The sequence below is a fragment of the Furipterus horrens genome, unplaced genomic scaffold (genome assembly GCF_987537825.1).
Source record: "Furipterus horrens unplaced genomic scaffold, mFurHor1.1.pri manual_scaffold_3, whole genome shotgun sequence".
Lineage (NCBI taxonomy): Eukaryota > Metazoa > Chordata > Mammalia > Chiroptera > Furipteridae > Furipterus > Furipterus horrens.
The window spans coordinates 61,618,287-61,690,375 of NW_028327173.1; positions in this window are offsets into that span (position 1 = coordinate 61,618,287).

Sequence of the window (72,089 nt, forward strand, 5' to 3'; positions counted from 1 at the left end):
ATGTGTTAATAGTATAAAAATTTGTTTTATGTTTGTAGAAGGGACCAATATTCACAAATTTTATTTTATAAGTTATATCATTTGATCTTTGTAAACCTTAATGAGATAGGCAGAGAAGGTATTAAATGATTAGTCTTCAGTTGAGGAGATCCAGGCTCAGTGGATTTATATCAGAAAAGATCTGGCTCAGAGGATTTTTATCAGAAGAGATCTGCCCAAGGTTACAGAGGTTACAGCTGCTGGGCCCAGCATCTCAAATCCGGTCTTTTAGTTCTAAAACAATACTCTTTTCTTTTGTAACCTGAAGATGTTATAAACCTGGAGTGGCAAAGAGCATCTACTCTGCATGCCAACCCTGATAAGTTGGAAAGTATGCTGGGAGGAGTCTTGAAGGACACAGAGAAGATAGCCAGCTGAGGACAGGGTTTTTCAGGGGTAGAAAACCACATATATAAAGGCTCAGTGATACACGGCTACATATGGCCTTCAAAGATCTCTAAGTGTTTCTCTTTATTTAAACGACACATAATTCTTTATTTTAAATTCTTTGCTTTGCCTTCTGACTCTTTCATGGAAAATCTTCCTCTGATGATGCCAGCCAGGCTCCTCTGAACCTCACCGTGGCTCATTACATAGAGCTGGGTCTCCACAGACACGTCAGGCCCCAGGATCATTTATTCAGAGTTACTGCCAGGTTAGCCTGATGGCAGTTCCCCAATGATGTGTCTTTCTAGAAGTTTGTTCTGGATAATTAGACAATGCTTCATCATGCCTAGTGACTGCTATGAAATATTTACTGATTTTATATCAAAACAATGAGCAGGATAAATAAGCTTCCTCCATAATGAGGTTCAAAATGTTATTTACTTAAAAGATTTTTGCGATTTTCTTTTATTTTCAATTAGCAATTATTATAGTTGTGTTCCTAATAAAAATTAACAGAAAAATAATAATTATTTTTATTAACTTAGTCAACATTATTTTGCCTTTGCTATATTTCATAGACTTTTAAAGAAATTTATATGAATAGTCTATCACTTGTAATCCTTACAAGAACACACTTATCTCCATTTTATAAATAGGTAAATTAAGATTAGAAATATGAAATAACTTTACTAAGTCACAGAGTCATTAAGAGATGAAACAAGGTTGCAAACTCATGCCTTTCTGTCCCTGGATATGAGTCCTCTTAACCATCCTCTTTTGTATCACAGTTACTTAACTCTGAAGGTACAATGAGGAAAGCAGAGAAGAAAAAGAGTCTGAGTTCTATTAATTTTAACACTACCATGCAATTTTAATAAACCATACTTAGGAGCCAAAATTAAGTGCTTCCTGAAAATAGGTTATTATAAGGCAGATGGATTTCCTGTGCTGGATGTTAGCTTCCTTTTGACCTGAGAATCCCTCTGCAGCTTAATTAAAGAGTAGAGCCGTGCAAACTAAGGAGGGCACTGACGCAGAAAAGGAAAACGCATTCCTTCAGGATTGCTAGTTTTCAGTCTAGTAGGGCCAGCCATTTTCCAAGTGTTTATTAAATCAAGCAAAACAGTGTTTTTCACATGTCTTACTGCTTCTAGAATCAAATCAATTCAAAATAAGTGAGGAAGGGAAGTATATAAATCACAATTTACATTGAGAAATTGATTCCTTTCCCCAAATGAAACCATGCTCTCTGTCAGAGTGCAGGGACATCAAAGCAACTATGAACAATGAGAGTGAAAATGGAGATTGTGAAATGGAAATTGAACTTTTGAATGCTTTGCTTACGGTGCATAGGATGTCAGTATGGGTAAAAACAGTCTCTTTCTGGTGTTTTGCATAAGGATAAATTAGTAACTTTGTAATTTTTCAATGCTCTTTTGAATAACAACATTTTTTGATTCTTACCATTTAAGCTTTCAAAGATCTTTGAGACTTTTAAGGGAAAATCAAGAAGATTGAAATTAGTGCTGGTTTTTGTTTTGTTTTGGATATTACTTAATAAAAATGCCTAATTCTATGGGTCATGGACACACTGATATTATCACCAGCATGGTCTTCTTTAGGACAACACTTTTTTGACCTGGACTTATAACGTGCAATATATAGATAAATTGTATAATCTAGATTCCAAATGAAGATTGCATACTCATATCTGATCCTCATTGTTGTTCTTAAATTGTAGCTCAAGTACAAGAGAGTTCAAGATTTTTGTCTATTTGCAGACATTTTGAACTGTAATTTTTATAACTTAATAATTATAAAATGTATCTTGTGAAATGTCATGTGGTGAAAAATGATTCAAGTATTTTATGCGTTGAATAAATACTAGTGAATCATTTATCTCAGCATTTAAAAAAAACTGTTACCATGTTTTATTTTAATAAAAAGAGGTCTTTCATAAGATGTGATAGCAAAGGTAAAATATAAATAACCCTGTTTTAAAGCTCATATTACAAATTTGGGCACATTTGCTGTCAATCTACATCAAAAATTAAAAACCTAGTCACTAGTCATTAGTTGAGTGGCTTTTAGTCAAGAAAGTGCACATGCAATAGACAAGCTACATTTTATAATTCTATTTTTAAGTTGGTGTGTCCACATGTATCAAATATACAGCAGAAGAATTTTTCAAGAGTATGTTGGCATTTGAAAATGTTTCATTAAAAAGAATAATCTTTTTTCATGATAATCCAAGTAGATATGTGTTATTTTGTTTAGTTTTAGTATTTTTGTTATAATGACTTTGATTTGTCAAGGACAGTCAGGTGTGATTCTGTATAGCTTCTATTTGTCCCTCAAATATACTGTCATCAAGCTATGTGCCCAGTGAGACTGATGGTATGGGCGTTCTACATCCGAGGGCTCCCCTACCCACTGTTTCCTGTTTGGTTAAGTAAATGAGTCCCCAGCAAGAGAACAGTGGGAGGGAGCAGAATGAGGTACTCTGTTTCTTCTCTGTGGCTTTGTGAAGTGCCAGCTTCCCCCCATGTCCTGACAAACATCCTTCTCACAGCATCCCCTCTCGATTTCTAGAACTGTAGCCTCTCTTCCCTCCTTGAGGACTATACATATGGTAAAACCATCCAGTGTTATGAGACCCAGGGCACTGCAGAATATTTTGTGATTTCCTACATCCTATTCACACCTTTGTAAATGGTTCCTTTATTACACTCTCCATAAATGGTACAATTTGAGTCTGTCACGTATTTCCTGTCAGTACCAAGACAGATATACACACTCATGCAGAAGGTGATAGAAGAAATCTGAGTCTCCCAAAATCTGTGTCTTCACTGACTGGACAGTTCTTTGACTCCAGGAAATTGGTGAATATCTATTTTAGGATTTCCTCCCTCGACTACTTCATCAGTCCCTCTTAGGCATTGATGATCTCTCCTAGAATTCCAGTTTCACGGCAATTGCTTTGTTTTAGATCTTTACCAGTGAATTACAGCCAGCTCAAATGCACCTTTTTCCGCAGAGCCTTACACTTTGTTCTCCCTCCCCGTGCTGCTGGTCAGAATTAGGTTCTGCCCCTTTGCAGCTCTTTGTTTAAAATACCACCAGGAGAAGCTGTTTCACTCCTTAGAGTATAAGAGCTAAGTCCTTACACATAGACTTCTTGAAACCAAATAGTTTCAACACACATGGATTGACTATCAGACAGGGGCTTATGCTCAATGCATGGGAGATTCCTCGTTTTTACCAATTTGCTTTATAAAGAAGGCTGTCAGTAACCAGCTCTCTGATTCTTTGACAGTACTTTTCTCCAAAGACAAGTGTAGCCACATTACTATATCACTCCTCTGGCCACTAACTACTCCATACTCCCAGCAAACACAGCTCACAAACATCCTTTGATGTGACTTCTGTTTTCAAAATAAATAAATTTCTGAATATCTTATAGAAATAGCAAAGAAAAGAACTCCAGCAAATCCAGATTTAGTTTCACCCCACAGTTATCACCATGACTAGCTCCTCACTCCATTGGCTTGCTCAGCATTCCATTCTATTCCCTGTGCCTCTAAAGTTGCACACATTTCTTTTATCTTTACCTTTACCATCATATTCATCTCTTAGAGAATGGATGGTCCTGCTAAGATCTAGCCCAAATGCCAACTCTCCACTAAATCTTCTAACTCCAGTGAAGGACAATCCATTACCAGAGTTTCATCAGCATTACTGACATGGTTGTAATCTTGCCAGTTAGATTCTCACCTCCTTAGGTTGATGGTGTCTAGTAGAGGGACTTCTTTGTATACGTATCTTAAACTTGCTAAATATTTCTAAAGTGAAATGACTTACTAGTGTCATAATTAAATGTAGTATGACCTTTCTTCATATGGTAGTAATAAGTTAGCTCTGCAGCAATGTGGGGTAAATATAATTAGGTATTTTTAACATATTTAGTTTTTATTTAAATTAAAAACTGCATTACATTAGTTTCCGCCTCTGAGAGAAGACTTAGTAGAATTACTCTCAGAACCTGCAAAAGACAAGTTATAAAGGGTTATCTTTTTTAAACCTTTTGAATTTTTCTTTCACTTTCAAAGAATAAAGCTTCCAAAAATCATTGACCTATTTTTAAAATAAATATATATTTAAGCAAAATCTGAAAAAAAAAAGTCTACTTGGATAGGATGAAAATATCCACAATTTATAAACTAAAGAATGGGCCTGGGCCCAATTATTAAATTTTGAAAGTATTAAAGGAATTTTTTTTTAACATCTAAGGATATTCTTTGTTTTTTTTTTTCAAAAATAAATCTCCAAAGCTACCTATAGATTTATTGAAATATTTATGATAAAACGAAATCCAGAAGCTTTATGTTGGTGGCATCAGAAAGATAGACATGATGTGATTCTTAGAGTGAATTATTAAGAACACATTCTTCTTTACAGATCAAGAATTGAAAGATCAAGCAGCACAGTTCAAAAGTTGAAAGAGATTAGATAAAAGATGGGTTGTGCCGAAGAACCCAAGGAAGAGATGAAACAACTGGTGAGGTGGTCACTGAATCTCACTGCACCAGGTATGTATGAGAGAGAACTGACATTTTTAAAAAGAGGCTATTCCTGTGTGTTACTAGTGACAAATTTTAAATTTATAATTATTTTATATAAATGAAACAGACAGTTGCTTAATATTCATACTTATAAAATAAGCATGTAATACTTTTGAGCATTTATTAAAGGTTACATATATTATTTTATTTAATCCACATCAGATCCCCAAGAGAAAGACACTGTTATTGCTAGAAAGATTTTGTAATTTACCTAAAGTCACCATAAACATTGAACATGGGGTGGGAGGATACTTTCTCCTGGGGAACCAGCCGCTCTTTCACTTACTGGTGCTAGATTTGCAAACTGTCTTGCCGTAAGTGGTCTCTCAGAAGTGTTCAATACTATTAATATGTTTTTCCCTTGGTTTCTGCGTCATCACACACAACTAGTTGCTCTTCTCTCTCTCTTTCCTTTTTTTCCTTTTTGCTCTCACCTTTATTAGTTCTTCCCACAACTGACTTTTCAAAAACATTCACCAACTCTTGCCATGCAGTCTGTCTCTCACTCTATACTCTTTCCCAAGGTGATCTCATCTACACATATGGATTCAAGTTTTTTCTATATTCTGATGATTCACAAATTTATTTCTTTAGTCCAATTATTTCCTATGAACTCCAGATTCTATTACCTAATTAGGTCATCTCCATCTACATATGGAAGCCTCATCTTCTCTTCAACATCTCCAAAAGTGAATTAATAATCTTCCCCATGAACCTGGTCCTCTTCCAGACTCATTTATCTAATTAGGTCATCTCCATCTGCACTTGGATATTTCATCTTTATCTTCACTGCTTTTTAGAAAACAAATCTTCCCCATAAAGCTGGTCTTCTTCTAGTTTTTCCTTTCTCAGTAAATGATATTAGCTTTCACTAAGTGCATAGCCTGGACACCTAAAGTCAATTTGTAGCCCCATGTCCATTTGATCACTAATTTCTGTGCATTATACCACCTAACTTTCTTAGAAGTATTTATATTTGTTCACACTCCCTGCCACCAGACTATTCTAATCTATTTCAAGAAAAACGGCAATAATCTCAACTTCTATTCCCCATTTTTATTACTTAAGTTTAATATGACCATGCAAATTTGATCATGTCTCGCCTCTGCTTGAAACCTTTTAATAACTTCCCGTGACTTTTAAGAACTAGACGAAAGCCTGGGGCATCTGAACTCTCACTGTCTGGTCACCATCTTATGCTTTTTATTCTTTTCTCTGTTGTGAACCAGTATTTCCTCTTTTTTTTTTTTTGCCTGTGTTCCTACAGCTGGAGTTTGCTACCATTTCCCATTACTTCTTAGATAGATTTCACACGTTTTTTTTTTCCTATGTCTAACGTTCACCTCATTGACTTTAACTAAGTCTTTTACTGCATCTGAAATATCACTTCAAATGAGCCCTGTTATAATAACAGAATAGGTCATATCCCCTAGTTATGAACATTTAATTATAACTAACTCTCTTTGTTCAAAGTACCTTTCACAATATTAATATAGTAACTAATTATTGTTCATATGTGTCTTCCTGTTAGACTCTGAGTTTCATGGCAACAGGACCATGAGTGAGTGTCCTTTCTTGTTTTTGCTTTATAGTTAGTAGGTGTTCAACAAATACAGGTGTTGAAAAAATGAAAAAACAAACTACCTAAAGCTCAAAAGAGTGGCCTAAGCCAAAGATATAGGCTCAGTAGTTACCAACAATTATTTCAGAGGTTTTTATGGCTTTTATCTACCTCAACACATTTGAGCGATTTCAGGATATTCATATTAGCCAAAGTGACTGACGGTGTCATTACACTTCAAAACGGTACTTGGCATACTGAATTACTTTTCCTCTCCTTGTATCCAAACCTTGTGCCTTGAGACTTTGCAGTTGCCCCTGAGAGGAGATAGAGTGCACTTTTCTATCGTATGACTTGGGACTCAGCATGTGATGTGCTCCAAGCAATGGGATTTTAGCCTGTGTGTTGCAAATGGATGTGCAAATATGCTGTCATTCTGGGCTTGCCCTTTTGCACATCTACCATAATTACAAGAAAGTCAAACCATAAGTAGCCTGCTGGCTTCAAGAAGATGAGTTATACATGGAGTAAACCATTCCAACCAACCCACAGGCCTATAGTCTGAATAACTGTTTTAGTGTTCCTTCTTATTCTCCTTTTCATATCTTTGCTTAAAATCCATTTTCATTTTTAAAAATATTTGGATTCTAAAGATTTTGAAAATTGAATTAAAATGGGTTATCACATTGCATTATCCATCACTTTTTTCATACCGATCAATTTTATTGTCAAGTTAAAATGTTTTCCTTCCTATATTAAACAGTTTTTATTTAGCATTTTAAATTAAATATAAAATAATCTTCATTTGGCTTATTGTGTTCTTCTGGATCCTTTACACTTTCCTGCATTTTGAACTCTTTATATAAATTTACAATTTTGGTTTCAAGACTACAAAACATTTTTCTCATTGTTTGCTTCTCCCATTTGTTTAAAATGCCACTTAAATACATGAAACACATTTTGTTCTATTTTTTGTTTTTCATGTTCTGTTTATACTTCACTATGTTTTTAAAATATTTAAAAAGCATATACACCCTCCCTTTTTTCATTTTATGATCCAGTATATTATTTTCTCAAGGAAATATGCTTGATGTTTAATTGATGTCAATATGACCACTGAACCTGTCAATCTAATGTTCAGTCAGCCACATTAGGAAGAAATTGAAAAAATAAGTCTCTACAACTTAAAACTCACTGTTGAAAAAATTATAATTGAACATATGAAAAATATCTTTGTCAAAAGAAGTGAAGAAATAAAACTTTAACATTTCAAATGCATTTTTATTAATTTGTAGAATATCATGTTCTATCAAATTTACTACTTGTATTTATTTTCTTGAAGAACATTGAAAGTTTTAAATGGGTAATCATTTAGTATTTTATAAAAAAGTAATTATTTATTGTAACTATGTTGCCTTTCTTTTAACCCATTGAACACTCTACCTAATAAGGTATAAATGATATAAACATATATAATTTATTGTAATAATTGAATTACATATAACTATATGCAGTTATTAAATACAGTAAAATTTATTTTAGTAGTTAGTTATTCTGTAAAATCTGTAGTGCTATTTTCAATACCTTGTAGGTTAACTTGAAAGAACTGGATTTCATACTGAAAGTTTTGCTGGCGATACTGTTCTTTGAATGCAATGCAGTGTCTTGGAAGTGCTGTAAATGAAAAAAGAAAAAAAAAGCCAGTTTCTCTGGTTAGTTTTGTGATCTTGAACAAAATATTTGTTCTTTCTGGTCTCAGTTTCCTGTTTTATAAGATGAAAATATTGAATTATATTACTTCTAAGTTCTTGACATCTCTAAAACTTTGATGAGCTTGCAATCTACTGGTATTTTTAAAGATTCCTAATAAAACAACAACTTTGTGGAAATCTTAAAAATATGTATATGAAAACATGCAAAGTATTCATAGTATAAGGGAATATAGTATAAGTAAATTATTCAATAAACTGTAACATGTTTTGCTTTATAAACATGGTATTTTAAATTAGTGTTTTATATTAGATTGATAAATATGGTTATTTTACTCTTTGATTTTATGCAGTAATCTGTGATTCTTTAAACTTTGTGAAGACTTTACAGTTTATAGTATAAAACTATGATTAACCAAATGCCATTACCAAATTATTCTGTCTTTGCTCCGAAACTCATGTTGGCTGCTCTTGATTAGAAATGGAGGTAAAATTAATTACCTGGTTTTTGATAGGGATTTTCAAAAGCTTAGCAGATTTTATTAGCTAATCCAAACAACGTCGGTGTGAAACAATTTGCCTCTTCTCCTTCTCCCTGCCCCACCTTTATTCTTTATAATCTGGATCTGGAATAGCTGATTGGCAGGTGAGCACTGGAGCCAGAGGAGCTAGGGCTTTTTCTTTCAGAGTCCTTGTTCTTTTGAGCTTGGCTGATATTCTAATAATAAGGAAAAAGTCAGCGTTTCATGTCCCAAGAGCATGAACTTCCTGCCCTGCTTTGACTCAGGCGAAGAACTTCTCCAGGCCAAGCACCCTCTGTCAGGGTTTAAGTATCCTTACAATTTTTATCACATGTCCTGCCCCACAGCCCCTTCTCCGGTTCCGTGCCGTGATTAGTAGATGCACAGATGTAAAAGAAACCTGCCAGCGCCTCGAAGTGAAATCTCAGAACATCATAACATGTCACGCTGAAAGCAATGTAATAAAAACAGGTATTCAGGTCTGAGGAAATAAGAGAAGTCGAACACCACAAAGAGCAGGACAAGGATCTTTAGTTTGACACCTCAGCAGCCAGCTTTGGCATGTGAGTTGTAAAAGAGGGTGGGGCACCTTTTGCTTTGGATGTTTCACCAATTGAATTCCCTGGCTGTCTTCCCAGAGTCTATGAGTATCATAGTCCCCTAATGAAGGCTTCGTTGCATTCTTTTGAACTGATTCCTGCGAAAGAAGCACCGCAGAAACAAAAACACTGGTGTGGTGGTAGAAATCACAATTGTTAACTTTGAAAAGAAATCTTGGTATGTAGGTTAGAACAATATTCATGTGGTTCAACTAGTAGACTGATGAATTTACTGAAAGGATCTCTAACAAATAAAAGGTCTGGGGAACAATATTATTTTTTGTTTGGGTACCTAACTTAGAAAAGTAGAAGTGGGTTTAAATATCATGATACCATGTGAAATATTTTAAAGCATTTGCTTCTTGCAGGGGACTTCATAGAGAAATGGAAAGGCAAAGACGGGGAAAAAAAGGTAACAGTTTTATTGTATACATTAAATAGGGTCGAAATATATGAAATGCATAAAGAAAAATGTAAATATTCTAACAAAGGTTTTGCTGTCCCTTGAAAAATATCATGTAAACTGAGCAATCTCATTTTGAAGATTTGTAACATTTGATCTCAATACAATTTTGTAATATCTCCGAAAAATATTGACCTTAAACTTGATGTTTCATTATTTGAAGTGAACTTAAGAAGCTATTAGTAGCTTCCTAGGATACATTTTTCTTCCAGATTTCTCTCTCAGAAGCTAATTATTGATGTTATTAATAGCCTCTTCTCTCATTTTTAAGACTTCTTCTAATATATTTTAGAGTATATAACTAAATTATTTTATGTCCACCATTCACTGATAAAATTGCTATACTCAATACTTTTTAAATGTAATATATCTGGTGGAAGTTATTATTCCATAGAAATTACCAAATTTACACATAGTTGCAGACTTTTAGTTCTGCCCTGGGGTAAACCAGGTAACTGCTCTGTGCCTCAATTCCTCCACCTTTATACACTGAAGCAGGTCATTAAAATGACTTTCTAACGAACCGAGTCATGCCAACTTGGTCTCAAAGAAAGCATGATAGTTTTACTTTTAGGGTGAAATGTATAAGCAGACAGAATTAGTCCCTTGCTCTCTGCTCTTAATACAACTATCTTTCTTTAGAAAAAAACTAAAGAAAGATTATGTTCTACAAAACTTTGCAGCATTTAGTGTATCTCTCTAATCCAATACTTCTTGGTAACGATCTGTTAACTGCTTATCTTCTCCACACCAGTCTTGAGCTCCTTAATGATAAAGACCCGTGTCTCTTATTTTCTCTTTATTTGTAGCCCCTCAGACCATCCCTGACACATTATGGACTCTCAATAAATGCTTGATAAATACATAAAGAATAATCCAGGCCAAACCTGTAAATGGCAAACGTATTTTGGAAGGCTGCCTTCTTTTCTTTCTTCACACCTGCATTTATATTAAGCTTCGTATAATTATAAAACCAGGGTGCAAATCATAACACTCAACAAGATTACAGAGATGCACCTATTTTGAAGATAAAGAAGAAACAAATTGGGATGGAAAAGCTTTCTTAGGTATGTGTACGGCTATTTGGAAAAGTAAGTCTGCTATTATTGCAGACATATTAATGTTTGCAGTTGTCCTGATTATTCTAACGCAAACCAAATGGCATTTAATTTGGAAGAAATTGCTCTGGACGTGCAATCTAAAGAGGCAAGAAATGGAACAGACTTTTTATGCAGTGTTTGGGATGTGGTTAAATTATTTTAGGATGTTCAACACTGTTGTGCAAATTCAAATCCTGTGGGCAAAGCTAAACAAGCAGTGCTAGGCAGCTTAGCCACTTAATCTTTTGGTGTTCAGTCTGTTGGGTCTGAGCTGTGAAATGGTTCCTGTGGCTTTCATGTGGAAAATGAGAATGTTCTATAACGGCTGATGTGGGAATAAAGAAGTAAATACAAGGAAACTCTTACAAGCTCTTAATATTAACTGCACTAAGTAAGTGTAACTAACTGTATTAAGTTATTGATTTATCAGGGCTTGACCAAATACTATTTCCCTTTGTCGTTTTTGAGGGCAAGGACAAAAAGTACAAGGAAGTTAAATGAGCCAGTTGTTAACTGGGTTATTGGTGAGTGTACTGATTATTCTTCTAGTTGCCTTAGGGGAATGTTCAAGGGGCCATCTATAATGGCTGGAAAACTGACTAAAACTTATTGATCCTGATCACCTAATTATTAAACTATCAATACATATATTTTTCTTAGAAATCTTATATAGTCCTGTTTATCTAATTAATAAAATAAGATGATTTGGACTGAATCCCCAAATTTTTATTTTTCCTTTAAAAATATCACTGAGTTATTTTAAGCCTAGTTTATAATGGCGGAAAAGAAGCATAGACTGTTTTACATGGCTAAATGAAATAAACTCTTAACTGGTAAATAAACAGTAGATTGCTGTCTAGGGATGAAGTTTAACACGATATATTTAGGACATGCAAATGACACTTAATATCAGTCGCATCTGGCTGGGTTCCAGACCCTATTAAAACTGACAATGAAAGCAACTTTATTTACTTAGAGATGAGAAGGGTCTTCTCTGTAACTGTCAGACTCAAAGGAGTGGTAGTATCCTCTCTCTCAAGTTGGTGATTAGACTTTTGGACCATTTTAAAGGATGCAGAAGGGGTTTCTCTCTAAGTTTCTAAGGCTGTTAAGCACAAATCCCAATGGTGAGCTTCACCACACTTGAATTCTGATTACCTTTTCGGTCACTAATTAACCAGGAATCAGGTTATTGGCAAGCACTGTTAACAACAAAAGCAGAGATTACAGAATACAGTTTTCTACCTGAAAATGAGCTGACCTTCAGTGTATGGCCACTGCAAACAAAATATTTAAAATGTTTGGTGTGTCACGTACACTAACCTCCTTTTCTCCAGAACAAAGTGAAACAAAACAAAACAAACAAACAAAACCACAAACTAAACAAAACAAAAAACACACAAACAGAACAGGTTCAGCTGCCCAGCCCTGCTCTCATGAGACTTGGACATACGTTGGCAGAAAAAATGAAGTCTTTCTGACCATCAGATACTAAACTTAACATATAGATTATTCATAATTCACCTTAGTAAAACAGGTATTTGAATGGCTTTGCTTAAGGTATTCCATTCTTAGTATAATCCCTTTAAAACACAGATATTCTTACTATGTCATTGTTTTTCCATTAATCATACTAAAAAGATTATCTCCCAAAAGATTTTCTTGATGATAGGGACTGTGTCTTATAATTTTCTATATCCTTCACAAAATATACTGGAAGGTCAATAATAGTTTGTTAGCTGATCTAAAATAAATATATGTATACTAAAAGACTATCCCCAACAAGATTTTCGTGATGATAGGGAATGTGACTTATAATTTTATATATCCTTCACAGAATATACTAGAGGGTCAATAATAGTTCGCTGGCTGATCTAAAATAAGTATATGTTTGAGTATTATTTATTCACAACTGATTATCTTCTTAAATATTACAAAAATATAATATTAGGTTTTGAGATCTTATTTTAGAAGTTATAACCAGGAATAGAATTTTCCCACCCAGAATGAGGTTTATAAATGAACGCAAGGACTTATTTTTGCTATTTTACTATTTTCCTCTCATAATATACTTAGTCATCTCCATAAAACTATTGAAGGAATATTATAGAAGGATTGAATAATTATCTAATAAATACTTTTAAAGAATAATATTTTATAATTGTATTCTTATGATCAATCATCTCCAGCCATTTACCTGAGAAAGTAACACTCATTTTCTCAATAACAACAATGAATAAAGCAAATGTGTTCTCTTCCTCTTAACTGGCTCTTTCTCAGTAGCATACAAATATACTGTTACATCTTTTAACTTAAAAAAAAAAATGAACAAAATTTTCACCCTACTTACCCTTCAAATTGCTACTTATGTTTTTTTTTTTTTTTTTGCAGAATTCCCAGAAAAATATCTATTTTGGCTTCTCTAATTTATCTTAACCCTACTCCATTTAGATTTTGGCCTCTACCACTGCATTAAAAACTGCTTATGTCAAGGTCAGCACTGAATTCCATAATGTTAAATCCAATGGTCATTTCTGAATCAGGTGACCTCATGGCTTCTGAGCACCATGATCTCCATGTCCCACCAAACTCGCTGGCTGGTTCTTCTCCATCTCTGTTACAGCTTCCTCCCCATACCCCCAAACTCTTAAAGCGCTGTCTTTGTATAACTTGTCTTTTCTATCAGCATTTTTGTCTTTATTAAACTCACCAAGTATCATAGGTTTTAATATTACCTATATGCTCAGGACTCTCAAGTATTTAACTGCAGCCTTAACCACTTCGGTGAATTCCAGACTCATGTGTTCAGTAACCTGCTTGGCATGTTCTCATGTTCCTTCGGCATCTCACACTTAACATGTACAAAATTTAAATCTAAAACTACTACATACTGTTCTTGGAGCAGACATCCCCATTCCAGTTAATGGCATCTCTGTTTTAGTAGTTCACACTAAGACCCATGAATTAATCCTTCACTTTATATCACACACCCCTACATTCAAAACTTGAGCAAATCCTCAAAAATATCAGAATCCAAACTTTCCTACCAGCTCCATGGCTATCATCCTGGCCCAGGTCACCATGGTCACTGTGCTTGGATTACTATGATAGCCTGTTTGGGCCCTTGCCTCTTGGTTTGGCTGGAGTGCAGATAACCTATTTAGAAAATGACACCAAGAAATACTCACAGAGAAGTGCAGAAATAAGAAAAAGAAACAAAGAAGAAAATTAGTGTTTACTGTCAAGCAGTTTACCACAGTTGACAACTGGGTTTTGATTACTCTGATGACCTCTGAGAGACATACAACCTGTTCCATTGGCTATTCTGGGGGTTTGGAGCACTTCACATTTTCCTCAGTCCCACATAGGTTCTGCTGCATCATTTGCAGGGCCATGTGCAAAGTGAAAATGTAGGATCTCTTGTTAAAAAGTTTAAGAACTTCAAGGTGAAAGAAGATCATTAAACCAGGGCCCTTTGGGCACAAAGTATTTTGCAGCTGCTGTGGGATATGTTGGCATAGGCTACATGGGGATGATGAGTGCCAAAATGATATGAGTGGGTACCATCAGGGTCTACTACACACTTACTCAGATACACTTACCTTTCAACTATAGTTCTGATAATTTCATTTAACTGGATGCATAGAAATGAAATTCCCAAGTAAAAGCATATGAAAGTGCTTATGTCTCCTGACAAAAATTGCTAAACTCTTTCTGGGAAGATTACACAAATATTTGTAAAAGTAGCTCTGTTTACTGTATCCTTACTAATATTAGCTATTATGGCATCAAAAATGGTATTTCAAATTTGTTTATACTGTACATTGTTTTTGCTTAAAATAATGTGGAAAAATATTTGCATGTATAATTTGACCATTTGCACTTAATTTTATATCTAAAATTCATATGGAAATGCAAAAGATCCAGAAAAGCAAAAACAATTTTGACAAAGATGACACCATTTTTGGACTTATACTACTTGATTTTAATACTTACTACAGAGCTACATTAATCAAGGCTGTGTGATATTGGCATAAAAGTGGCATCAATGGAAAGGATGAATGTTCAGAAATAGACCCACACATATATGAGCAGTGAATTTTTAGCCAAAGTGTCAAGGCAATGAAATGGGAAAAGGATAATCTTTTCAACAAATGGTACTAGAACCATTGGATATCCATATGCAAAGAGCCATCCACAACAACAAAACTCAACTCTTCAACCACATAGAAAAATAAACCCCAAGTTGATCATGAAGCTAAAACAAGATTGAAAACTGTAAAACATTTAGAAGAAAGTGGAAAATTTTAGAGACCTTGGTTTAGGCAGATATTTCTTAATAGAACTTAGAAAGCACAAACTATAAAATTAAAAAATAAACTGAATAAGTTGGACTTTATCAAAATTAATATAATAGTTTTAATCTTCAAAAGATGCTGTCCATCAGTTAAAAGTCAAGTTGCAAACTAAGAGAAGTATTTTCACAGTGTGTATGTGATAAAGAACTTTTACCAGGTATAAACATTTTAAAACTCAATAATAGAAATACAAACTGTCCAATAAATAACTGGCAAATAACTTGAGAAGACACTTATCAAAGATGAGTGGATTACAAAATAAGCAAATTAAGGATTTTCAAAATCTCTAGTTATTAGACAAATGCAAATTAAAATCATAGTAAAATACCACTACACATCTGCTATTATGTCTCATATTCAAAAGACTACAAAACCAAGTGTTAGAAAAGATGTGGGGAAAATGGAATTTTTATATATTTACTGATGGGGATTTTAAATAATATAGCTACTTTAAAATAGTATGACAGTTTCTAATAAAGCTAAATATACCATTACCATATGACCCAGAAATTCCATTCTTGGGTATTTATTGGAGGCAAAAGAAAGCATATGCTGCTACACAGACTTGAACTCAAATCCTCATAGAAGTTTTTTCATAACAGCCAGAAAGCTAAAAATAATCCAAATGTCCAGCAACTATTGAATGATTAAACAGATCATGGTATATCCACACAATGCCATGCTATTGGTCATTAAAATGGATACTGGTAGGACCCATCATAGGTGAATATCAAAGCAATATGCTAACTGTAAGAAGGTAGACACAGAACATTATATATACTGTATAATTTTAAATACATAGTAAATTATTTTAGCAGCATTAGCTTTTCCATTGTTTTATAGTGATTTTATACTTTTTTTAAAGTTTGAGTGTGTTTTATATTTATTTCCGGACTATTTTTTGGTTTTATTGATCACTGTCAGTTTCCATACTAGTGAAGCTTCTTTCACTATGTAACTTTGTGTAGACTTTAATACCTTTTACATGAAAGCCTCCCCTGAAATTCTTCTCTTACAATTTTTGAGTCATTCTTAACAGATTTGGCTTTCAGATGAAGACAAATTTACCTAATTAAAACAAAAACCATGGTAATGTTAAAGAGCTACCCCTAAATCATTCCTCAATCAAAATATGATAAACTGAAGATTACTAGAGAAGAATTAAATTTTATAAAGTAATAAGTTCTTTAATTATATCATATAGCTTGTTTCTCCATTTACTTGGGCATATTTTTTAGATTTTTTAAGTAACTTGTTATTTAGTGTATCAGAATATACATATTTACCTATATGGAACTGTCAATAGTATATTGAAGTGTTTACAGACACGTATGTGTATACCACATACTTTAAATTTAGATTATTCATATGAATTTTTAAAATTTTGTTGACTTTTTAATTGCATTTTTAAAATGATTTGAACTATATAGAAAAATTCTTGACTTTCATGTATTGATTTTTGTCCTAGTTAATTCTGCATATTCGCTAATTAGTTCTAAATGGTTTATCTGTTGTTTCTTTTACTGTGTCCCTTTATCTAAAAAGTCTAACAATTTTTATTTCTTATTTTTAATCATCATTAGTTTTGTTTCTGTTACCAACATTACTGCATTATTAAAGCATTCAGAACTTTAGTCTTATTCTTCATTTAATTTTATTTAAAAATTTTAAGGCTCTTTTTGTAAATAATTTTCAGTTTCCTAGAGGCAGAGAAAGACGTAATGAAGACTCTGTATCATGCAAACAAGTGTTAGAAGTGGGTGATAGCTTTTATGCAATATCATTTTGTCAATGACCTGGAAGTGTTTGTTCAGTCCCTGTCATTGATAACAACAGTACCATCAACATGAAGATATTGCTTTCACTTTAGTTTCTACTGAAATAAAACAAGAGTGTAAAGAATGCACATGAGATTAAGGGGAAGCATGAGTTTATGTAGCTCTGCAATGTCTTCCCAGTTCATTGGAGTGAAGAGTTGGCCTCTTGTAGAAGCCCAGAGCTAGGGCTGGGTGAAGTGAAGCTCAGACAGGGAGAGAGTGAGCATAGAAGTACTCAAAACTTCATTCTATTACCACGTACAAAGATTGTCTATGAAATACCATTATATAATTCTAAATTCTTCTTCAAGTGTCAATGATCTTGGGTTTTCAGTGCCTTAGATCTGGCCACGGATTAACACAGGAAACTACTAAAATGCTCATATGTTATTTAATTTATTTATATAATGTAGTATATTAATGTATTTTCTTCAAACTAAATGAACATTTTATTCTTGAAATCATCCTTACCTGGTTAGGGTGAAGATCGTTTAATTTATAAGCCAAATATTTTATTAATGATTTTGGCAATGAAGTATTTTTATTTAAGATGTCTAAGGTTTTCCTTGTTTTGGATTAGGTTAATTTTGGCAAGAATTAGCATTAGGGTTTTTCTAGCTTCTGAAAGAAATTTGTTGATTTTATTTTATTTGCTACTCTGAAATAGATGGTAGGATATGGGAAATGCCTGTTTCTTAGAACACTGAAACTATCTGAGCCAAGAAAACTTTTATACATATTTTTTGATAATGTTTTTAGTTTCCTGCATGGCTATTCATTTTAAGTGGTTTGCTTTTTGGGAATTAATACGTTTTCTATAAAGTTAATACAGTTATGAAAAATTACAAATTTAACATGTTTTCAAAATCAAAATTTACAGTGTAAAACATATAGCTTCATATATGTTATAATTTCTTATTTATAATTTACTGGATAGTGTTTTACTTTTTTAGCTCATTAATTCATTTTCATCTTTATTATTTGTTCCGCCTTTTTTTCTTGCAGTTTTATTGTTTCTCATGTCTTTAATTGAGTAGTAAATATTAATTTTAATTACATTGCTTAATAAGTAAAATATTAAAGGGTGTTTTGCTTCTGAGTAAAGATTTGAGAACATGCCATAACTTTTATTGTCAAAGGGTTTATTCTCATTATTTTTTACAGTTTATAATTATATTTTTAATTTAAAAATGTTTTTAACATATGCTATTAGAAACGTTTTGAACCTCCATTTTATTTATCTACATAATTGTTTCCATTTCTGCTTTCATTGCACAGCAGTTCTAAAGTGTAATCTGTACATTTCTATCTTGTAGCATCTTCTTTTTTGTCTAGTCTATGGGTAAACATTACCAATGTTCCAGGAACCCTTTAAATGAAGATATCATGTTTGCAATCCTTAACTGAAAATTGATTGATTACCTGCTCTCACCTTTCTACCCAAACTCTACTTTTTCTAATATTACTGTCCTCAATTAATTTAGTTTTTGCCTACTATTATCCATATTTGGTCTCCTGCTATGTTAATCATAGGCCTGCTGATCATCAGTTATAAACAGTGGCTTTGCAGGTATTTGAGCCTGGACCTTCAGGAGACTCTATATCCAAAAGGAGAATTTACTGAATATTACCCTATCCTTTTATTATTTAAATATTGATAATATAGGACACAAAAACAAAGAGATCCAATATCAAAATAATCTGTAATTATCTTCTGTTTGTTCACAGCATCCATTCATTATGCAGGAATAGAATACTAAGTGTCATTTAATGGAAAGGCAACATCTTGGATTTTTATAAATTCCAATAAGAACTTAAATTAAAAAAAAATCTTCACAATGTTCTGCAAACAAACAAAAAAATGAAAAAGAACAGAGTGTATTAAATTAGACATATCTTCATCCTTTCAGTGTGTCAGTTTAGTCTCACAGAAATCATGGAAAGTTGATAGGCTTGACAAGTGGTTTTCTTCTTATCTTAAATCATCTCATTTACAAAACTGATCTCAATTAAATAGAACAATACCAATAAAAACAAAACAGTAAATGAAAAATAAAGCTTTCTGTTCCTTTAAGTTGTCTTTAGCAATGAGCTATTTTCAGGAACTGGGTATATAGCAGCAGCTACTACCTGGACCAATGATGAGACGGTAAAAACCCAAATTTAGAACATTCACACTGTAGCTCAGTGATGAGAAAGTACCTGTCCAACATAATTTTCATATCTATGTAGCCAGACAGGAGCTTGCTTTTTTTAGTTTTTATGCCATAGAACAATGGGGAAACTGTTATAAAAAGCTCCTGCTGCTACTTCTGAGGTCGCTGTGTTGTAGTTAAAAAAAAAAAGAAAGCTTTAGAACTAAAAGGCAGGTTTGAAATTCTGACACCACTAACAGTTTGACATTGAGAAAGTCATTTAACCTTTAAGTTCCTGTCATAATATTTGTAATATGAGAAATGTTTGGTAAGAGAAACTAAAATTTAATGAAAACCACTTCTTTTCTAGACACTATATCAGGAGCTTTTCATAAGCCATCTTATGTAATTTACACAGTAATCCATGTATTATGTGATTATTACCTGTTTATAGATTTAGAAAATAATGTTTCCAAAAGTTAAGGACCAAACCCAAAATCACATAGTTACTAAGAAAATCAATCCAAATTGGGGTCTGACTCTGAAACCATGCTCTTTTCTCTAAAATATACAAAAAAAATTATGTCTGGGTTTATTGTAATTATTCCAGCAATTAAACTCTTTGTATAGAGTTCAAAATACACCAATATTTCTACAAATTTTATCCCCTGATAAGATTCTATTCTCTGATGTTCTATAACATAGATCATTGAAAATCTCCAAGAAAGAGCACTAAATAAATCTAAAATATTGGCAATAGTATTACTTTATAACATTCATGTGCCATGAAAATTATAGTAATAATAGTCAAAGTAAAAGTTTATTAACTGTAAATGGTTTAGACCTGTTAAACTTCTGGTCTGTAATATATTTCCTGGACTGTGTGGAGTTCCAAATAGCCTGCAATATTTTATTCCAATTCCCCATAGGTTCAACCTAAGATTTAAAGTTTAGAATTTAAATGTTATAGTATTTGGAGGCCACTTCATCAGTTGTCCTGTACAGGTAATAGTAGATTTGAGTGCCGATTTATGTGCAGTTCCTCAGAGATAGTGATTTTAATCTTTCAAATTAAAGTTAAAACATCTATGAACTTTTTTCTAGGGACAACAGAGTAACTGCTACTGCATTTACCATCCTTCTCTACATAGCTAGAAAAAATGGACAGATATATGGAAAAAGAGTGCTAGAATTTATAAGTATATTGACAAATAGAAGGAACTGGTTTTCTTGCTTTTGCTTCTTTTAAGAGATAATTGACTTTTGAAAGCAAAAAAATTAATGCATTGTATTTATTTATATAATGTATTATTAACAAACATGGAAAAATATGTGATAATAAAGAAACAAAGAATGGAATGGTAAACATAAATACATTATTGTGAGTTTCTTATATATACATGACATGGTTTAGTATTGTTTGAGGGAAGGCTGTAAAGGTAAAGGTGCATATTGTAAACCATGGAACAATCACTAAGATCAAAGATAAAGATACGAACCATAAAGGAGACTTACTAGAATACTAAAAAGTGTTTAGTTCAACCAAAACAAATAAAGAATTGGGTAAAAAATAGATTATAAATAACTTTATTGGAATTAATTAAGTTGAAAGGCATTTACTTTCAAATTGAGTAAAAAATCAACTCTATGTTTTTACAAGAAATTTCTCTAAATTTGAATATAATGAAAAGAAATGAAGGAAAAGTGATATATAAATACTCATAAAAAGTTAGAATGACTATTTTAATATTAGACAAAATAGAGTTCAATACGAAAAGTATTGCTGGGGGTATACGGGGACTAAGTGGTAGTAAAAATAAATACAATAAAGATTTTTAAAGTATTACAAAGAATAAATATGAAAAAGACTTGAAAAGGTACATTTTATAATAATAAAGTGGCCAAGGCATTAAAACAATTCTAAATGTGTATGCAACTAATAACAAAATTTCAGAATAATATATCAAAACTTACAGAATGAAAAGTGAAATAGACACAAATATAATAGGAGAATGCAACAATATTTTTCAGTAATTTATAGAAAAATAGAATAAAAACCAATAGGAATATAGCAGTCTTGAATGACATCATCAACTAGCATAATTAAGTGGAAAATTATACAATAATATACACAATAATTGCAGAATACTCAAATTTTTTCAAGTATACATAGAATGTTCACCAAGAGAGACTATATTTGGGATATAAAAGAAGTTTCAATAATGTAAAAGGAACTTGCGGCCAAGATGAAGGCTTAGACTGACACACTCTGTCCCCCTCCGCAGCTAAGAAGGACTACAACTACCGCAAAACCAGAAAAAAACAGAAGTTCCAGAAAATAGAACTACATGAAAGTCCAATGTATGAAGTTATAAACCAGTGGTGCTCGTCTGGATGGGTAGGAGGGGTGAGACTGCGGTAGGGAGGTCGGGCTGTGCTGTCCACAGCAGCAGCGGGGATAGCGGTGGGACTGCGAGGAACGCCAGGGGAGCAATCCCGGCTGCAGCTGAGACCCAGCAGCTCGAGATTCTAACGCTGGGGAAGGCAGCCCCCCATTGCCTCAGACTGTGAGGCCCAGAGGGAGTGGGGACAGAGGAGGAGACTCCTGGTCTCTCAGCGAGAGTAACGGTAGGAATCCATCTTGAACCCAGCCCCCACACAAAGTGCCACAGTGTGGTGAAAAAGGTCACTGGGTTGTGACGAGTGCTCAGGGCGCTGCACCCGAGAGCGTAGGAGGTGTGAGAGCCCCACCCAAGAAGGAAAGATAAATGAAAATGGTCAGAATGACAGGAATAATGATTGAAATACCTATCATGCAGCTGACCAAAAAGCAAATAAAGGAATTAACCAATGAACAAGTAGAAAAACTTTCTGAGGCTCAGTTCAGAGCTATAGTCATAAGGCAGCTTACAGAATTAACAAAAGATATTGAACACAATGGGGAAGGAATGAAGGCTAGCCCTGCTGAAATGAACAAAAACACATATGAGACAAGTGGTAAGGAAACGAAAACCAGAGATCAAATTAACAAATCGGAACATAGGGAAGGAACAAACAGTCAGCCAGTGCAGAAAGAGGAAACAAAAAGTGAGGAATATGAGGAGAGGCTCAGAAACCTCTGGGACAGCTATAAGTGAACAAACATTAGAATTATACGTTTGCCAGAATGTGAAGAAGAACTAGAAATTGAAAAATTATGTGAAAAAATAACGAAGCAGAACTTCCCTACTTGGGGAAGGAAATGAACTTACAGGTCCAGGAAGCACAGAGAGTTCCGGATTGGCTGAATCCAGGGAGGACCACACCAAGACATGTTATCATCAAAATGTCAAAAATTAAAGACAAAGAGAGAATCTTAAAAGCAGCAAGAGAGAAGAGAAGAATCATGTACAAAGGGGCCCCAATTAGACTATCAGTGGACTTCTCAAAGGAGACTTTACAGGCAAGAAGGGACTGGCAAGAAATATTCAAAGTAATGAAAATCAAAAACCTACAACCATGATTACTCTATCCAGCGAAGCTGTCATTCAGGATAGAAGGGCAGAGAAAGTGCTTCCAGGACAAAGTGAAACTGAAGGAGTTTGTTAGATCCAAACCACTGTTATATGAGATGTTAAAGGGACTTGTTTAGAAGGAGGAGGATCAAAACTATGAACATTAAAATGAAACTGTATCACAACAACCAACAGCAGAAGGTAGGGAATTGAAACAAAGGCAAACTAAGTAGGCAACGAGAGGAGAAAAAGAATTACAGTTACGGGGAACATATTGGGGGGAGGTCAGCAGAAAGGGGGAAGGAGGAAAAGGGAGGGAGATGGTACAGGAATTAAGAAGCATAGTAGGATGCAGTGGAGTAGACAGGAAGATGTTGAGAAGAACTATATGCACAACCAATGGGCATCGACTAAGGGTGGGACAACTGGAGGGAGGGGTGGTCACAGGGGGAAAAGTAATAGGGACAACTGTAACAGCATAATAAATAAAATAAAATAAATTACAACATTAAAACGGAATGGTATAAATTAATTTATGCTAATATATTCTATAACTTAGAAGAAAAGGCTGTTTAAAAAGAAGAATTTATCAAAACAAACACAAAAAAAAGAGAAAATCATAATATTCTATCTACTAAAAATATTGTATTGTAGTTAAAAACTTTTACATAAGAAAACATCAGGCACGGATGACTCCACTGGTAAACTCCAAGGATCATTTAAGAAAAAACAATAACAATCTTGAGCAAACTTTTTCAGAAAATAGAGAAGAAATATTTCATAACTCATTTCCCGAAGCTAGCATTACCCTAATATCAAAATTAAAAAGACATTAAATAAGAGGAGGAAGTAGAAAAGAGAACAGACTTGTATCCTTCAGAACCAAGAAGAATCTAACAGTATATGAAAAAGATAATAAATCATGACCAAATGAGATTTATCCTGAAAATGCAAGGCCGGTTCAATGTTCAAAAATTAACCAAAGTAATTCAGGACAACAGATTTAATAAGAAAATCGATGTGATCATCTCAATAGAAGCAGGGAACCATTAGATCATTCAATATCCATTCCAAATAAAACTCTCAGCAAACTAAAAATAGAAGTAAACATTCTTAACTTGATGAAAGATACAAACAAACTTATAGATAGCTCCTATATAAGGAAACTTTAGAATTATGTAGGAAAAGCAGTCATCATGTGAAGTGCTGCCCATCTCAGGGATTATAAAATCAATGCCCTGTATGGCAGTTGGGTGCCCAGCTCTCAATTAGATTCTTCATTAGGAGAAAACTTGCCTCTGTCTTGGTAAAGGGAATTTCCTTTGATTGCCTACATGTGTGCATTATATGATACCTGGCCAGCTTCACCAGTATAGCTGCCCCTGACAGAAAAAGGACAGGGTCTTCACCTGCAGCACAAAACGTGTGTGTGCAGTCCACCCTGTGGCAGCTATCTGGAGGAAATTGCTGGTCATGGGAGATTGGCACATAGTTCAGATGCTGATCTTGCTTTCTCTAGTCTCTACTTTTTGTGAGTAAACTTTGTTCCTACCAGTGTTTGTGTGTTGCATCCTCCTGGCAATTTCAAACCTGTAGAAGATGCAGTGGGCTCTTACTTCCAGAGATTGGCATTTATTATGTTCTTAGGTGACTGCCACACAATGGGAATACTCACTGGGAATTGGTAAATGAATCTTACTGCTCCACAAAATGCTTAATGATCAGGGACAAGTCAATGATGTTAGATCTGATGATTTCCATTTAATACCGCCTTGGTAGTTTTAACCAATACAGTGAAAGGAAACAAAAGTAATCAGATAGAAAGGAAAAGGAAACTATGTATTTTCAAAGATAACATAATTGTAAATATAAAAAATCCTGAGCAATATGCACAAACACTATCAGAAATTTAAGTGAATTTTAAAATTTAGAAAGATACAAAATCAATAAGCACATGGCAATTGCATAGCTATATACTATTAGCAAATACCTGCAAATAAAATTATAAAGTATTGTTTATAACAACATCAAAACTATGAAATAATTTAGGAATAAATGTAACAAATAATGTGTAAAACCTGTACATTAAAAACCACAAAAGGAGAACTTACAGATGATCTAACTGTCCATGAAACAGAGTGCTCAGTGTTCTTAAAATGTCAGTCCCAAATTGATCTATATATTCAACTCTATCCAAAACAAAATCCCAGCACACTAGATTGTAGATTTTTGATAAACTAAGTATAGAATTTATATGGAAATGTAAAGGACATAAAAGAAGCAAACTGCTTTTTGAAAGAAACAAAGATTTTGGACCCACGCTATATAAAAAGGACAGTAATCATGACAACCTCGTATTGGCATACAATTGATAGATCAATGAAACAGAGATAGTTCAGCAATAGGTCCATACATATATGGTCAATTTATTTTCAGGAGTTGTGAAGTAACTCAGTAAGAAGAAAAAAAATCTTTGCAACAATGAGTGCTGGAAAACTAATCAATATGGAAAATAAAATGTCAGCTTCAACTCTTACCTCACACTAAAGAGAAAATTAATTCAGAATGACTCATAGACCTCAATGTAAATACCAAAGCTACCAATCCTCTATAAGAAAACATGAGAACATCTTTGCAAAATTGGAATTGGCAAATATTTTTTAGAAAGGACATGAAGGACAGAAAATATATAGAAAAAGTAAATTTGATTTTATAAAAATTAAAAACTTTGCTCTTCATAAGACACCATTGAAATAAAGAAAGAAAGGAAGAAAGGAAAAACACTGGGAGAAAAAGTTCACAATATGTATTCTGCAGACTCAGTAATAAGAAAAATCAAACCAATAAAAAAAAGAAAAGTAAAATATTTGTACAGACAATATAAAAATCAGCAATATGAATGACCAACTAGCATATTAAGTGTACTCAAATATCATTAGTAATTAGGGAAATTCAAATAAGCTCCACAATGTTAAATCATTACACACACACTGGAATGGTTAAAATTAAAAATGACTTAGCAATTCTACTTATAGGTAAGTATCCAAGAGAAATGATAGCTTATAACCAGAGGAACTTCCTAGTATCTTTATCATAAGAGCCCCAAACTAAAAACAATCTAATTATCTCATAATAGGTAAATTTGTAAATATACTCATTTATACAAAGAACTAACATTCATTATTAACATTGTATTAATTACTTTCAATAAGTGAATTTATAAACTGTGACACATCCATAGAGTAAAATATTGCTCATCAATAAAAACTGAGATGTTGGCAAATGAAAGACATGGAGAAAATGTAAATGCATATTGCTAAGTAAAACATGGGTGTCCAAAAGGGCTGAATAATGAATGATTCAAAATTATAACATTCTAGAAAAGGTAAAACTATGAGGACAGTAAAGTGATCAGTGCTTTCCAGGGATAGAAGAGGAAATCCAGAGAGAGGGAGAGATAGATTGATAGAACACAGAGGATTTATAGGAAAATGAAACTATTCCGTATAATATAGTAATGGAAGATACATGTCATAAACCTATTAAATGTAGAACACAGTAAACCCTAATATAAACTATGGACTTTAGTTACTAACAATGTATCAATACTGGTTCACCAACTGAGACAAATGTACCACACTAATACTAGTTGTTAATAATGGGAGAAATGGGGAATGGAGCGTGGCATGGGTAAAGGGGGATAAAACATTATGCTGAACAAAAAAAGTCGGAAATAAAGACATGCATAGTCTCTAATTCCATTTATATGAAGTTTAAAAGAGGGAAAACTAGTCCCTGGTATGATTCCGTCCTGCATGTCTATTCTGCAGAACAGAAGTCTGTGCATATTAGTGGACAGCACTTAGTAGCTGGGGAGGAAGATACAGAGTCAGAAGATGAAGAGGAGGATGTGAAACTACTAAACATGTCTGGGAAGCATTCTGCCCCTGAAAGTGGTAGCAAGGTTCCACAGAAAAAAGTAAAACTTGCTGATGATGAAGAAGATGATGATTTTGAGGATGAGGAAGCTGAAGAAAAAGCTCCAGTAAAGAAGTCTGTATGAGATATTCCATCCAAAAATGCACAAAACTCAAACCAGGATGGAAAAGACTCAATACCATGAACACCAAGATCAAAAGGTGAAGAATTCTTCAAAAATGGGAAAAACTCCTAAAACACCTAATTCTATAGAAGACATCAAAGCAAAAATGCAAGCAAGTATAGGAAAACACATTGAAAAATCCTGGGCACTACTGGTAAGTTAACCTCAAAGATGGGGAAAGAAGAAAAGGAGAGAGAAATGTAGTCCATACTGAGTATCATCAGCAATCCAGACTGAAGTCTTCTATTTTAATCTCAATCCGCTTTCCTGATTTGCCACTCAGCTGTGCCCCCTTCCAGGCTGGAAGCAATCTCACTCTTAATCTCCTAAGGTACTGTTCTTTTGACTGCTGTCATTCAGTGAACTTTCCTTTCTACTGTTCACTTGCCTCACCTTTCTGATCAGGTTTTAAACACCTTTGTATCTCCTTACCCACTCAATAAATATTTGAATTATTCAAAAAAAAAAAAAAAAAGAAAGAAAGAAAAAGAAAAACTAAATTCCAGTGAAAGAAATCAGATACCCGGTTGCCTATGGCTGGCTAGTCAACTGGCGTGTGTACGTGTGTATGTGGGTATATGTGTGGTTTACTTGCAATAAACAGAACTTTTTTAGACTAATAGACATATTCTGTATCTTGATAGAGCAGTGTTTATAGGGTGTGTACATTTGTCAGAATCCTTTAAATTGCATTTTAAAAAATGAGCGTGTTTTTAAGTGTAAATTATACCATTAAACTTGATTTACAAAAGGAGCAAGTGAACAAACCATTCATTCAACAAAAAACAAAACAGACAAAAAATTTATTTAAGTCCATGAAAATGAGACTGAGCAACTAATTGATGTTCTGTCATATCAGGCTCTCTTCTTCTAAATGCTTTGTGAGATTCTAAATCAATAGACTATGTATAAGCAAATATCATCAAAGATATGATAGTCCAAAAATATTTTCTGTTGGTCACAGGCACACTTGATGTGGGTAGACCCATTAGTGCAAATTTATCCCTAGGTAAAAACAAATTAAAGAGAAAATTATACTGATGTTGTCAGATGTGTCAGTGCGATCATTCAATTACTTACTCAATATTTATTAACCACTTATTCTATGCTAAGCAAATAGATTCATATGCTTTGTCTTTAAAAAACTTGTAAGATAGAGGATGAAAAAAATGAGTAAACAGGTTGCTATAATTCAATGTGACAAATAAGCCTTCCTCGTGAATGATAAGGTGTAAGTATGATTTTCATGTAAGATTTTCTACTGTATCAAAAATATTGCTCTCAAAAAATTACCTATCCAGAGATAGAGGTATCAGACTAAATGCAATTTTATAAATTAAGAAGGCATTGTGTTAAATGCAATGTAAAACTTTTATCATTTGAAAATCTTAGAGACTTAAGTTGTCTGAATAAATTGTTCACATGATATCTAGATATCTGCATAAGTTGTAATACTTGGACTCACTTTAAGATTTTGAGCTTTATTAAATAGACATTGGATAAATAAAACATTTCTGTGAAGGTAGCCAAAAACTTATGTATGAGCCCGTTGTTGGCTCTCTTGATAACAGTATTTATAGCTCTGTGTCTAAATATGTCTATGTTGATGGCAGCAGATAGTGTGGGTGTCTTAACTACGATACTTGGGTGATGTTAGTTCCTCCTCTTTTATTACTGATTAAAAATTTGAAATATGTTGACATTTCCACCATCTGGATTTTCCCTCTACTCATTGGAAAAATTTTATGCTAGGCAATTCCTCTCTTCCCTGGCACACATACAAATTGATGGCTTCCTACTACATTTGGCATTTTCAGATGACCCTGGTGGTGCATGTGTGTGTTTGTGTGTGTGCATGTGTTATCCCTATACATTGTCACACTCCATGTAACAAAGTGTTACTTTGGGCCATAGTGATGAAACTGAAAGATCCATCAAAGGGGCAGACATAGATCACTGGGTTAGCCAAGAGTTGAACCTTCATTTTAAATACTGATGCTAATTTGCAAATGGCTTTTTTCATCAGATTTCTTCCACACACTGTCCTCAGGAAGAGTTTATATAATCAAATTATACTACAGGCTATAAAACTATGAGATTGCAAGAATTTTTCAAACCTAGTGTTTAATACAAAACTTCAAAAAGTATTACTTATTGGTAGGTGAATCAGTTCAGGTTTTATGGCTGAGAAGCCAGGTGTGCATTTCAAAAGACTCAGGACAGAATTTGTTTTTACAAATAGCATAAAAAAAAAAAAAAAAAAAAACAAAAAACCTAGGTATGAAGAATAAACCATTCCTTAGGCATTAGTTAAAATCTAAAATAAAAAAAAGTACTGTCATTTTTGAATGACAGGATCATTTATGATAACATTCCTCCTGAGGTCACTGAGGAGCCACAGATCATGTAAAGTGTATAGCTTTCTAGTAAACTTCTCATGTCATAAGTGACATTCAGGGGATGAGAAATGATAGTTGCCAGGTGGGAATGTGAAAGGTAAACTGTTCATATCTTGTTTCTCCTAGCTAAAAGGCAATGAAACTTGATTTCAGGTTATTGCTAAGGTCTCCTTTAGTCTTACAGAATTAACATATTTTGTATCTCATTTTATCTGTTTCTCCTATGTGTTTATAAGTATTAGGCCTAAATCTTGTAAAGTGTTAGTTCTTCCAGAAAATCACCTAAGTATTGGCCCTAATGAGTATTAGTCATTATAAGGACATTAGCTTTCTTAACCATTTGAATGTATGTTCCAGTCACACTACTGTATTATCCCTAAATACTTTATTGTTATTTAAAAAAAACAAGGGTATTGATCAAAATTTGAAAATTAACATTAATACAGTACTAATATCTAATCTAAAATTTAAATTCAATTTTTGTGAATACTACCAATGCTATTCTGTATAGAAAAAATTATTTTTTTCTAATTTAGTATCAAAAATTAAAATTAGACAAGAGTCAATGTTATATTTAATTATTATGGCTCTTTAATCTGCACCATTCTCTTAACATTTTTTGTGTATATATTTCATGATCTTCATATTTTTGAAGTGCACATACTTATGTTGTAAGAAATTTCTCAATTTTTCTAGTGTTTCCTTATGATTAGATTCAGGATCTTCATTTTTGGCCAAAATATAATGGGATATGTGCTTCTCTGACCATCATATCAGAAGAAATATGACACCTAGTTATCCCATCATTAATGTTGTTAAGGTTGGACACTTGGCTAAAATGGTGTCTACCAGGTCTGTTCCATTAGTAAGTTACCACTGTTTATTTTTAATGTGTATCTTGTGGAGCAATACTTTAGAATTATGTAAATTTCTCATCATTCATCAAATTTTCACCAATAATTTTAGCATCCATTTATGTTTTATTTGCTTGAAACAGTTATTACTATGATGATTGCCAATTAGTCATTTTTAAAATCCTATCGTTTCTGCTTATTTTATTATATGACATTTTACTCTAAGAAAGAACTGTCCTTTCTTCTCCTTCTTTATTTGTATCAGTTTGGTCTTATGAATTCCTGTTTTATTCTGTGAGTTATAATACATTACAGCCATTATTTACTTTGATTCTTAATACAGCCCAGGTCTTGTCATTGGGAACCCCTTCAAGCTAACTCTTGCCGTGCTGATATAGCCTGCTCATTCTTGGAGCAATTGGCTACTTTCTGGCACACCAAGATATCCCAGGTTTGTTTTAAATATCCTAGCCCCGACAATGAAATGAAGATTTCGCCAAAAAGCTTAGTTGCTTTTTAGAAGATATTAGTATTTAAAAAGTAAGATCTGGACTCAGTGTGTCAGATGAACTTTCCCCAACCTTACATGAATGTATATAACCGATGAGAATTTTTGCACATCTCAGTCACAGATCAAAGTCTATGCTCTCTTGCCCACTCTTTTCCATGAGCCTTCCCTCACTGCATGAGGCATTACGGCTGAGAGGAAAGCTGAGAGGGGTCAGTCTCGATACTCTGCCCAAGTATGATGCAGCCGTTATCTTAAAACCTGGCACCGTACAGAGACAGAAGACAGGAGAAAAACACACCTGCAACTATCTGCACGTTCACCTACAAAATGATGGGGTGATCAGGAGAACCGAAAGCAATCTCTCTGTGGACCCTTTGTGGCAAAGCATGAAATCTATGGGAAATTGTACCTATATAATTTGAGTCATTACAGGATATGACAACTGCTTCTACATAGAATGGACAGAAGAGCAGAGCCATCTCCAAACTGGCAGAGAGCTGAGGCCGGGCTGAAGAGAAAAAAGTCTCCACTCATCCAAAGAGTTGGCAATAGGGGTGAAACACAGAGAAAGAAAAATGGGGCAGAAGAAATATTTGAAGAAATAAAAGCCACAGACTTACTAAATCTGATCAAAACTTTAACTCACCTACTCAAGAAGATCATCGAAAAAGTATTGCCTAGAAAGCAATGTAATTATTTATTTAAAGTACTGATAAATATTAAAACAACAACAAAAAGTTACACTAGAATTCTATATCCAGTGAAAATGTCCTTCAAACATGAAGCCAAAATAAAACAAATTTCAAATAAATGAACAAACGAATAAATTATTTCTATTTGGTAATTATTCTACCTGCCCCCAATTTTGTTGTACTTATGTTTTTGTATATTAATCGTCCCAATTTGCCATACCTCTCAATATTTATGCCCTTATGCAGTCTCCCCCCCATATTCACTCTTGCATGGCCATATAGTTTTCTTTGACCACTTAACAAGTATGTCCTAAGCAGAAATTTGATAGGAGCTAGTATATAGGGGTTCATCCTTTTAGCTTGCTTCTGCATGCAGTCCAGATCCATGGTATAATGAAGTCTGGCTAGACTACTGAATTACTAGGGGTTATGTTGAGACATACCCTGGGATATGAGAGTCACCTTGGGCACTCCAGCTCCAGTTAAATTCACAGGTGAATTCAGCCATTTAGGAGGCTCAAACCAACACCACTAGGGATAGAAGAATTTCTTAGTTGAATACTCCAAATTTCTGATCAACAGAATGCAGCAAATCAAAGTCATTGTTGTTTGAAGCTAACTTTTTTTATGAAGAAGAAAAATATCTAGAAATGGAATTACATAAGATTCTTACCTTGCTTATGAAGTAGCATATAATATTTAAATTATACTGTGATAACATACCCTGGCTGGTTTGGCTCAGTGGATTGAGCGTCGGCCTGCGAGCTAAGTGTCGCTGGTTCGATCTTCCAGTCAGGGCACATCAGAGAAGGAAAACTCTGACTCCAAAAAACCTCCGCTGCCTTGCGGCATACCTCTTCAGGGGAAAGGCTAAGGGAGTAAACCCCGACAGAAAATCCGGAGCCGGAGTCCCTAAGGCGGTTTGACGTTGTAGTCAACACCGGCAACTCCTGCGGCGCACCTGAAGCCAAGCTGTATTGACTCCGTCTTTCCCTTGGACCCTTCAGCTGCGAAGAGAGGGGGGGTCTGCTGCATGGGCAACAGCAGACCCTCCATATCACCCTGCCCAGGCTCTGTAGCTTCAGCGTCATCGCAAGATGTCGATTCAACACGGGAGGAGACAGATACCGTGTCACTCCCGAGTCGGACTGCACAGCCATTCTCGGCGGTGCAGATAAGACTCTTAAGAAGCTACACCATCGTCTCTCGAGACGGATGGCTGCCGACGACGACTGTGATAACATAAGGATGGACATTTTAATCATAGGTAACTATTAAAACTACAAAGAGTCTTAACAACAACAAAAAAAAAAAAAAAGAAAGAAAAAGAAAAAAATTTGAATCCTGAAAAATTCCCAGTTAAATCAAAAGAAGCCAGGGAAAGAAGAATAAAGAACGAATAGGCCAAGGAAGAAAAATAACTACCCACGATGGTATATTTAAACACAAAATGTCAATTATTACAAAAAAACAAGAGAATTAAACATTCAATCAAATGTAGAGAATATAAGATTGGACAAAACAGAAGGGCTCATTTAGATCCTGTTTATAAGAGAAAGAAAAGGAGGACAATAAGAAAGACATTATTTAAACATGTTAGATAAAGTTAATGCAAGGATTTCTTAGAAATTTACGGTGTAAAATCTTATAAGAAAAGAAGACAAACAAAACGAGCTCAGCATCCAGGTTAAGAAGTTCAAAAATGGAAAAAGAGAAAGATCAGAGAATGTAAAGAAAAGAAATGATAAACTAGAACATAAAACTATAGTAGAGTCTAATAAGTGGTTCTTGGAACAACCAAAAAAAAAAAAACAAACCACTACAATTCTGCAAGGCTGATTAAAAAGAGATAAAGGGCAAAAATAAGCAACATTAGCAATGAAAGTGGGGCATACTAAAAAAAAGGAAAGAAACCTAACAAGGCAGAAGTACTGTGAACAACTTTTGTCAACTTGTTTAACAACTCAGGTGAAATGAAAATCTTCTAAAACATAAATTACTAACCCGAATCAGGAAGATACAGAAAACTTTAGTGGACTTGTAACCATTAAATAAATCAAATCATTTAAAATCTAACCTTAAAATTAAAATAAACTCGAGAGATATAAACTTCTCATTGTAATGACCGTGTGATATTGGCACAGAGATAAAGAGGGAAGCAAAAGTTAGAACCTTAAAACCAACTCCTTCGCAGCACTATTTCAAGGGAGTAGACTAGATGAGGTCCAAGCAGCAGGTGGGCTAGCATACAAGGTGAAGAAGCCAACATTTTGAATCAGACAAGATGGCTGAGTCCTAAGCAACCTTGGGAAAGCCTCAGGTTCATGTCCTCCAGTTTCTTCAGTTCTAAAATGGGGTAATAAAACCAATGTGCCCTCTTTCTGTATATATTGAGTGCGTGAGTTGGAGTAAGAATAAGTACTTACTGAAGCCTTAAACAAGTATTGGTACTGTTTTCAACCCTGATAACCGCACATTAAAAACAAGAATGCTAGATTAAAGAGAAAATAAGTAGGAAGAAAAGGAGCAATCCACACCTTATAAATTGTTTTATTTTTTATTTTTCCTGTGTTTTCTCTCTTCCTGTATGCTATTAAAGTTACACCGATTTTAGCAAGTAAAGATTTGATGTAGTAAAATCTAGATTTGGTCTCTAAGAATATAACTACTTTCCTTTCTGTGTCCTTTTATATTTCTTCCTCCCTCCCTCTCACCCTTCCTTCCTTCCTTTCCTTTTTATTTGCTTTCGAAAAGAGTGATTGCTATAATTTTCATTAAAACCATGCAGCAAGTCATGATAGGAAAGCATGCCTCAGGCAAGGGACAGAGGGACTCTCAGAAGTCTCACAGGCATAGTACAATTCAGGAAGCTGCTTTATTGCTGATTTCTTTGCTTGTTAAAATATTCCCAGTTAATAGTTGGGATAATGACTTGCAATGTCTGTTTTAATTAATTAATTTTTGTTTGAATTTTTAAAACGTATGTCTTTTGTTTTAAAAGCCCCCAGGCATTAGCAGTTTTGAATAAAATCATTAATTAAATATTCTAAACAACAGTAATATAAATAAAATGAAGAGGAAACATTGAGTTTTCAGGAAAGCACCATACAGCACAGACAAACTATTTTATGCATTAAGATCAAGATCAGAAATTGTCAGCTTGTTTAAAATTCAATACGGTACACCTAGAACTGTTTTACAGAAGCCTATGCATTAATGCTAGATTCCTGAGCTATTCAGCAATTCTGAGGTCCTAAGATTGCCAGCTACTCAACACGCCACTATTTTGACAGCGTTAGAGAGACCCTGCATTAACCTTATAAAGATATTCCTGTTTCTTCATGACAGGGGTAGATCCGACATCTTGTGACTTACCATTATCTGCTTTGTGAATGTTACAGCTTTGTGAACTTTTTCTAATAAGCTCAAGAAGGGACTTTTCAGAATATATCCAAATCATATGCAGTAATATTTGCTTTTGTGAATAGTAGGTATGACATTTCTGCCAGGCAGTTTAACATGCCATGGTGAGATTAGTGAGGTAACACCTACTAAGTTGATTATTATTATTATATTATTATGTTCCTATTTTTGGTTAACAAATTGGAATAATGACTTAGCAGTGTATTGTCATACTTTTTAAAAATATTTATTCACCTTCTCATTTTTATTCCCGCAAATTTTCTCTCTCCCTCTGACTCCCATTCAATATAACTCATAAAGAATGAGAGGGAAAAGGAAAAGAAAAAAGGAAACTAACATTGTTTTTTACTTATTATATACAAGGAACTATGCTTCTTTAGCATCTGCTATTCATTCCTTAACATAACCCTATGAGATAGTTTATACATTCTTTTTTATTACCAATAAAACACATAAGACACACAGAGGTTGTCATTCTCCAGTGCCACACAGCTAATCGTCAGTGCAGTGGGGGTTTGAGTCCCAGGCTGTGAGAATGCACAGCCTGAACGAAATATTCATCACAGCCATTCATCTCACGCCCCTTACTTACTGTGCACTATCATATTGTGTCTCAAATATTTAAATCGCAGGGGTCCTGCTTTCTGACTTTGAACATCACAACCTTTGAATAACTTCTTGGATGCCACACTAGGTTTACTCTCTAACAGTAAACTTTCGAGATGAGCAACATCTTCACTTTAAAGATGAGAGTAAAGAGGTACGAAAAGGCCTTTACCCAAGTTTACACAGGTAATAAATGTTGGAGCCAGACTTTATCTTTTAACTATCATGTAACACACGGCTTCCACTATATAATACAGCAGAGAGATCGTTTAAACAGTGGCCAAGGACTTTCATTTACATTTCCACTTACAATATTTTAATTATCATTTTTCTGGTAAGATATATAATATCATGGTATCTAGGTGGGGTGTCACAGACTTACTGCAGCCTAAGCCACACAGTGAGCATCAGAATGAAAGGCTTTTCTTATGTAATTAAGCTCAAGTTTGAAGCTAAGAGTATTGCAAATTAAAGTAGGCCTGCCTACAGTCAAAGGGGTACATGAAAATTAACTCTACATAAACTGATTTGGTATCAGAAACAGAGTTCCATATTTTAGATTTTAAAATTGTTACCAGAATATTATTACCCCAACATATCATCGAGCAAATGGAAGCATGTTCAAACTTTCTGACAGCAAAATAAATATTTAAAAATTATTTTAAAATCTATTTTCTTTTTTTTTTTTTTTTAAGATTTTTTTTTAAGTATATTTTATTGATTATATTGTTACAATAGTTCCAATTTTTTTTTCCCCTTTGCTCCCCTCCGCCCAGCACCCCCCTTCCCCAACAATCTCTCCTCCAAGTCCATGCCCATGGGTCGTACATACAAGCTCTCCCGCCTCACCCTTTCATATATTCTTCTTCTTCTTTTTTTAAAATTAATTAATTAATTAGTTAAATATTTTAACAATAAAAAATAACAATTCCTCCCTCTCAGACTTAAGACCCTTTACAATCTTATAAAGGACAATGGATGAAGGTCTCGAGCTCCTCTAGCTGCTTCAAGCTGGACATGGTCGTCGTCCTACCTACCCGTGGGTCAAGAAATCCCTAATAAGAGTGGGGATGTGGAGGGGAGGGTGGCCTTCCCACAAGGGGAAGGATCGTGCAGACTCCAGGTTGGTTGGCTGTCTCTGGACAACGGCATGCTTGGTTTGACAGGCTGGCATCCTTGTTGTATTCTGGGGGCAACAGGGTTAAAGGACATCATTTAATCCGTAACCACTAGATGACAAAAGACAGGTATTAATTTTTCAATGTCCCACATTAGGGAAAAGAAGGGCTTCTTTGGAGGAAGGTGTGCCAGGTACATCTCACCTGTCCAAAACCCTTTTGCCCATTATACTTATTTTGGACTGAGGGAAATATTTTAGGTTTCCCCCATCTCAGGCCTCTGGGCTTTTTCTGTCCAAGCCATTAGGATAGAAAAGAGAAACCAGTTTTAAAGTGAAGCCCACAGACCACCCCGTTCTTCACCAACCCAGCCACTTAGTTCAGCCAAACCATTGAGTCTCAGGAGGCAGCAATGCAGACAGGATTAAGTGAGGCCTATGCATACAGATAATCACTCAGGTAATGAGATTGTAGGCTTATGCCCTTTGAAAACAGAAAACACATGTTAATTTATGTAACATAACCCACATACAAGTCTCTAAATCTGTAGGACTGTCTTATCGGAAGGAAAATCCTTGTCCTTCTAATATTCACTGAACTTGCATTTCTATTCTTTATATTTTTATTCCCCCCCCACTAAAAAATTTTCTGTTTGTTTGTTTTTCCACTACAGTTGTCTCACTTTTTTTCCCCCTCTTGCTTCCCTGCACCCTGCCCCCCCCCCACAGTCAGTCCCCACCCAGTTGTCCATGTCCATGGGTCATTCATACATGTTCTTTGACTAGACCCTTCCCCTTCTTACCCCTTCTCTCCCTCCCATCTCCCCCTTTGTTACTGTTAGTTTATTCCTTGTTTACATACCTCTGGTTCAATTTTGCTCATTTGTTTGTGTTGTTCATTAGTTTCCTGTAACAGGTGACAGCATAAGGTAATTTTCTTTTGTTGCCTGGCTTATTTCGCTAAGCATAATTCTCTCTAGTTCCAATCATGTTGTTGCAAATGGTAGAAGTTCCTTCTTTCTTTCAGTACTTATTCATTGTCATTTTCCCCCTTTGTACTCGTGTTCCTCTCTGTCTCTCTGTTTCTTCATCTTCTTAAAGCAGACCCTTTAGCATCTCTTGCAATGCTGGTTTGGTGGAGATGTATTCTTTTAGCCTTCTTTTGTCTTGGAAACTCCTTATTTCACCTTCCATTTTGAATGAAAGCCTTGCTGGGTAGAGTATTCTTGGTTTTCAATAACACCAATTCTGTGTACATTATAAACATAAAAATGATCATGATTCATTCAATAACCTCAACAGTAACTATTAATATTTTGGTGAATTTGTTTTCTTTATTCAATTTATAGTGGCGAAATTACACTGAACACATTGTTTTGTTTCATATTTTTTTGGTTAGTGTTCTAACAAATGAATTTTCCTCCTCGTTTTGTTATCTATTGCTTCATAACAAGTTACCTCAAAACCCAGAAGTGTTAAACAATAAAAATAATAGTTTTCTCAAAATCTCTAAGTGTCAGGAAACCTCGGTGTAGCTGGGTGGCTCTGGCCCCAGGTCCCTCCTGAGGTGGCAGACATTGGGCAGCTGCAGTGCTGCTGGAAGATTAGCTTCAAAGGAGGCCCACTGAGAGCTGCTGGCAGGAAGCCTGGGTTCATCACTGCCCATTGGCGGGTGGCCTCAGTTCCTCCCTAGGCGGACCTTTCTGCAGGGTTGCTCAAGCGTCCTTCTGGCATGTCCGTTGGTTTCCCCCAGAGTAATCAAAAAGTATAAAGAAGTCACAGTGTCTTTTATGACCTAACCTCACAAGTCACACTCCATCATTTCTGCACAGTTCTTTCATTATGTTGGTCAGCCCTGTTAGGCATGGGAGGGGCTTATAGACGTGTGAATACCTGCACACAGAGATCATTGTGGCTCAATCTGGCAGCTGGCTATGATGTTATTATTAATTTTAAAAATACTTCAATATGGTGGTATAAAGAAAAGCTCTTGGGTTCCAGGAAATGGCTTCTTAAGCCCACAGCTGAAAACAAAGGTGGGTAAATAAATGTCATTTTAGATTCAAGGAACACCCAGACTTTGACAAGAGACTCCAACTAGTCCCATGAGTCCTCTGGGAATTGTTATTTCTCACAGCTGGCGTCACTGTCCACTAAGCCCCTCCCCCATTATCTCTTGTGACCGCTGCGTTATTCTCCAAGGGACTGTCCCCAAGGGGGCACCAAGTTGGGGGTGGGGTGGGATCCTTTTCTTCTGGGCCTGTGGGATCTCAGCTGATCCCTAGCGACTGCTTAGGAAACAACAAACAGAAAAGAAAAAGAGACTTCACCTCCTGTCTCCCTTCTCCCTATTGTAACTCTGACAAAACAAGAATAAATATATTCAAGAAGAGGAGGGGTATGTGTGTAAAAGTAAATCAGCATCCGTGTATGGGTGCCCTTTGGAAGTCATCAGTGAAATTACAAACAATATCCAAATATTTTGTATCAACATACATCATCGCTTAGTTTAGGAAAAAATATCACATCCATCATTTTGCTGCTTCAAAATCCTCGATTAGAACATCTCAGACTATGCGGATATGGAAGGAGAAACAGAATATATAAACATGACATGTATAAACATGACAGGAAGGAGATATTTTCCCCTTGCTTCCTATACAGCAAATCACTTGGCAACTTGGAACATCACGCAAGAAGCAGACATCATGGTATCTGTTGCAGATATATTCGCTTTGATCAGTTTCATAACCTTGCATTAATCAAAGAATCATAGAGATTTAAGTTTACTTTTGCAGAGAGAACTAAAGGGACATTAGGGTCAAGGTCAATTAGCAAGTAACATGCATTGCTGATTATAATTATTTTCAGTCAAAACTGGATTTGTTAAGGCATCTAGTTGGAAGTAAGGTTCTGAGAAGAAACAGTATGGGAATAGTCTTGAATCTTAGAGTCGGGTCTTGGTATTTAAACTTTTGAGTTCCTGAAACAAGATGTCTGATAATAACTTGGTTGGTTGGTTGGTTTATGTTTCAAAAGTGGACTCTGCTTTGTTATCAAAATGTTAATGCAGACATATCAGACACTCTAGGGCTCCAGAAATGGCTTTCACTCCAGACATTCAAGAGAGTCCATGGACACCAAACAACTGGGAATCTAAAGATGAATCATAAAATATTGAGATTCTTTTTCTTTTCTTTTTTTTATTAAATTTTCTCTTCCTCTGATTTTATTTGATTTTATTGTATTGTAGTTTCTCTATGTTAAAATGTAAAATGGTATTTTCTTGAGACAAAGCATGATAATAATAACTGCAATCTCTAATACAATGTTGACTGTATGTTAGGCACTTTTCTGATTGCTTCACCTGTGTTATTGCATCTAATCCTCCCAAGCCCCATGATTTTAAACCATATTTATAAAGAAACTGAGGCATAAGTGATTGAGTTGCCCATGGTCACAGAGCTGCTAAGGAGTGAGGTATGATTGAAAAGATGGGGGAGTTTCAGCCCAAAGTCCCTTTTTGGCTGCTTCCCAATTACAGAAAATGTGACTCACAGCAAACATGTAGTGTTCTTGGACCTAATTCATGTGTTAACTTGCAAAAGGCTCACAATGGCTGTATATTAAATGTTTTACTCTTCCATATTTAGAATATTTAGAAATACTTTAGACAAAAATTAATTATTTTAGGCAAATAGTGATGCATAGGAGCATAATGTCTTCCTCTTAGGGACCAACATCTGTAATGTGGGGACTCTCTCCTGTCTTGTCATCTACCCCTTCTTCCTCGTACATAATATCAGCAGAGGGTTTGCTCTGGAGGAAAAAAATTCTTGAACCAAAAATAGTTCATATTTTCTGTTGTATCCTTTTGAACGAAGTCGCTAATTTAAGATAAATGGCTTTTTGTTTTTGTCACAGCAGCCTAGGGAAATGTCAGTACCAGACAGTACTTGGATTTGTCTTCCCTCAGACTCTGGGCTTGCAAATGAGGGCAAATGTACAAATCATTACATTTAAGAGAAGACAGATCTCTTATCTGCATCAGAAAAAAAAAGGAAACTAAAAGCTCATAAAAATGCTAATGATCATATCTTTCCCAAATGTTCTGGTTTAGTACAAAGTTTCTTTTTGATAACACCATATAATGCTTTCCTCCTGCTTGCCTGCTAATCTCCATTTCTCAGTGTGAACATGGAGCAAATAATATAAATCTATAAAAAGATACTCTGAATTCACTTCCAAATATAATACTTAGATAATAATGCAATTGTTGAGCAAAGTAGCATGCCTTACTCATTAGCAATGAACTCAGATGTGAATGTGCCTCTGTGCCAGCTCTTCCCTCACTCCGTTGCTGCTCCTCAGAAGCGTGGTGTGAGCCTGCTAGCATGTTCTGCAGGGCAGAGGCCACACTCTGTACACCTGAATCTGTCTCCATCCTTTACTTACATTACAGCTCTGTGCAGTCATTCCTGACATACCAGCTAGGAAGAATTGGTTTTTCTAATTGTGTGGTGGCTGTCGTCCCTGCAGTGATACACCTGACCTCATATCTTGTGCACTTCAAGCTACTATAACCATGGAGGAGACACCTACAGCCTCATCATTTACATATAACATAGTTCTACAAGTTGTTTGAGTAATATCCATTAATAGATGTAAAAAAACTGTAACTCCCATTGAGCAAAGCTGAAAAATGTAACACACAATCGTCAAAAGTGCATAATTAGCTCTGAAGCAAGGGAACACCATGAGATAACTTTCACCAGCTATTAGCAATCTTTTCCCTATATAAAAGGTATTGTCATGTTCCATGAGAAAGAGAAATTTACTAATTAATAATTAATCAATTTTTAATGGACCTCCCATAGTTGACATCAAAAACCAGAATGACCTCAAATGTTTTTAAACCAAGTGATAAAATGAAGTACCTGTTTACAGAACAATGAAAACTTCCTGTCTGAGGGTTTTGATCTGCTTTCATCCAGAAATTAAACCTGTCCACTACACTTTAAGAAGCTGTGAAAATGTAAGAGCAGAATAATAATTATATAACACATTTTATGATATTTCATTGCAAAATTGAGTACAGAGTTCTATTACATTTGAACTTCATATTTTTGCTTCTGTTAAATTTTTAATTAAAAAAGGACTTACCGCAAAAGCAACATAGCAATTGAAAAGTACTGTGTGTCATTTTATTATGGGCCCAAAGGGTCATTTGTGAACTTAACCAGAAAGCATTTTTACATAAATATGATTATGATTTTTGGAATCTCCTTTTTTTTCTTACCCTGTTTCTAAAATCAGAACAACAGCGGATCAGGGAAGAGCTATTGGCTTGTCTTAATGACACTGGTTCTAAAGGAAATTTTGCTGGATTTTTAAATATCCAAGTGTTAAGACAAATGCAGCAAGCTCTTAAAATAAAACCTAGTAGAAACATGATTTCTATAACTGAAATTTGTTTGTTGGAATATTAAGTATGTTTTCTATAGTCAACATTCGGTACTCTCTGAACTGTCAGACTCCTCCTATCCTTGATTGGGTCTGTGACTTTCTTGTTCTATTTGTGCTCTGGATCTATTTTTACCATTTCTCTGTTCTTTTCTAACTTTCTAAAGACTTTTTCAGTTCCTTTCTGGAGTGACACAAAGCGGAGCTTGTTTGCTTGCTCTGCGATTGACTCAGTCTTATATATTGAGCAGGCATCTGTGATCAAAAAAGAAAAATAGAAATGACAAAGAACTCATGGACACAGACAACAGTGTGATGATTGCAGCAGGGAAGGGCGGTGGTAGAGGTGAAAGAGTATCGGGGACATAAATGGTGATGGGAAAAAAATAAACATAATAGAGTTGTAGAGACTTTAAAAAATTGTTTTAAATGCTATTTTGGTAGCCTCTAGTTGGGTTTGTCATGAAGCTAGATGTCTTTAGTTGATAAGCTCACCTGCTTATAGGACTCCCCAGTCGTCGGCAGCCGTCCGTCTCGAGAGACGATGGTGTAGCTTCTTAAGAGTCTATCTGCACCGCCGAGAATGGCTGTGCAGTCCGACTCGGGAGTGACACGGTATCTGTCTCCTCCCGTGTTGAATCGACATCTTGCGATGACGCTGGAGTGTCCTCTCCAGTGAAGCTGAAGCTACAGAGCCTGGGCAGGGTGATATGGAGGGTCTGCTGTTGCCCATGCAGCAGACCCCCCCTCTCTTCGCAGCTGAAGGGTCCAAGGGAAAGACGGAGTCGATACAGCTTGGCTTCAGGTGCGCCGCAGGAGTTGCCGGTGTTGACTACAACGTCAAACCGCCTTAGGGACTCCGGCTCCGGATTTTCTGTCGGGGTTTACTCCCTTAGCCTTTCCCCTGAAGAGGTATGCCGCAAGGCAGCGGAGGTTTTTTGGAGTCAGAGTTTTCCTTCTCTGATGTACCCTGACTGGAAGATCGAACCAGCGACACTTAGCTCACAGGCCGACGCTCAATCCACTGAGCTAAACCAGCCAGGGCAGGACTCCCCAGTAGAATAAAACAAAATACCAAGCTGTAGCTTGCACTGAGGAGATATGCTACATTTTTGAAGTAGGAGGATTCTCAGCAAGAAATGCCACACAGAGTCTCTAACTTGCAGTCAGGCATAAGATGGCATCAGCTGGCTCCTGCTCAGTCCATTCACTGGAAGACCAGCTTCATAATGGCCCAACGATCTCTGATCACTGGCATCTTTACTGCAACCTTGTGACAGACCCTAAGTCACATCCACCTTATTTGTACCTTCCTGAACTCCTGGGCTGAAGAAACTGCATGAGGTAATAAATGTTTATTATTTTAAGCTGCTGGATTTTGAAATAATTTGTGACACAGCGATAGGTAGCCAAGAGCTGTTGCTAGCAGCGTGGAAGAGGTGTGTAGTTCCTTGGCTATGGGAGTTGACAGGGCAGTGTTTAAGCCGCCAATAAGTGGGCTGAGCCCAGGGCAACATCAGTGCGGGAGAAAGAGTCACAGATCTAGCTTCATGTCCCATGGTGGAAGCAACATATGACAGTTGCTAAATTACTCTTTGTAAACTAAGTAACTCTGTAAACTTATAACTCTGAAGACACACAGATATCAAGGGGCAGTGCCATTAATTCAATCTTAGCTCTGTGTAACTTTAAAGATCACACTTTCAAACTGGCAGTTTGTAGCTTCTGACGATTGTTAGCATTACTGAGCTAAAATGTATGCCCACTCCCATGCCACCTCTCTCTTTCTTTAGAAAAAAATAATCTCTAATCCAAAACCCCCCTGAAAGATAGGTATTGATTACATCTCTGAATAAATAAGTAAATGGAAAGAGCGTATTTAGAATGTAAGTATTGACATGGGAAAGGAATAATTTTAAGAATCCATCTCGTTTTTCAGACTCTCCCCTAAGAATACCTTCCAGCTACACACTTATTTTTTATGTCTCCAAATTAACGACTCTCATGCTGCTGTTAACAGATTTACCAGAAGGATTATTTTCTTTTCTAAATCATTCACTCTGCTCCTCCTTTTCATTAACTTGGATAATGAAACATTACCTGGTTGCCCTCTTTGTAAACATAAATTTGAGAAAAGAAGAAAGCAAAACTTTTAGATATATCTGAAAACATTTAAATTGAAAACCAAAGCTGCCATGCCCTGCCATCGAAGTGTCAGGAGATGTTCTTAACACCAGGAAATTGATGACCAGTATTGAAATATACAATGAAAATAAGAGAGAGATGTATACATAGATACAGTTCATGACTGCTACTGATGCTTTATTTTGTAACATACTTGCTATTCGGGTATGATTGTTTGCACTGAAATTTAGGGAAGACACAGGCCATTCTATAAGGTTATTTTAAGGAACAGAGATTAAGCATATCTTCTATCCCATGCAATTTTTCTGAAAGCTCCATCTTTATTGAAAACATATTTATCAGGAACCTATAAATGTTCAAGTTAAAAGACATGTGATGTGAAAAGATCCCCCTGTAGTAACTTTAGAAGGGGCTGCTTTGGTTTTCTCTCCATGTGGAGATATCACATTGCAATGCAACAGATACACACACCAACACACACACAAACACACACATATTTCTCATTCTTCTTCCTTTTTCTTTTCTTAACTTTTGAAGTAGCTGTCTCTATTCCCCTCAAAAATACACAGTGAAGAGACTTTCACAAATTGTCAACACCTGGAACACATTTTTTCTTGGCTATGGTCAAATAGGTACTTTTACTCTGAAGGAAATAGATCAGACCCCTGTCATGCCTGACTTGAACATTTACTTGGTATTAACCTAGTTTCCTGATACTTTGAGTATCAAAATCTTTTTTCCCTTCTAAAGTGAAAGTGACCTTCTGACTTCAAAACTGTCTTCCTTGTTCAGTAGCTAATGGATCCATGCAAGCTTATATGTTAATAACATCAGAGGTACATGTGATGGAACCAAAAGAAAATGGTTTGAAGAAGAATAACAGTACCATTCACATATCTAGGCTTTGATATAATAAATGTTAACTCTGATTTATGTTTCAACTTAATTTTCCAAGTTGTCAAAACCTTCTTAATTGCTGTTGAATGAGTCTTACCACCTTACTTTTGATTCTGGTCCCAAACTCATCCAAATAATTTTTTTTTGATTAGTCAATACTTATTTTTGATTTGCTTAATCATTAGTACCACTGAAGTTATCAAAATATAAAGTTAGTTGAGAACTTAATAAACATCTTCGATAACTCAGGGCCATTTAAGGAAAAGAAAACCTGCTCCAATTGAGGAAATGAGACATTAATTCAAGAACTGATAAGTCTGTGAGGGAGCATATCAAATATAACTTCTTCTGATAACACTTGAAGAGACAAACAAACCGAATGATTAAGTGGCCATAGATGCTGATGGTAAAGTTATTATTAATGACTCAGGTATAAGTTAGTCTTTGACATCTAAGTTTTCCTGAACTTTTGTAACAAGGCATACTCTTCTGATACCCCAAATGAGAACGGCTCATATTGCAAAGTAACCCTGCCAATATGCTCTGATAAAACTCTGAACCCAAAAATGCTAATTCAAAGCTTTCAAAACTTTGCAGCAGTCATATAACTGGCCTGTGCTCTCAGTTTACAAACAAGATAAACACTCTCTCAAATTAATCAATCTGCTGTGATACAATTTAAAACTAGCATTATTTTTTTAGAAACTAACTATTTTGAAACCTAAAATTTGTTTAATTCTGTCATCTGTTGACACTTCTTCTCACTCCTCTCTTAGTTTATGACATAATAATATTTCTGCACACGTCTGAGTCCATTTCAGTAGATTGTAAGTGTCTCTATATATGTCATCTTTAGATCCTCAATTGTTACCAAAAGAGCACTTTATGCTGAAAATATAGTAGAATCTAAAGTACAATAGCTGATGTAATGAGCTTTACAATTGTAAAGCAAGAGTTGTAATTCTATTTGTCTGCAGCAGTGTAAGCATCATATGCTTCCCATTGAAATAGAAAGCTAAAAAAAAAAATCTAGAAGTTCTACAGAGCTTTCTTATATGCCCAACATATTGTGTCCAGGTCTCACATTAATCGCATTGAAGATGTTGTTTATAAATAATGATGATGGTGATAATGACTAGTGACAGATAGGTAGATATATAATACTTACATAGTATTTACTATATGCCAGGTATTGTAAGAGCTTTAAAAAGTAATTTTCATGACAACTCTATGAAGAAGATATTATGATTACATTCACTGACCAAATGAACATACTGATGCACAGATCAGTTGAAGAACTTTTCAAGGTAACGCGGGTAACAAATGGAGGACACTGGATTTAATTGCACAAAATCTGACCCCCAAACCCATGAACTGAATCACTGTACTGTACTGACTAGAAATAAAACAGATAAGACATTGGTATCATCTTCCACTCCTCAGCTTCTTCATTGTTAAGTGTCAGATGGTCATTATCCCCTGTCTGTATGAAGAAAGTTTATAAGGCAGAATAGAGACAGAATAAGAGAAATATCACTTACCATTTGCTTTATTTTCTTTTACATAAACATAAATACAGACATCTAAGATTTTCTTAATTTTTTGTTGTTACAGGGAAAAAGTCTTGAGTTGGGCTGAGGTTAGGTGCAGTTGGAAAAAGAATCTTTTCCTCAGAAGACTGACAAAAAAGCTTTGCCTCCTTGTGCACATTTCCTTTTATCTATGATTATTGCCCAGCATGCACTTTAAAATTTATATCTCTATTCATATAATGTTAAAATCTACTGTCTGAAAAAGACATAAGTAGCATCCTTATGCTGAATGGAGCTTGAGCAGAGTGAGGCCCATTTGGGTGAGTTAACTCTTTTCAAGTTTTCTGTATTTCTTTCTGTGAAAAAAAAGAGAGACCACAAACAAACAAACAAACAAACACATTTCAGGTATTTAATTAAGTCTATTCAAGACTAATCCTCTAAATACAGAGAATCTGGCTCTAGATTCAGGCTAAACTTTTGGTGTCCTCACTATTTGCTAGTTGAGCAAAAGTTAATAGAGCATTTAGACCCATTTGCTTTGCCTAAGTGTGTTCATTATGCTGGCGGGACAGTACACTGTTTTAGTGAGTGCTTTCTTTGCATCCCTAAGTTAATTCATCTGTTAGGCAAAACCCAATGATTTACCTGCTGTCATTAATACACTGAGAGGTCACATAAGCATTGCATGAAGTATGTTCCTGGAGAAAGCTGATCCTTTCTGCAGCATGTCATATTAGGAGAGAAGCTTGTAAGAGCAAACGTCTATTTCCTACAGCATCTGGCATTCACCCCAAGTGGCCACAGAATGCCATACTTACGGGAAGGATGCTATTGTATTAGCAAGTGATTTACGAACTCCATCTAGGATTTAGGCAGGAAATATCCTCTCATGCAGAAAAAACAAAGGCAAACTTTTAAAATTGATCTTAAAACAATCAAAGCAAAACTCTTTACTTACATTCATCACTTTAAAAATAAAATTAATACTTTCTATTTACTCATTCAACAGTGATTTAGGTATTGAGAATAGAATAATGAACAATAGTCAATTAAACATAATTTCTGACCTCAAAATTTCAAAATGAATCCAGAAATCACACTATAATAGTATCTGGTTTTGTTTTCTATTTTTCTAAATATTTAATATATGAAATGTATTTCAGGAGAGTAGATGTCTTACAGGCATTATGTAGGATCTGCTATACACATTATTATATTGTTTCACATAAATATTTATTATCTTTATTTTACAAATCAGAAAAATGGTGTTCAGTAAGGTAAAGTGACCCTCTATAAAATTGTTGAGACTGGTGCTTAAACATCATGGGCCTAAAATGCCATGTTTATTCCCGTTCCATTTACACACAACAATTATATTTATACCCACATGTTTCTTTGTATTGAGGCCAAAGTAAAGCTCATTTACTTTTGTTGTAGTTTCTCAGAAGTGTTTTTCTAAATAAATTTCTTCTTGGTATTGCCAATCACAGTTATGCCTTCAGAATCTGCACCAGAATTTCTTGACCTTCTTTAGTATTTAACTTTCACTACCACATTTCATTTTCAAAGGGAGATTCCCATTCTTATGTAGAACCCCAAAGCACTAGAGAATAGATTCTGGCCTATAGTGAATAGGATTTTTGCTCATCATTGTTTTGACATTTAGAAGTCAGAGCCTGTATCTTTCTTTTAATATTGTAAATTTAAATTGTACCATTTACTGCTATGAGAAAAAGAGAACTGAATTGAATCCACTGGATCTAACCCATATTTTTATGTTTTCTCAGTCCATGACATAGCCTTATAAGGTAGAAATTTTAGATCAATCTCCTTGTTAAGTTCCAAAATGCAGCCATCAAATTCTATTGATATTTTCCCCCATATCATTTTTCCAAGGCTGTATTTTCAATAAAACTTCTTTGGATTCACAGAGGTGCCAGAATTCTCTTTCTTTTCTATCAGACCTTATTTTTCCCCCAAATGATGTTCAGGAGAATGATAAAAACTGGACTCAGTTTCTGAGGACCTGCCAACATTTTTTAGAAGGAATGTGATAGTCTAGGCCTACAATCACTTCCACATGTCCTTGCTCTGCAACTGAGGGAAATAAGTGCCAATCCCAGTTGCCTTATCTTAATATTCAGTGAGCCCAGGAGGTTGCAGACAAATTTACTTTTGATGCAGGCACTGTCATACATCACTGCAATTTCTCAGCCCCTTCATCACGCTTGCTCAGGGTTGGACTGGGAGAGCCCCAACAGCTGTTTCGTTCTATGCACCGAGCTCACTCAGAAAAAGATCTGTCTTTGACATTAGGGCCATCAATGCTCAATTTGGAGTTTCTTAGGTTTTCAGTTTGGTGGGAGATAATATTTTTGTTGCAGTAACCATATCATTAATTCTAACACAGTTTAATTTGCATGATTCTGTTCTAATCATCAATGGTATCTGTTTACTTAAACTATAGCTGTACCCTTGTATGTCCTCCCGGCCTAGCTTCTATAATAATAGTATTCTTGTTTACTTTGCAAGCTCTGACAGCAGAGAATATAGTCATCATTCAATTTTGCCTTTTGTGGATGAACATAAGAAGAGTAAACCACGTTGAATTAAATGACATACTTTACAAGGCAAATTTGGTACAATGCATAATAAATTTGGTCGAGGTCACATTTTGCACTTCTATTAATAATAATATGATTTTTGATTCAAACTGAGCACTCATAAACTTAAGTCTTTCATCTCAGTTGTTAAAAAATCTCAGTGTGTGAAAGTGGGCAATCTAGCTTTACTACAATGCAACACCTTGGATTCTTTTGCTGTTCTCTTTCATGGTAATATTACATGCATTGCCAAAGTTTACTGCATTGCTAAATGCTCATCTTTTCATGCATAAGGCTATAAAGAGAAATTTATTTTGCAAGCTTATTTGTTAGTTTATATCTGATTAAATTTGTACCTTTACATAATTATTAGAACCTAAGATGCATAATCTCCACTTCTCCATATAGAACAAAAATATGCCTTTAATGTTAAAAACTTGATCAAGTTAGAGTTACTTGAAATAAATACCCTTGAAATCTGTTCTTAAGAAAATGAACATCACTGAAGACAAACTAAAAATTTCAAGTTCATCTCAACCTGAGCTGCATGTCTTTCTGGCTTAAATGAAAAAAAAAAAAAAATAGGAAAACAAAAACATACTTATTTCTAATTTGAGATTAAACTCAAAGAGTGGTTCTCTACCTTAGAGAAGAGGAAACCTAATTGGGTAGTGAGTATGATCTGAGGTCCCCTAGGAGCGCATGGTGGTCTTGCTTCCTGAATGGATCACTGCTATTAAAACACTTACTCCATTTTCTGCCCTGGATTAAAGGCTCTTTGAAAAGCTCTTGACCTGGAAAAATACAGGTAATCATTTTGTTTATGTTTAAAAAACTGTGTGACAGCAGAAGACAAATTAAAGATAGTGAAACAGAGAAAGATTACTTGTCTAAGGTTACAGTTGTCAGGGTTAGAAGTGTGGTAGTGGGGTTGGTAATGAAAAAGGGTGTAAAGGTGTGAAAAGAGTAGTAGTATCTGTAGAGATTGAAAAAGTAGACAAGCTTAAAAATCTTAGTAATCAAAGGGGTGTGGATTTTCCAGTCTCTGAGGGGGTCTCATCTAATGCCATTTGATCTAGTCTTACAACGTAAAGGTTCAGGAACCTTATATTACCAAGTTCACAAGACCACTACTTTAATACAGGAGATGACTTATTGTCCTTAAGAACTCTATCACAGAAAGCAGATTACTCAGTCATATGATCTGCCATTCTCTTCATGGGACTTCTCAAGAAAAATACAAAAGCAAGCCATATTAAGATTTCTTCCCTTTCTTCCACTCTCTCTCCCTCCCCCTCTTCCTTCTTTCCTCTTCATTTCTCTCTCTCTCTCTCTCTCTCTCTCTCTCTCTCTCTCTCTCTCTCTCTCTCTTTCTCCCCCCCCCCATTGTCATGAGGAGGAAATCATTATTGTAATTGAAGTGGAAACTATTTCCCCATGACTTTTTTTCCCAGTGGGAAAATCAAATTACCATGATCAAGGAAACATTCCTGAAAGGAGGCACTCACATACATTTGTGTCTTTCCACAATGCCACGTTTATTAGGGGGGACCTCCCCAATAAGCCTATAGAGTCACATGTGGATCACACACAGAGAGAGGAAGCTTACTGCCATATGAGCAGAGCAAGCATCCTGCATGGAGCCCTGATCACTGCTGGCACCTGCACATGGAGAGGCAGGCAAAGATCTCAAGCCAGGTGGCTGCAGCGGTGGCACACGTCTGGTGGAGTGGAAGTCTAGCAGGGCTCCAAGCATGACCCGTGGTGCAGCCAACGATGAATAGTGTGAGCTCTGAGTTCTTATAGCCCACAATTGGTGTGGTCCCATTCATACCAGGGTTTTGATGGAGTCCTTATTTGAGTGTCCAGACTAGTGGTTTAAGATATTCCAGGTTCCTCCCAAAGGCATTTATATTACATCCTATTATCTTATTATTGGGCTTCATGCCACTTGACACAACTGTCATGGCCGACGGTGACTCCATATTGGATTGTCAAAAGGTATCCAAAAAGTCTGCTCTGCTCCTGCTCTGTACATGAACCAAATAACAATCAGACTATTACCTCATAAATATGGACTCAAAACAAAGAGAATTACCATATATCAAATGCTTATTGACATTATCCATTGAGTTGATTAATACATTAATCTCACAGTAAGATAATATTACCAAAGGAACTAGATGACTAAGTGTCTTTCGGACAGCATTTGGATGGGCATTGTCGATATTTGTCTTAGTTTTTCTTTTTTTTTTCTAGGCAAAAGTTTATTGTAGGTGACTAGGAATTCTGGCTTCCAGATCTGGGGCTGTGCTTTTTAAAATGACTCTTCCTATTTCTAATTTGATGCAACATGTGTCTCAGAGACAAATCTTATTTATCTAATTTCAAAGTTCTTGAGGAAGGCTTCTCTGGAATAGTCATGTGCTTGGTTCAAAGGACAGATCATAACAGCAAAGGAATAGTAAAGAAACTGCAAGATTTCAAGTTGAATACAGAGTTTTTATTCTGGGAAAATTACTATTGAGGTAGAAGGCATTAGAAGAAAACCTATTGATTCAAGAAAGGTAATGTATTCAAAACTTTAGTATGTAAATTTTAGTGCTTCTAGGACATCAGTGGTATGGATTTATTTTGATAGCTGGGAACGTCTAGGGAAGTACAGTGTAAAAAAATATATATTGTTCATATTTTACCCACATTTGTAGTTGATTGGCTCCTACATGGCTCAGAAAGATTTGAGCTAGTGATACTTATTTTCAAAATATCTGCATAAAGGTAATTGCTTCATTAAGGTTAAGAAAGAGAGAGCTAGGGTAGAATGTTAACTCATAGTGGTCTAGCTCAAGCCCTGGTGAGCCATGGACACATTTTGTTTTATTTACATAGTGTTTAAAAACTTTGCATTTGATTCATTTTAGATTAGGTATATATCTTGCAGGTTGCAGTAGTCCCTCCTTTTTATGTTTTTCCATACAAGGTTTATTTTATTCACTTTTGTTTGCTGCCTGGCTCCTGAAGTTATTAAATATTATGATCATGGGAATAAGAAGAGAGGAAAACACAATTCCTTGAACAACACGTAATATTTTAGCAGAAAAACAGAATCTGCAGAAAATGATTGTGAATTCTAAGAGGAACACCAGATGGATATTTCCCACCAGATCCAAAGGAAGAGAGAAAGATGAAGGAAAACATTTAATTCAGCAGAAAAGTGAATAAAATGAAGACAATGTAGAGAAAGTTGTTAGGAAGATATCATTGAAACTTAAGAGAGAAATTTCTGGACTTATTGAGGGAAGGAGCCAGATTTTGGAAAGATGAAGGGTGAATACAAAAGAGAGTGACTAGAAAAAGTGAATGTAGATACACAACTTCAAGAATACCTGAACACGCTAGCACAGTTTTTCACTTATATTGACACTTACATCTGTATACCTAACTTTCTATTCAGATTGGATATCTCATTAATAGTTCAAAGGAAATATATCTTAAATTAAATTCTTAAATTTTTTTCATACCAAGTGTTTCACTGAAGATATTCCCCATCTGTGTTTATTGAAGCTCCCTTTTTAATTGCACAGATCAAACAAGATCGGGAGAGCCATTGGGAGAAAGAACACTTATCTCGCAAGACCTGAATTACTTGTTGTGGGGCTTAACGCAGGCAAACAAACAAACACAGAAACAATGAGGAAAACTCTCCAAAGTGGTTTTCATGGAAAGCAGTCTTTCAGAACAGCCAGGTATTGATTAAAAACAAAAACAAAAAACAGAATTCTACAATTTAAGAATATGCTAGAGTTTAATGATTATGATCCTTAACTTATGGAGAGTGGAAGAGTGGATTCAAATTATTATATATACTCAGTGAAGTATGTGGCTATACTTCTGTATAAGCATCATGTATTAGCTATGTTCTTGGGCAATGTGCTTAATCTACTTATGCCTCAAAATCATCATTATAAAACTGGTACAGAGAGATGCTTCAGAGTTTCTTTTCTTTTCTTTTTCTTTTTGGCTTTCTAAATATGTGAAGATCTAAGAGCAGCATTGGAAGTACAGAGAGTGATGGGCTTTCCATAAATTTTAACTATCTTCTTTGGTATGTGAATAGTTCTCAGAACTTACTTAACTTTGTCATTCAGGCATGATCTCATCTTCCTCTCAATTTCTCCAATGTTGATTATGTAGGTCATACATTTTTGGATTGTGACATTTGCATATATCATATTTCTCTCAGCATGTTGTAAATTTTTAGAGGACAAAGACTCTATTTCTTTGTGCCACTTATCGAATTCACACCAATGCTTTTAATCAACTGTTTTATTAATTGCCATCTTTCACTGCCCCTGGGGAAAACTTAGGAAAAATATTTCTTAAATCCTCAATTTCTCCCACTTAGTAATAGCTATCTTGTATGCTTTATGTAAAGTAATTTAAATTGCCTTGCACAGTATCAGGCACATATTAAATATTACATGTGTGTGTTCACATTTCATTTCTATTACATTCAATAAATAATTGTTGATGGTGGTAATTACTATTCTTTTCTAAGATCCAATTAGCATCTGGAGAGCATAGACAATGGATAAAGAGGAGACAGATATGACTGGAGGAACATAAAGGAAGAAGCTATGACAGTATGGTCCCATTTTATTAACTTAGAAAGAGTAAATGACAAGGAGAACAAGTTATTTTAGGTGTGATATGACACCTCTCATTATTTGAAAAACCATATTTTCTATATCCGTACGATGTTTTCCATAGAGTAATAGTTTCAAACACTGGGTTATCTTTTGAAGAGAGCTCCTCCATTTTAGGATATACATCCAAAGTTTTGTCTCAATAATGGCTTCCTCTTCACCTGCCCCCAATGATGAAATCCATGATAGGTCATCTTAATCCACAAGCTTTCTGTCTTTTCTTTGAACCAAGTGGTGAGAATAGTCCTGTTCCTCCAGTTGTTAGAGAAGGTGAGCATTGCCTGCTGGTGAGGCAGTGAAGCAACTCCAGTGCTCCTAAAGCACGAAGTTCTCTCCAGACAACAGCTAAGGCAGGCTAAAGTGAGAAATCCATTATAATAACATGCTTTCTGAGGAAAGGGGATTACAGGTAATTTTCTTTTATTCCCTAGTAACAGGGTTTTAATACAGTGCTGAGACAGTGGTTGAAAATCAAATACCTCATTGAATTAAGGTGAAAAATAGATGAATTGTCTTATTCCTTTTACAAAGCTTTGAAAATGGGGAAGTTAGAGTTTTGTAGTGAATAGTGTTTTGAACATCAAATATACTTTAATAACTAGAAATCACATTTCCCCCAGGTATGATTCAATATAAACAACTTCAAATTTCACAAAATTCATGTTAATGGGGTTTTGAAAACAGAACACCTGAAAATTACCACACACTCTAAGAAATACAGATTCCAATGAGAATATACTTGCACTTGCAATCACAAATTTATGGGGTCTATCAATGAATTTCTCGTTCAGATGCAAAGCTAAAGACATTTAGAAAAATTGTATCAGAGGTATGGTTTTGTTCTCCATTACCACTTATTATTTGTTGGGTTGCCTACTGATTACTGACTAGCAGCTCTCAACAGTTTCTTCGCTCTCCTAATTGGGCCATAGTCATTATATAAAAAAATTTCAGAATGATAATTAGACAACCTATCCTGTTGATTATCACAGATGAACAACTTCCATTTTCTGAAATTCTTTCTATGGTCAATATGTTAACCCCCTGATAGTCATTCAGTAAAGACTGCATGGTGTACTAGAAAGATTGATGGACCAGAAGTCATATCCAACTTGTCCACATCCAAAAAATGTCACATATCATTTTTTGACTTTAACATTTTAATTTAAAATATCGGAGAGTCTAGTTTAAATAACATTTATGGTCCAGACAAGCTCTATAATTCTCTGTTACACACACACACACACACACGCACACACACTCACAAACTATCAGATAGTAGCTTCTTCAGGGTATAGTTTGTATGTTCCCAACACACAAAACATGATCAATAAATGTTTGTTGAATAATTGAAAGGAATCTGCACATGTGTATTTTGTTAAATAGAAGATCTTACTAACATGCTCAAAGTAACTCATTTTCTTCAGGTCTTATTTACAGGCTTCAATGCTATGTGCACTATTTCAGATCCACTGCAAGGTGGAATGTTGATATATTAAAGTCTAAAAATGGGTTTCTAATGGAAAAACCAATTGACCATTAAGTGGAGTGGTGTTAGCTGTATCTCCTCAAATGCACATTTATAATGAATAGCTGATTAGCAGAATGCTGTGATTAAACAGAGGTGAATAACCTATTTTACCCCTTTCTGAGGACTTGCACTCTATACTAAATTGTTGTGGAGCCTTGTTTTATATTATTCCTGATTTTGCTGAGTGAGTAGAAACTTGAAATAATATGGTTTTCATATAAATTTACTCAGCTCATCTTTCATAACAATGTCAACAGACAGTGTTTTACTGTTGAGATTCCAAAAGTAAATATAGAATATCAAATTTTTAAAACAAAATAGCATAAACTCAAGGTTGAATAGAAAGGTCTTCATACCTAACTAAAATTAAGCAAGGCAAACAATATCATCTCCCTTCAGAGGACCGTTAACATTTGACATAGTGTAAAACAAAATATCCTGATCACACTGTAGAACCACAGGGGAAAAAATATTGACATCATAGTTTGGCAAAAGAGCATGTATGTGCAATTTTGCAGGAATGGTAAATCTTTGCTTAAATGGGCCAAGGCTTCTGAGGATAAAATGTCTTTTTGTAAGTTTCAAAGAGACGAAAATGAGGAGAAAGAGGGTTATCTCAAATGTATGGGCAAACTTCATTTCTGCTTCGGAATTCCAGCATAAATCAAAAGGCCAATAGAAACTGATTGAAGTGGAACTGAAGCCAGATGGCGGGACAGAGGAGAGAGGGGTCCTCAGCAGGCACTCACTACTACCCAACCATGCCATGATGATAACGCAGGGAGTTGTTGGAAAGACACTGTTTTTCTCCTTGTCAAATACAATTTCAATCATGGTTGACTTAAGATACATCACAGTTTAGTGGGATTTCCAATGTGTTTTTTATATGGATTTATAAATTGCATTCATTCCCTTATAATACCTGAAGGTATATATTAGGATTTCACTAAACTTGTCTCTCACGTGGGGTAATAAATATTATTACTAATATTTGCACCCACCATTTTCCTTAACCACCAGGACAGAACAATAGCTTGGGATTGCTTTAATCTATCAGATATTATACTAGATACAAATGCATGATCTTCTAAACCATTTCATAAGTTTCCAAAACCAGAATATAAACATGAGTTATCATCTATCACAATAGCTTTAAGTGATCAAGCCCTTGTAATTGGTTTACATTTAGCCATTAAGCAAAATTATAATAAAAGAAAGTATATGATAATAGTATCCATGTGTATCCTGATTATTGCACAGTAATAATGAAATTACCCTGAGGGCAAGGGAGTCTATTTTGTCATTTCCCAGGGTTTTCTAATATCAGCTATCTACCTCCCTGGTGTTAGAAATTAGGCCTGACACAAGTAGAATTGTTAAAGCTTTAGGGGCAGAAATTCATAAGCAATACAGATACTGAATCAATTGATACATTTTCTTAGAAATATTTAGTAGTGCCCTCAAATAGGCGGTCTTTAATTAGTGATAGTTTCTTTATGCAAACAAGAAACTATCACTGATATAGATAACCTACTTGGAGAATATACATAGTAGATGCACAGAACAATAGTAAAGTCAAAATCTAGTAATATGCATCATTTTCGTGTTATCACTTATATGTGATTCTTGTATTACTATTGTAAAATGTATGCCCATTGAGAACAGTTGGGTAATTGTATAAGTCAGCAATATCCTCATGACTAGCAATTGAGATACTGAAAATCAGAATACAAGGTTAAGCATTTGACAGTCTCTTCTTGGTTACAAGGAACAAAGGCTAAATTCTTCTCCAATAAGTTGCAACAATAGTTGGGAAATGACGATATCATGAGTCAACTATACTACCATGTTTCACAGAAGATCAGCTGGGTTTCATAGTGACTGAAATATATTTTTAGAACTAGAACAAGCAGTCAGGTTATTGTGCAATACTCCACTAGGTTACCTTATTGGTAACCACCCTTATACACTCAACTGTTATTCTTTAACTATATTATTTGTTTCCAGTATACTTTTCTATTATTCATGATGCAACTGCATTCTATTAATGTTCAATCATTAATTCATTCACCAAATGTTTCAGTACTCGCTTTTATGCTTGATAAGGGGATTTGTGAAAGCAAGACAGACACAGTCTCTACTGTTGTGAAGATCAGAGCCCAATGGAGAAGAAAAGTATCTAAATGTAATTCCAGATTTACGATAATGCTATGAAAAAGGCAGACAATAGATTGATGGTTACCAGAAGGGTGGAGAGAAAGTGAATGGGGTAAATGGGGTCAATTGTATGGTGATGAATGGAAACTATATTCTTGGTGGTGAGCATGATATAGTCTACACAGATGTTGAATTACAATGTTGCACATCTGAAACAAATATAATGTTATAAATCAATGTTACTTTATTTAAAAAAAAAGATGTTATAAAAGTTTAGGCTTCAACGAGAGCAACAGGTACTTTTTACCTTGTGTTTTCTACTTACTTGTGCTTCCTATTATCTCATGGTTCCTGCTTAATGGGTTCTATTTTAGATTCTACCTGTTGATTATGGCTCATTATTCTGTCAGAGAGCAATTAGTTGATTGGCTGATTTATTTGGTCACTGTCAACTTAGAGCATTTGCTATGGGAAGAGCAAATAATGCCAGAATGTCTCAGAGACAGTGAATGCCTATAAGATTGCTGGCCTTACGAAAGTCACTCATTCATTTCTGTTCAGGGTGAAGAGTCCCTATTTTAAAAAATTCCTTGGAAATGCTGTAGGGTATCAAGGATTCTGAGTACTCCATTTGAAACAGAATGTTTCCTTATGTGACCTAGCCAATATTGGAATAAAAGTACATTGTTCTTCTGGAAAGTCCCCTTACAAAATGTTTAAGTCAAACTCCATTCAGTAGACAAAAAAAAAAAAAAAAAACCCAAAAAACAAAACAAAAAAAACCCCTGAAATTTGAACAGGAAAAATTGAATATTAAGAGGTAAAACTTAGAAAAATTGATCAACTACTGAAAAGGATTAAGAGGACCCCAAAGCATAAAGGGATAGCAGTGTCAGTAAGATGCATTGAGTGTCCCTATAGAACTCTTTACTATCATTGTGCTGCTAGCAAAAGAGAGAGGTGAGCAGAGTTCAGTTCCAGCATCATAAATCATGGAAAGAACAGTAGATTTAAAGTTCAGAAGCAATAAATTGATAACTATAATACACTCATAACTGGAGTTAAAGTTTAAGCTTTTCTTGTTACCATGGTTTCAATTACATTGATGACTGTTGTGATATAATGATCAAAATCAGTCTTTATTTTATTTAACCTACATCCAGAAAAATGTCTTATTCTAATATTATTTATTCAATGTCATATTATCTGAAAACCACTCTATATGACAATACATAATGATGAATCTCTTTTATGTTATGCATGTTCACATGTGGATTTATTAGATTAATATCTTCAGCAAATTTGAGAATTTAATTTAACAGTTTCACTACATACTATGTGCAATGCTATTTATAAAAATGATAAAATTTAAAGATTCTATTCAGTCACTTGACACATGTGGTTTGGCCACCTACCATGAGCCATGTAACTTTAATTACAAAATATTAAGGCATTAGGGAGTTTCCCTAAGGATGTTATAGATTCTTTGTAAAAATTTAGATTTGAGTCACGCTTAAGTATAAAATTATTCTTCATTAGCTACACTTGGGGGATAAAAAATAAGCAATGAAGATGAGAAAGCAACCTGAGCAAAGAACTGAGTGTAAGAATTGTTCTATTTATTATGCCCAAACCATTATCAGTCTTCTGTATCTTTTGTAATAGATTCCTTTCCCCTCTCCCCTTTTTAGTTTTCCTTCACACTACAGTTAGATTAGCCTTTGTATCATAAATTTTAGGTTGCATTGTTGTTACTAAATACCTCAACATCTTTAAAACTCTGTATGTTGAATTATGAACAAATTCCTCCTCTTTTTTAAGTCCCTCCAAGGTAAAACCTCAGGCTCAGTTTTCAACTTATTATCTCACAACTCTTCAATGTTCAATTCAACTAAGTTACTCAAAATACCATTGTTCATATACTCTCCTTCACTTAGAACACACTTTACAACTCCATCAAAGAAAGGTTTGCCATTTTTTCAAGTCCATAACAGTTAACTTTTCCATGAAGACATTTTTATCTCCCCAAAGATGACATTTCTTTTTCTGAACCCTGATATAAATAAAGGTGGTGAAAGATTTGGTAAGATCAGTGAGGAGGCCCAAATTGTTTGAAATCTCAAAGATAGAAGTGAAGGTTATGGAGAAGCGACAGGGCTATAGAATATTAGATGTCTGGTCAAGGTGTCTGAACCGAGAAAGCATTAGATGTTACATCAAGTGGACGTCATTACCCGTTCAAGAGGAAAGTAGATCCTAAACCCAAATATCAAACAGACCAAAAAAAAAAAAAAAACAAAAACAAAACTAAGAAATTTTCTCTTGGATCAGAGAAATAGCACATGCATTCTCCTGTTGTTCTCAGATTTTTTATAAGTAAATGGCTATCCCCTTCATGTCAACTTCACAAGTCAGGTACATGCCCTGACAATATCCTGGGTTCCCTTACAAAACTTTAGTGGAAAGAAATCCAGAGGCAGATTTATTGTCTAGCTAGAGCTGTCTGATTATTTATATCTCTTCATTCTTCCAAGGCTTCAATAAATAGTAAATTTGCAGTTGGAAACTATGTTTGCACTTCAAATGTTATAAATCAAGACTGAAAGATCCCACATTTTAGTTTCTAATGAGCAAACGTTGGCAATCATGTGGTCTTCTTAAAGTAGGTTGTTTCACTATCCAAATGAAAAGCTTATTGTGGATATTAAAATGCAAGTTATATTCTAAATGTGTGTGCACACAAATTGGCATAGGGGAATGAAATGATATGGAAGACTACAACTCCGTTTTAATTTCACTCTTTGTTTCTCAGAGTTGCCTGTCTGTCTCAGCACACTATTGAAATGTAGCATCTAAGGGAGCAGAACTCTTTTTGCGGGAAACTGCTCCTTCTCAAAAGACTGCTGTGCCAAAACAGAATAAGATGGCTCTGTGGTCTCTGAAGACTTGTTGTGGGTGAGGCATACTATATAACTCTCACTTCCTTTTCTTCCTAGAGAGTTGGGCTTATTGAAGTGTAACTTATTTTTCTTTATAATATGTCAAACTGGCATTTTATTGATGTAGGTAGAGGTGTAATATCATAATACTTTTGATGCAATTTTACATTATAGTGGGATTTGAGAGGAGAGTTACTAGCTTAACAATTCTTTTTTATTTTTATTTTTTTAATGTACAACTTAAAATAGATGTGATTCCTTTGGTACTTAATTGAACAACATATTTAGGTCACTAATAAAATAACCTTTTTGAACTTTTTGCTGATTAGCCTTTGTACTATTTAAATTTGCATTGAAGAAACCCTAGCTAGTCATTTAAAGCAAATTATAACAACCTCCAAAGTAATAACAAAAGAAAAAATTAGTATTTTTATTTTCAGTCTTGTGAGAAAATTCTCTTCTTAATTTTACTTATTAAAAATTGTTAAAAACTAGAAATATTTTAGTATGTAAATTATACATTACTGTCAATTATGGTGAATAATCCTTACACTGTTTATTGGAAATATCTATTTTCTTCAGACTTTTAAAAGTTTAGATGCTTCCATGTTGAAAAGCAATACTTAAATTATTTAAGCTCAGACTTCCAGTCAAGATGGTAGTATACGCAGACATGGTCCACCTCTTCTCACAACCACATCAAAATTACAACTAAAATATAGAACGACCATCACACAGAACCATCAGGAATTGAGTTGAATGGAAGTCTGACAGCCACGGAATTTAAGAAACCACATCCATCCAAGCTGGCAGAAGGGGTGCAGGCAATCAACAAGCTGGTTCCTCACCCACGTGGGGTGGATAAAAATGTTAAAAAGATTATTTAAGAAAAAGAAGATCAAAACTATGAACAATAAAAATGGCAAAAAAAAAACACACAAAAACCGATATCTGCCAACAACTGCATCTAAAAACCAAATTAAACAAACAAGAATAGAGAAAGAATCATGAATATGGAGAGCATTTTAATGCTTACCAGATGGGATGGGTTGTGGGGGAATGGGTGAAGAGTTGAAGGGATTAAGAAGTACAAATAGGTAGTTACAGAATAGTCATGGGGATATAAAGTACAGTATAGAAATGGAGTAGCTAAAGAACTTAGACACGTGACCTATGGACATGAACAATGGTGGGGGGATTGCCTGAGGAAATGGGAAGTGCTGGTGGAGGGGGCAAAGGGAGAAAAATCAGGACAATTGTAATAGCATAATCAATAAAATATAATTTAAAAATTTAAAAATTATAAAAAAATAATTTCATCTCAACTGAAGGCAGCTTTAGGTTTACAGTTGCATGGAAAGTTTTTGACATAAACTCATTACCAACAGAGTGTGGAACATTTCAAGGTATTAACAGTTAACTGCTTAACAATCAACTTGAAAGATCTGGTTTTCAAAGGACATGCACAGACATTTATTGTCTCCAAGACTGGCACCACACCAGTTAGACTAGCCTTTCATTCTTTTGCTTTTCACTCAGGGCACCTTTGACTATGAAGACCATTCATCACAGTCACCATTGTCTGGCACTTTAGAGATCTCACTACCAACAGGAGCAGCAGGAGACTCTGGTTTAGAAGAAGAAACGGTTCCAAAATCATTTTTAAAGAATGTGAGCCATTTAAAATGCTTTGTATTTTGACTAGTTCTATATTAGTAACAATGTCAGTCACACTATTGTCGATGTGCTCTGAATACATACTTATTAAGGGGCAGCTAAGACATTAGAAGCTCTAAGTCTCAAGGTTGGCCTCCTTTTCATTCTTTTGCCAAAGGGCTAAGACTAAAAGGCAAGAGGATGGCTTTAGTTTTGCTGGTCTCCATGGCTCCTAAAATTGATAGGCTAGCTGAGTCCAGGGAACAAGCTGGGAAGAAGTCTGGTACTAAGTAAAGATACCTGGTCTCTACATAATTTTGCAATTATCACTTTGAGTTTCAGCAGGGAATTTTAACAGGTGATAACTTATTAAAGGCATTTTAAATTACCCACCGTATTTCAAAAGATAAGTCAAAATAGTTGTCAGGACAAAACTACTCTAAAGCCAGAATATCTGCATGTCATTTGTAGGCTTTTGAGAGCTATATCCTAATATTTCTTGATATTTCAGATAAATTTGACTGGGAGTCAAGGATATGGCTATTTTATGATAATGTTTTGTTGTTCAAGGTAAATGGAAGAATGATTTTTCTCCCTTTAACAGAGAAAACAAGACAATGAGCATAATACAACAATTTATTCAAAATTTTTGGATCATAAAATTAATCCTGAAATAGTCTGTGGTCTAGGAGATACAAACTGGATTATGAGCCAGAGGACTGTGTTTTGTTTCCTGTATTGTCTGGCTTGCTGCAAAAGCCAAAAGGTTTGGCTTCTTAGCCTGCAGGATTGATTGGAAGTTTTAAAACCTATATCGGGTATATAATCATTCAAACTTTGCTTTGCTTTGGTTCTGCATAAATCTGATCTGACCTAACCAGAGATAAATGAGATTGGTAATAGATTCCATCTTCCTTTCAGCAAATAAGACCCTGAGAGCACCTGCATGTGATGTGTAACTCTACAGAGGAAGTTATCTTAGGGTAGCTCTGCATCTCTCTGTTCTATATTCATGTTGGAATCTGTGCTTTTCATCCAAAGCACTTCCCACAACTGAACTTTAAGTTTAATAACTGTGCAATTATTCATTTAGAGCCTTTCCTTTCCACTGGGTGCTGAATTATAAGATGGAAGGAGTTATATCAGTCTTACTCTCCACTGAGCTTAGCACAGTTTCTAACATATAATACAAGGACTTAGTATTTGTTCTAAGAAAAAGAAATAGTAAATAGTGAATTTAAACTGAAAAACTGTATAGTTGCAATGGCCTTAGCTTTGTGATCTGAAAAAAGGTGGAAAATCTTCCTTTGAATTCACCAATGAACATATACAGCTATAAACTTTATAAACTTTTATTTGTAACTGGTCAAAACACTTAGATATTTTCAATACTAATACTAATTTATATTTTAATATAGCCCACTTAACTCTTACATTTATAGTTAAACACAACAGCATCCTATAGACTGGTCCTGACACCAACATGAAGAGGAGACACATGGCTCAAGAATGATCACTGTAATAAACACAAAGCAGTTTTTAGAAATCTAAACACTTGTTTCATAGATATGAATACAAATCCCAGCTAAGCTATTTGAGGCAGGTTGTTTAACATTTTACAGCCATAAAATATGGATAATAGAACTGATTAGTAATGTTGTAAAGATAAATTTAGGTAATATATGCAAAGGACATGATATGGTGCCTAGTGTATATAAGCACCCAATGCATATTCATAGCTAACAGTATCATAATTACAATTGTACTTTCCCTTATTATTTGAATATCTCAAGTCTATGAAAATGAATTCTCTACTATGCCATCTAGAGCTTATTTTCTATGAACAACAATGTTTGCATAACCTCAATGCCATGTTTGAAGGGTCCCTTCATCTTCCGTCCATTATTGAAACTTGGCTATGTCTGAAGACTACAGCTTCCCTTGGTCTCAAGAGAAGCCACCTTTGTTCTGATACTCCCTGTGTCATAAAGCCTGCAAGCATACTCCTTAATTTTCAGCTCTCACCAGATTTCATCATTACATGCCAATCACCACAGTGCCAAAGAAGTGCATGCTATCACACTCTACCACCCACAATGTTTCCTCATGCAGTCATTTACTAGCTCAACATTACCATTCATTTGTTACATATATATATAAAGATTCCTTTTTTTTTTTTTTTTTTTTTGACAACTGGACCACTGTCTTCTTCTATAGAGGATTCTTGGCATCATTCTTGGAAATTTTAAAAATCACAGAGGTGATTCTTCTAATGCTGGTTTCAGTTCTTTGACCATATCATCAATCATCTTTTCCTCTACCCTATTGCAGATATTTAATCCTATGGTCATACATTAGAATATACCATTGCCAATAACGGCTCCCTTCTAAATGCCCAAATTCAAGTATCCTACATTCTCACTACCATCTCCCATTTTCTTCCAACTCATTTTCCCTATGAACTCCACTCTAATAATTTTTCAGCTACACAAGAGTTTCAATATTGTCCCCACCACTTATTCATCATCTCTTGTCTTTGTCCACATATTTACCTCTTTGATTTATTAGCTTAGATCTCATGATGCATTGTTAAAATTACTGATGTCTCTCTTTTAGATATTTCCCTAACTTTAAAACCCTTTTCCACTCCTCACTCATATCACTGGTAAAAATAATTTAAAAAAATTTTTAAGTGATAAAACAGCAGAGAAAAAAATAATCTCACATTTCTAATACTAACTTGTTACCCGCCTGTAACCTTATTCTTTACATTATTTTTCCTCTCATAATATAACTCATTCCTGCTTCCATAGAGAGCTAACACTCAATCTGGGCTCCAGACCCTTTTCTCTTACTCAGAGACTTTGCTCCTGAAATTATTTCTTTTCTCTTCCTTGTCATCATTTTTTTCTTTTCTGTTGGATCATATCCCAAAGGGGAAAAAAAACTGAATGACCTTATCATTAAAAATTCCTCTACTTCCAGTTACCATTATATCCTTAGTAACCTTTTGAAACAAAGCTCTTTCAGCCATTGGTTTATGTTCACTGATTTCTTGTTTGCCTCTTAATTCAATTAACAATGTATTATCATTAGAATTTAATCACCACCACATCATTGCAGCTGCTCTCAATAAGATCATCAACAGAGCCATGTTATGTGAAAAATAATCCCTTTTATTTTTTCATCATGTTCAAACACTCAGCAGCAACTGACACAATTATTTACTCTTCTGTTCTTGACCAGTCAGTCCCTGTTTACTTGACTTCTAAGTCACCAATTCCTTCTGTTTCCTTTCTACCTGAATGGCTACAAAATTTTTCTTACCTAAATATACTCCCTTTTCTCTGCTTATCAAAACAATACCATCCACTTTTATGGCTTTGAGTACATCACAATTTTATGCCAACTTCCAATCATTTATCATCTCTAGACCGTATATCTAAAAATCTTTCATAATTTTTTATTACTACCCATTTTGCTGTCCAAATCTGATCCATCTACCTGCTTCCATCTTAATAAAGGCACAACCACACATTCAGTTGTTCAGGCAATAACCTTAATCATTTTTATTTTATACCTCAATCCCCATTAGTCAGGCAATCAGCAAGTTTTGTAGGCTTTATCATCTAAATACATCACAATCCCATCTTATTTTTATCATCTATACAATCAAGATCTTAACCCAAGCAATTATTATTTCTTGCTTCATCTAATATATTAATCTTCCTATTTTCATTTATAACTCCCTTAGTATATTTTCCACAAAACAGTGATATAAATGTTTTAAAGAAAACATGATGAAATCCTTCTTCAAGCTTCTACATCTGCCACTCATCATCAGACCGAATCCTTCAAAGGCTTTTCATCATGTCATGGATAAAACAGGAAGTCTTTAGCATTGAGTGTACCAACTCTAAAATTAATAATTCCTAAGTTTTGCCCTGGCTGCTGTGGCTCAGTGGATTGAACATCGGCCTGCGAGCCAAGTGTCGCTGGTTCGATTCCCAGTCAGGGCACATGACTAGGTTGCACTTCAGGTCCCCAGTTGGGGGCGCAAGTAAGAGGCAACCACACAGTGATGTTTCTCTTCCTCTTTCTCCTTTCCCCTCTCTCTAAAAAATAAATAAAATAAAATAAATAAACAAACAAATAAATAAATTAAAAAAAATGATTCCTAAGTTTTTTCACTCAGTCACCCACTCCAACATGGGTATTGTTAATGCTCCTAAAGTGGGCCAAACTCATCTCGACCTCAGAGCCTTTAAACTGATCCACATGAAATGCTATTTGCTAGATCCTCACAGAATTTTGTCTTTACTATCTATCATCTGAGTCACTGTTCAAATGTCATCTCCTTTGAGAGGAACATTTTGACTGCTTTGAAGTACCTCCTCCATCCCCAATCATTAACAAACACTTCTTGTCTGCTTTATTTTTTATAGTAGTCAGCATTGTCAGACTCCACACACACTATTCATATTTGCTTAATTAATTTCTCCCAACAGAATGTAAGATTCATGAAGATTAGTCATGTTCAATGCTGTATAACTCCATGGCCTAGAACAGTGCCTGGTACATTTCATATGCTCAATAAATAATTGTTGATTCAGTGACTAGGATCCATGATTACAAATGAATTGAATTAAAATAATTTTGGATTTTGTCTATCTCTACAGTTTTAACTGAAACCAAAATGAGGATACAGAGTAAAAATAGTGATTAAATCACAGTCTTTATTGTGCAGAGAAAATATTTTATTCTTTTTCATTGAGGTTTTGTTTTATGGGTGTGTGAAGAATATAATCTCAATCAACCAGAGTGCCATGCTGCCACCATGGCAACCCTAGAAATACCTGCTTAGAGATCATCTTAAGGGTTTCAGAATTGCTGTTTATGGACCTAACAAAATTAAAACTATGTTGCATCAGAGAGACAGTGATGAGAAGAAGAGTTGGAGTTCAAAAATCCCACTTTTATGTTCAGTCCAAATGCCTTTGTCATAGTCCTCTCTATTGGTAAAAAGGCAGTATTTGGCAATTAAGTCACTACTCAACATTCGTAAGCCCCATATTTATTGGGAAGAAACCTCTTGGCTAGTTTATAAATCAATAAATATTAAGCACCTGCTATGTGTCAAGTAGTACTCAAGGCATTGAAACTGCAGTGAACAGGATGGACTCCAACATTTCCAACCTGCATTCAGTTAACCATTTATTGAGTAAGACATTAATTATCAAGAAATTGTGGGTGTGGCCCTGACCAGGTGGCTCAGTTGGTTGGAGTATCATCATGTACACCGAAATGTTGCAGGTTCAACTTCCTCGTCGAGGCGGGTATGGGAGGCAACTGTATCGATGTCTGTCTGTCTCTGTCTGTCTGTCTGTCTGTCTCTCTCTCCCTCTCTCTTCAAAATGAATAAACATATCCTCAGGTGAGGAGTTAGGAAAAGAAATAAATTGCAGGTGTGAAGGGCCTTGTAAAAAGGAACTGCCGTGTTCTGATAATCCTCTCTAAGATAGCTCCTCTTCAATTCTTGACCGTTTGGATAACTTTGGCTTTACTGCTGGCAGCCTGCTTTCTCACTCTTAGCAACTTGGAATCACATATGCTTCTGTCATCTTGTGAGTTCTGGGCTTTTTGTTTATGAGGAAGACCTTTTCACCATGAGTTACTTATATTCCAGGACCTCCAACTGTTAAAAATCTGAAAAGTCAGACTGAAGTTATGTTATGATTTCAGCATCCTGGAAAGTTTATCAACATAACACCTAACTCTACCTTGAAACCACAGATAATATATGCTGAATTATCACTAAATACTTACCACCCAATAATGCCTAGAAAAGATCAGTGCTCTATTTTCTGCAATGGCTCTTGCCAGTAAGATTCAGGACGGAAAATTTCCTGAGACAACTACCTCCAACTCCTGTCATTAGACCAGAGTTGATCAATATAAATAATTGCATGTGTATTGATTTCACATTTTTCACAGATTATGAAATAGTAACTATAATGCTACAGAAAAATATGAAAGATAGCAAGCTATTTGATTATTTTTATCTTAAGGAGAAAAGGTGTTTAAAACTAATATTGGACTTCGAACCAAGATGGAGGCATAGAATGACATGCTCTGTCTCCCTCTACAACTAAGAAGGATTAAAACTACTGCAAAACTAAAAATAATAAGAAGTTCCTGAACATAAAGCTACATGGAAGTCCAACATATGAAGTCATAAACAAATGGTGCTCATCCGGAGGGGTAGGAAGTGTGAACCCGCAGCTGAGAAAGATGGAACTGTGCTGGAGGCAGCAGCCGCAGCAGCAAACAGCAGGAGCAGGTAAGCAGACACCTGTATTTGGGGGGAAAAGAGAAGCACCCAGGAGCCAGTCCCGGCTACAGACCAGATCTGTCATCTCACTATTCCAACGCCTGGGAAGGCAGACCCCATTGGGAGGTGGCCCTGTTCCTCAGTGGAGAGTAACAGCAGGAATCCATCTTGGACCCCCACCCCCACGCAAAGTGCCACAGTGTGGTGAGAAAGGTCACCAGGTTGTGACAAGCACATGGGGCTCCACCCAATATAGTGTAGGAGGTGTGACAGTGTCCCACACAAGAAGGAAAGATAAACAAAACGGTCAGAATGGCGGAATTAATGATTGAAATACCAATCACACAGCTAACAAAAAAAACAAATAAAAGCCTTGACCAATGAACAAATAGCGAATCTTTCTGAGGCTCAGTTCAGAGCTATAGTTATAAGGCAGTGTAGAGACCTAACAGCAGAGCGGAATCAAGACAGGGAAGGAATGAAGGCTAGTCCTGCTGAAATGAACAAAAATACATACAAGACAAGTGGTGAGGAAGGGAAAGCCAGGGATCAAATTAACAAATTGGAACATAGGGAGGGAACAGTCAACCAGTGCAGAAAGAGAAAACAAAAAGTGAGAAATATGATAAGAGGCTCAGAAACCTCTGGGACAGCTATAAGCGATCGAACATTTGAATTATAGGATTGCCAGAGGGTGAAGAAGAACTAGAAATTGAAAAATTAAGTGAAAAAATAATGAAGCAGAACTTCCCTAACTTAGGGAAGAAAATGAACTTACAGGTCCAGGAAGCACAGAGAGTTCCGGATAGGCTGGACCCAGGGAGGACCACACCAAGACACGTTATCATCAAAATGTCAAAAATTAAAGATAAAGAGAGAATCTTAAAAGCAGCAAGAAAGAAGAGAAGTATTATGTATAAAGGGGTCCCAATTAGACTATCAGCTGATTTCTCAAAGGAGACTTTACAGGCAAGAAGGGACTGGCAAGAAATATTCAAAGTAATGAAAATCAAAAACCTACAGCCACGATTATTCTATCCAGCGAAGCTGTCATTCAGAATAGAAGGGCAGAGAAAGTGTTTCCAGGGCAAAGTGAAACTGAAGGAGTTTGTTAGATCCAAACCACTGTTATACGAGATGTTAAAGGGACTGGTTTAGAAGAAGGAGGATCAAAACTATGAACATTAAAATGAAAAATGTATCACAACAACCAACAACAGAAGCTAGGGAATCGAAACAAAGGCAAACTAAGTAGGTGATGAGAGGGGAAAAAGAATTGTAGATAGAGGGAACATATTGTGGGGAGGTCAGAGAGGAGGGGGAAGGGGGAAAAGGAAGGGAGATGATGCAGGAATTAAGAAGCATAGTAGGAGGGAGTAGAGTGGACAGGTAGATGTTGAAAAGAACTATATGCACAACCAATGGGCATGGACTAAGTGGGGGGACAACTGGAGGGTGGGGGGCAGTAGGGGGGAAAGAATTTGGGACAACTGTAACAGTATAATCAATAAAAAAATCCATAATAAAAAAGACTAATATTAAGATGAACTTGGCATGCTATAAACATTTGGCTATGTTATGTTACAGAATGGCAACTAAGTAAGAACATAGAGTCTGCCTTTTCCATTTGATCATTTTAAAGTAATGCTGTTTTAATATTTGATAGATGTGGACTTCAGAGCTTAAAAGAGAAAATTATATTTGCTTCTTATCTTTTATTTTTAAACATTTTTTTCAAGGCCTTCATGACTTGTTATTTCTCAAGGTTAACATATTCAAACTAAGATTCCCACCAAGTATGTGATTCATTGAAGCACATGCAGCCTCATGCAGGGTGGAGTTGCTGGACCTTTTCTGGTGTACATTTTCAAAGGAAGTGTGATGAAGCAAAGCAAAAATTGTGTCTTCTTTGTGAATGTGAATGCCAGCTCTCCTGGCAGGACACTTAGTTTCCAAGATGGATGTGCAATTGACACAGGATGGAGCACATTTAAACTTTCTACCCTCCTACAGTATAACCAAACCACATTGCGATTTTAACTTGTTTCTTTATCTACCTTAACTGAAGGCATTTCAATCTATTGCCTGTTAACAGATATCAGAAATTTAAGTTCCAAAATGGGACTGAAAATAATTGCTTTGTTACTAATGAATTAAACCAATTATGCATACTATGTGATATAAACCCAACTAAAAAGCAGTTTATTATTAAATAATTTAATTTATTCTACTTTTGATATATGTTTTTAAATAATTGAATTAAAAATTTGGAAACATTGAGAAGTATGTAATGCTAACAAAATATTCTCCTGGCATGAAACCCAGAGTTTACACTGCTTAATAAAGCCAATCCTACTTACTCTTTACTAATGAAGAGACTCTTCTTTAATGTGCTAAGATCAAACTGAGTCTATTCAACTATCTGGAAAAGCAGATATGTCTACTGAAATTCTCCTAAGGGAAACCTGTTTCTGCATCTTATTATCTGAACTATATTTTTTATTCATTTTATTTGCTTGGCTGAAAAGCTCCCTAGTTAATCTTCCTTGGTCCAACCATATTCATTCAGGATTTTTATAACCTGATCTTGAGTACTGTTACTCTAGCATTTACTACCTATGCTCCATTAGTCAGGATTTTGTCTTTTATATAGTTTACATAATAAGAATAATAAATTATTTTTATTACTCTAATATAAAATTGTATAACATTAAATGTGCTTTTTACATAGCCTCTATATCTATCCTTTATATAAAAAAGTAAAATTTTTATCTTTTTCTATATCAAAAATTGATATAGAACAGCCCCCACATCATAATTTTTTATCATTTTGCTTTTCCTTAGAAACATTGCCAAAACTACTGTGTCCAAGATTTTGCAATGTGTGGTGGCAAAATTAATTCCACGGCTTCTGCTACCAGAGCAGAAGGAACATCGTGCTGCAGTTGTTAATGTCTTAATTCAAACTGCTACAATGAACCAGATTTCCTCAAGAAGATCATAACTGGAGATGAATTATGGGTCCACAGCTATGATCAAGAAACAAATGCCCACTTGTCCCAATGGAAATTGTCTAGTTCTCCATTCTTGAAAAAGGTGTGACAAAGTTGTGGCAAGAGCAAGACCATGTTAACAGTGTTTTTGATTGAGAAAGTGTTGTCCATCATGAGTATGTCCCATCCAGGCCAAACAATTAATAACAAGCACTACCTCAATGTTCTTTGTCAGTTGGAAGATACAATAGATGAAAATGGCTGCAGCTATAGGCAACTGGTGATTGGTAGCTTCATCATGATAACATACCTACTCATGCATCATGTCTAGTGCATCGTTTTTTGGTGAACATCAAATCATCCAGGTGATTCAGCCCCTGTACAGCTCAGATTTGGCGCCCTGCAACTCTGGCTTTTCTGAAGATTAAGTCACCTTTGAAACAAGAAATTTCAGACTGTTGATGAGATTTAGGAAAATACGACAAGACAGATGATGGCGATTAGGAGAACTATATGAAGTCCCAAGGTGCCTACTTTGAAGGGGACTGAGGCGTGTTCAGTGTTTCTTATATCTTGTATCTTCTTAAATAAATGTGTTTTTTGTAGTATATGGATGGATACTTT